The 72,089-nt window shown below is 35.1% G+C and overlaps 1 protein-coding gene across 1 annotated transcript; it reads left to right on the forward strand.

Annotated features, from left to right (window-relative positions):
- Positions 1 to 32,621: 32,621 nt before the first annotated feature.
- LOC131856653 (uncharacterized) lies at positions 32,622 to 34,546 on the forward strand. Its single transcript, XM_059208511.1, has 4 exons — positions 32,622 to 32,933; positions 33,222 to 33,297; positions 33,427 to 33,647; positions 34,340 to 34,546. Exons 1-4 carry the CDS (start codon positions 32,622 to 32,624, stop codon positions 34,544 to 34,546), a joined length of 816 nt encoding a protein of 271 aa, XP_059064494.1.
- Positions 34,547 to 72,089: the final 37,543 nt, after the last annotated feature.

Consider the following 72,089-nt stretch of genomic DNA (forward strand, 5'->3'; position numbering starts at 1 on the left):
AAGGAGCAAATTGCAGACATCTTCACAAAGCCACTACCAAGAGACACTTTTGAGTATCTCCGAAGCAAGTTAGGGGTCCTACCCCTATCTTCTACTCACTGACAGAGTTCGGTGAAAGCATCAATTCGATGAATCTATAGAATTATATGTGTGGATTGATGTTGATTTACGCACTTTAGGAAGTTTTCTAAAGGTGTGCAGAAACGTGACCAGGAAATAGTATTGAAGGAAAGATTGCTCTGATCAAGTTTTAGATGTTACATTTGCATGTGTAACTCAACAAAAGCAAGCACTTCACAGCAGAAGAGTTCATGATTTAGTTCTTTTACTTTTTTGCATTGTTGTCAAAGGGGGAGAAGAAAAAATGATAAACTAAATGGTAAAGCCCTCAAAAATAACAGAAGACTAATGACAGGGGGAGAAGATTACTGAAAAAGGGAGAAGACTAAATGCAAGATAACAACTCAGAAGACTAATGAAAGAGGGAGAAAGCTAGAAGACTTCAGAGAAGAAAACAGCTCAAGGATAATAGGAGAAGTCTCCACAGCAATCTGACTCCAAATCAATTTGAATATCTTGTTGGTATTACCATTTAAAAGTTGGTATTGCCATCAATGCCAAAGGGGGAGATTGTTGGCATTTCAATAGAAGAAGATTGTTGATATTTCATTAAGGATATTAAGAAGGTTGTTGAAGATTATTGATATAACTAAGGAAGGATGATAATTATCTTTATAACATTATTTTGTCATTGATGTCATGAAATTGATATTTTGATTCAGTATGATGTTGTCATATCTTGAGAAGATTGATTTGAAGAGAATTAAGATGTCGGTAAAAGACACAAAAAGATTGTGATGAATAAGGGGAGAAATAAGTTATTCAATGGGCAACTATTACTGAGTTAGACAACGATGAGATCATAATGTTTAGATTGTTTTGATATCCTACATATGTTGTTGATTGTGAGGTTAATACTATACTATGTCACCGAGAAAAGAACCTAGTCGGTAAACCCTAAGGTTACTGATATTGGTTAATGAAGGCAGAATGTCTACCGAGTGAAGTTTAGTATTTACCGAGTTGCAACCGAGTTATGACAGACAGCATTGAAGGAATGAAATCGTTATTTAATGAAGGAAGCTGATTAGCTGGAGTTGATTAAATGATTGATATGACATGCAATAAATTTGTTACAGATCTACGGCTTTGGAAATTCAGGAGCTAGATCTACAGAACAGATTGAACCGCTTAACCTAGCACAAGTTCCAAGAATGGAATGCAATTTCCTAGGCAAAGTAAAACATTTTTCAGATCGAAGGATACATTGAACCTAGTCAAGATTGAAGATCTGATGGCTATGATTGACCATGGGAAATGTGATCAAGGAGATTCAGCATTTAGCAAATTGTTTATAAATAAGAAATTATTGATGGACAATGCATGCAGACAAGTGTAAGCAAAGGGATGCTACATAGTGATTACCGAGCACAGAAGCTTGAAGATCTGTTTGAATAACAAAGTAGGGAGCCCAGCAGAGTGACAAGATAAGTCCTATGACTAGACAGTGTTGAGCAAATAAGAATCTACTTTAGCATTTTAGATGTGAAGTTGCAGATATATTTTTATTACTGTTATTTTGTAAACTGACAGAAAATCTCTTAACTGAGTGGACCTAACAGACTTATTTGTAAATCCTCTAGCAAGGTAACATTCTAATTGAGTGTTTGAAATCCTTTGACAAGATCACTTCTAACAAAGTGAAGATCCTAATAGATCTGAGGGAAATCCTTTAACCGAGTCACATCTAGCAATGTGTTTGTATTCTTTAACAGGATTTGCTTTTAACCGAGCATACTCTAGAAGAGTATATTTCTTAGTGGGTCCAAAACACACAGTGGTTTTTCCCTATTTGGGTTTCCATGTTAAATCTGGTGTTATATGTGTTATGATGATTATGTGTTTACGAGTTAGCATGTTTAGCACTTTTTGGTTATATTGTTGAAGTATAAGTTACCGAGGTTGAATCTGTTGATTTTATGGAAGATTAAGTTTGTATGATTCACCCCCTCCCCCCCTCTCTTCTTGTTAGCTATTGGCATCAGAACTTTACACCTACCCCTATCTTCTACTCATTGATAGAGATTGGTGAAAGCATCAATTCTAAGACTCTACAGAATACTATTTATGAGTTGATATTGATTTACACACTTTAGGAGGTCGCCTAAAGTTGTGTAGGAAATAGTGAATGAAGACAAGTTGCTCTGATTGAGACTTAGATGATACATTTGTATATGTTTTAACTACAAGGAAATTAATTCACAAGGGAAGAAATCATGAATTAGTTTTGCTTTTTGGCATTGTTGTCAAATGGGGAGAAGACTAATAGGAGAAGATAGGAGAAGACTAATGACTGGGAGAGAAAGTTTGTAGGAGATGTTTACAGCTCAAGGTTAACAACGGATAGTTTTATAGCAATTTGAATCCGAATCAATTCAAATGAATCAAGTTGGTATTGCCATTAAAGTTGGTATTGCCATCAATTCCAAAGGGGGAGATTGTTGGCATTACAATAAGATTGAGAAGATTGTTGAAAATAAATGATATAATTGATAAAGGGTGATTACTGTCTTAATATTATTATTTTTTCATTGATGTCAAGCAATTGATTTTCTGATTCAGTATGATGTTGCCATATCTTAATGAGTATGTTTATAAGTATAAAGATGTCAGTAAGTGACACAAAAAAGATGAGAATGAAGGGGGGGTAATAATTTATTCAATGGGCAACTATTACTGAGTTAGACAGTGACAAGATTATGTTGTTTTGATTGTTTTGATATGCTATATATGTGTATTCAAAGACTGAACAAGAAGGAGAAAATATTTTATGCAATAGAATGAGTAAAGGTTTAATATTGTTCTATGTTACCAAGTAATGAAGCTAGTCGATAAACCCTAAGGTTATCAATATCGGTTAATGAAGGAAGAATGTTTACCACATAAAAGTTCAGTATTAACAGAGTAACAACCGAGCAGTAACAGAATGCATTGGATGAAATAAGAGCATTATTAAATGAAGGATGCCAATGAGTTGGAGATGTATAAATTATTGGTTTGTTGTGCAAGAAGTTTGTTGAGGATCTACAACAATGAAAATACAAGAGTCAAATCTACAGCGTAGATTGAACGGTCATAACCTAGCACAAGTACGAAGAAAGAAATACAAGTTCCAAGGTGTGATAAAACATTTTTCAGATCAAAGGATTCAATGAACCTAGTCAAGTATGATGATCTGATGGCTAAGATTGATCATGGGAAATGTGATCAAGGAGATTAAGCGGTAAGGAATTGCTTATAAATAAAGAATGGTTGTTGAACAAAGGAAGTGGGCAAACTGGAAGCACAGTGAAGCTATAGAGGTGATTAGTGAGTACAGAAGATTGAAGATCTGATTGTAGAACAAATTGAGAAGCACAGCAAGGAGAAAGATAAGTCTTATGAAAAGATTATCTTGAGTACATTGAGCACATAGAATCTACTTTAGCATTTTAGATGTGAAGTTGCAGATATATTTTGTTACTGTTATTTATTTTGTAAGTGATAGGAAATCTCTTAACCAAGTGGACCTGACAGTCTTCTTTGTAAATCCTCTTGCAATGTAACATTCTGAATGAGTGTTTGAAATCCTTTGACAAGGTCACTTCTAACAGAGTGAAGATCCTAGCAGATCTAAGGGAAATCCATTAACCGGGTCACATCTAGCAATGTGTATGTAATCTTTAACAGGATTTGCTTTTAACTGAGCATACTCTAGAAGAGTATATTTTCTTAGTGGGTCTGAAATCCCATAGTGGTTTTGATAACTTAATGATGAACGAATAGTACCAAACCGGTACTGAGAGGGGGGGGTGAATCAGTACAGGCAAAAAATCAACCTTAAATCAGTTTGTCAACTAACACTTATGCACTGACTGACAAACAGCAGCACCGGTCCTTCAACAGAGTTCAACTAGCAAAACCCAGTGTAACTAAGACGAGCAAAGACCGGTTGACACTTATCTTCTCATATAATCTAACTCTTCATTCCCATTTCACTCTAATGCATGAACAGGCAATCTAGCATCAAAGATGTACATATTACAGCAAGATCAACATGCATCACCACTTAATCAAAGAACAATCATAACATCACACATGACACACATATTTTTCACGTGGAAACCCAACTAGGAAAAACCACGGTGGGGATGAATACCCACAAGCTTGTTTTTTAACTCTTTGGAAGTCTGCTCTGTTAAGAGCCTTGTTTGGTTAAAGATAGATACAATAGGTTCTGTTAGGAACCGATCTTGTTAGCGATCACTCGATTAAGCGATGGCTACAATACCCGGTTAAGGGTTAAACCATGTTAAGGGTACCTTGTTAGAGGATTTCAAGAACTCAATAGCTAAAGGATATCAATGACTCAGTAGCTTCGAGTTACCCTGTCAGAGGATTTTCAACAAGCTAGTTAAGGCTACCCTGTTAGGGGATTTCACAACTGTTGAAGTAGTTAAAGATCAACAGGTATATCAATGACCTAATAATAGAACTCAATGCCAATGCAGATCCACTTAAGCTCCTCTTCACCTTTTGCACTTACACTCTGCAGATATGACTTCTCTCCTCTGGTCTAGCAAGAATCGTGTATCTCTTCTCTTAGATACAAACACAACTTTTGCCAACAACCTTTGAAATAATCACAACATCGACCTTGTAGGACAACAGACAGGTCGGTACCATAAACCCTAAACCCTAGACCTGTTAGGTTAAGGAATTCAAATGGTTCAATCATGACCATTGATCATACTGTATTGAATGCAACAGTCTTGATCCAATCTCAAGACATTCTCCATCATCCATTTTCCACCGATTTCATGGCGGCTAATAACCCATCACACGTTATCACTATTTACAGACTTCGCACATTCCCAAGGTAGATAGGAACACTCTTCTTTATGCAAGGTCCTTCACGCGTACAAGGCTTACATGGCAACACTATATGTTCTTTATTATCATGCTAACTTCATCACATAAAGATCACCGATTGAGTCACACAGGCTTGAGATACTCCAACCAGAAATCCTGAAGTGGAAACTATCTACCAACCGGTAGTCATACAATGCTTCCATGTGTCAGTTCCCATGACTACATGTCGGTTCACCTTGACATTCCTGTTCACCTTGAACAAATATACTGCTTTACTTTGGCATATATACCGGTTCTCACATATGTCGGTTCTCTCTTCATATCACATATTGACATCAATGACAACATACAATATCATTATGTCCTCATACCGGTTCACATAATGTCAACAATCTCCCCCTTTGGCATTGATGGCAATACACAAAGATATCTTTCTGCAAACTCATCTTCTCCCCAATTTCTATAGATATCTTCTCCGCTACACTTCTTCTCCCCCTTTGACAACAATGTCAAAGTGGAGGCACAAACATCCCTATTCCATTATGTTGCTCCCCCTGAGGAGTAGCATCCTTCAACACATCAATCAAAAAACATTTGACTATGCAATACTTGACTGCTGTGGAACAAATACTTTTAATTTACCTCCTGAAGGAGCAGTACCCCCAATTCACCTCTTAAATACACAAATGTAGTCTTTGGGAGAGGCTTGGTGAAAATGTCTGCTAACTGCTCCTTATTGGAAATATGTTCCAATGCAATCTCTTTATTATGAACCTTTTCCCTCAAGAAATGATACTTAAGCTCAATATGCTTGGTTCTAGAATGTAAAACTGGATTCTTTGAAATATTGATAGCACTTGTGTTATCACAGAATATACTTACCATCAGATACAGGGATTTTGAAGCTATCTAATACATGCTTCATCCAGATTGTCTGAGTGCAGTTCATGAAAGCTGCAACATACTTTGCTTCCACTGTAGACTGAGAGATACAGCTTTGCTTCTTACTCATCCATGAGACCAGTCTACCACTGAGAAAGAATGCACCATTGGTTGTGCTTTTCTGATCATCCACATTACCTGCCCAATCAGCATCTGTGAATACTTTTAGGTTGAAATCATTGATGTATGGGTACCACAATCCATAGTCAATTGTTCCCTTCAGATACCTAAGAATCCACTTGACTGCAACCAAGTGGGATTCTCTTGGACTTTTCTGGAACCTTGCAGTAATGCCAACTGCATGTGCAATATCTGGTCTGTTATGCACTACATAATGCAACTTACCAATCATTGATTGGTATTCCTTCTCATCAACCAATGCGGAATCATGCTCTTTTGATAATTTGCAATCGGTCACCATCAGTATACCAACCGGTTTGCTATCTTCCATGCCAAAGGTCTTCAACACCTCTTTGACATATTTGGATTGAGTGATAAAGATTCCATCTTTCATCTGTTGGATCTGCATTCCAATGAAGAACTTAATCTCCCCTATGAGTGACATCTCAAACTCTTCCTTCATCTCATCAGCAAACTCATGACTCATCTTGTCATCTCCACCAAAGATAATGTCATCAATAAAAACTTCACAGATCAGGATCTGATCTCCTTCAGATTTCAAGTAGATATTGCTATCTTCACTTGTTCTCTCAAATCCAATCTTCACAAGATGGGAATGTAGACGTTCATACCATGCTCTAGGTGCCTACTTTAGACCATATAAGGCTTTATGTAGCCTACACACCATATCACTGTCTTCAGATAGGGAAAACCCATCTGGTTGTTCTATATACACCTCCTCTTCAAGTACACCATTTAGGAATGTAGATTTTACATCCATTTGATATACCTTGAATCCTTTAAAAGTTGCATATGCAAGAAGCATTCGAACTCCTTCCAATCTGGCTACAGGAGCAAAGGTTTCTCCATAGTCTTCTCCTTTTTCTTGAGCATATCCTTTGCACACCAATCTAGCTTTGTTCCTAATCACTATGCCATCCTCATTCAGCTTGTTTCTAAACACCCATTTGGTGCCAATGACATTTTTATGTTCTAGTCTGGGTACCAAGGACCATGTACCATTTTTCTCTATCTGGTCAAGTTCCTCTTCCATTGCCTTGATCCAGTCTTCATCTTTATGAGCCTCTTTGAATGACTTAGGCTCAAATTCAGAGATCAAACATGAGTTTTCTCTGATCTTTCTTCTTGTAAGGATTCCTGCATCCTTATCTCCTATGATCTACTTAGGATCATGATTCAGCTTGACATACCGAGGAATAGTCTTGACTGGTTCTTCTTGCTTTTCCTCTTCATCCTCATCTTCATCAGTATCAACATTCATCGGTTCAGGAACACTGTTACTCGTACTTGGTTGACTGACAACTGGTTCCCAGAAGGTTGCAACCGGTTCATTTACAACTTGCTCACTGCCTATTTCCTTCGGTTTCTCAAAGGTTTCATCAACTCTCACATTGATACTTTCCATAATTCTCTGAGTCCTATTGTTGAAACACTTGAGAGCTTTACTCTTGGTGGAATATCCTAGGAATATTCCCTCATCACATTTAGCTTCAAACTTTCCCTAATGTTCACTCCTCTTGATGTAACATTTTCTACCAAATACCCTAAAGTAGCTAATCACAGGTGTCTTACCGGTCCAATACTCATAAGGAGTTTTATCCTAACCTTTCTTGATGAGTACCTGGTTCATTGTGTAGACTACAGTGCTTACCGCTTCTCTCCAAAATGTGTGAGCTACTTTTCCTTGAATCAACATGGTTCTAGCTACTTCAACCATAGTCTGATTATTCCTCTCTACTAGGCCATTCTACTGTGGAGTCCGGGGGGCAAACAGTTGCCTCTTGATGCCAAATTCTTCACAATACTTGTCGAATTCACCGGAAGTGAATTCCCCTCCTTGATCAATTCTGAGACACTTGATCCTTTTACCACTTTCCTTCTCCACTAATGCTCTGAAAGATTTTAACTTCACAAAGGCTTCAGACTTGTCTTTCAAGAATGTGACCCACATCATTCTTGAGTAGTCATCAGTGAGAATCATGAAGTACCTATCACCCTGCACACTTCTAGTTTTCATAGGACCACACAAATCAGTATGCACAAGATCAAGCAAGTTGTCAGCAGTGAAAGATTTACCTTTAAAGGTTGAGGAAGACATTTTCCCCAATTGACACTCTCTGCACAAGGTATTATCCGGTTTGCTTAGCACTGGCAACCCTCTAACTGCCTTGATCTTACTAGCCTTCACAATGTTATCAAAGTTTACATGGCAGAGTCTCCTATGCCATATCCAGCTATCATCAAACTTAGTCATAAGACATGTACTTATATTTGCATTTAGATGAAATAGGTTACCTTTGGTCTGCATGCTGGTGGCCACCAATTCACCATCTTTTCCTTTGATTCTGCAGATTCCATTCTTGAGTTCCAGAGTGAGGCCACTGTCATTCAGCTGGGCAACACTCAGAAGGTTGTGTCTGAAACCATCAACCCAATACACATTGTCAGCAATACTCTTTCCATTCAGAGAGATGGACCCTTTTCCTTTAACCATACATGGTGCATCATTGCCAAAATGAACCACACCACCATCATACTCTTCCAAGGATAGAAACTTGCTCCAGTCACTAGTCATATGGTGTGAGCAACCACTGTCAATAATCCACTCATTGGAATTATCAAAGTGAGAGATAAGAGCCTTCTTGTCTGACACATCTTCCTTTACAACAACAAACACAATGTCTTCATTCTCTTCATCTTTTGATTCCTCATCTGTGACACCTTCATCAACTACAACAAAACAATTTCTCCAGTTTTCTCCTTTGAATTTCCTGAATCTTTCTGGTTTATACTTGTTGTCACTATTAGGACAGTTCATAGCAATATGTCCTATCCAGTTACACGAAAAATATTTCAAAGGGATCTTACCTTTGTATTTACCAGTTCATTTTGGAAATTTCCTGGCAAGAAGAGCTTCAAATTCCATCAGAAACTCCTTATCATCCATTACTCTGCTCTATCTTGGTTCACCACTAGTGCTTGCTTCTTTTCCTTTCCTGGATGGTACAGCAGAAGCTCTAAAAGCTGATTCAGTCTTTTAAACACTGCCATCAAAACTATTTAGCTCATAGGATGTCAACTTTGCTATGATGGATTCCAAGGATACCTTAGTCTTGTCTATTGATCTCAGCTCCTGAAGAGTAGCAACCCTTATTGCATAGACCGGCAATAGGGATCTTAGGACTTTGCTTACCATAGTGGAATCTTTCATTTTACCACCTGCACTCTTGATATCTCCGACAACAGTTTTGATTCTAATACCATACTGTTGAATGGTTTCACCTTCAACCATTCGCATGTCTTCAAACTTTCCTCTAAGACTTTCTTCCTTAGCTTGTTTTACATACTCATCACCTCCATAGATATTTTCAAGAGAATCCCATACCTCTTTGGGATTTACCTTATCTTGGACATCAATGAACTCAATATCAGATAAACTACTGATTAGGGCTTCCATGACTTGCCCATTCTCCCGTATCTCTCTCTTTTGATCATCGATGAGAGTACCGGTAGGGGCAACATAGGGATTCTCAACATACCTCTAGTGTTGAGCACCCATGCTTCTGGTGTATATCTTCATTCTGTCTTTCCATATACTGAAATTTTCTTTGTTAAACTTTGGACCTTCCCTCTTCATCATTACAACTAGATATTTCCCTCAAGCGGTTAAGCTTACAACATAGAGGACCTGGAGGATGCTCTAATACCAATTGATTACTTAATGATGAATGAATAGTACCAAACTAGTACTAAGAGCGGGGGTGAATCAGTACAGGCAAAAACTCAACCTTAAATCGGTTTGTCAACTAACACTTATGCACTGATAGACAAACAGCAGCACCGGTCCTTCAATAGAGTTCAACTGGCAAAACACAGTGTAACTAAGATGAGCAAAGACTGGTTGACACTTATCTTCTCATATAATCTAACTCTTCATTCCCATTTCACTCTAATGCATGAACAAGCAATCTACCATCAAAGATGTACATATTACAGCAAGATCAACATGCATCACCATTTAATCAGAGAACAAGCATAACATCACATGAAGAAAACATCACACATGACACACATATTTTTCACATGGAAACCCAACTAGGAAAAACCACAGTGGGGATGACTACCCACAAGCTTGTTTTTGAACTCTTTGGAAGTCCGCTCTGTTAGGAGCCTTGTCTGGTTAAAGACAGATACAATAGGTTTTGTTAGGAACCGATCCTGTTAGGGATCACCCGGTTAAGGGATGGCTACAATACCCGATTAAGGGTTAAACCATGTTAAGGGTACCTTGTTAGAGGATTTCAAGAACTCAATAGCTAAAGGATACCAATGACTCAGTAGCTTCGAGTTACCCTGTTAGAGGATTTTCAACAAGTTGGTTAAGGCTACCCTATTAGGGGATTTCACAACTGTTGAAGTAGTTAAAGATCAATAAGTATATCAATGACCTGATAATAGCACTCAATGCCAATGCAGATCTGCTTAAGCTCCTCTTCACCTTCTACACTTACACTCTGCAGATATGACTTCTCTCCTCTGGTCTGGAAAGAATCACGTATCTCTTCTCTTAGATACACACACACAACTTTTGCCAACAACCCTTGAAAGAATCACAACATCGACCTTATAGGACAACAGACAGGTCGGTAGCATAAACCCTAAACCCTAGACCTGTTAGATTAAGGAATTCAAATGGTTCAATCCTAACCGTTGATCATACTATATTGAATGCAACAGTCTTGATCCAATCTCAAGACATTCTCCATCATTCGTTTTCTACCGATTTCATGGTGGTTGATAACCCATCACACGTTATCACCATTTACAGACTTCGTACATTCCCGAGGTAGATAGGAACACTCTTCTTTATGCAAGATCCTTCACGTGCACAAGGCTTACGTGGCAACACTATCTGATCTTCATTATCATGCTAACTTCATCACATAAAGATCATCAATTGAGTCACACATGCTTGAGATACTCCAACCAGAAATCCTAAAGAGGAAAGTACCTACCAACCGGTAGTCATACAATGCTTCCATGTCCCAGTTCCCATGACTACATTCCAGTTCACCTTCACATGTCGGTTCACCTTGAACAAATATACCGCTTTACTTTAGCATATATACCAGTTCTCACATATGTCGGTTATCTCTTCATATCACATATTGACATCAATGATAACATACAATATCATTATGTCCTCATACCAGTTCACATAATGCCAATAGGTTTTTCCCTATTTGGATTTTCACGTTAAATCTGGTGTTAAATGTGTTATGATGTTTTCAATTTATCAGTTTATGAGTTTGAATGATTTACAATCTAGGTTGCATATTGAAGTAAAGGGTACCGAGGTTGAATCTGATGAATATATTGAATTGTGAGTTTATATGATTCACCCCCCCTCTCATCTTTCTAACAAATCATGCAAGAGTTATCTCTAATTTTCCTTCTAGTTAGTACCCCAGCATCCTTATCCCCAATAATTTGCTTAGGACTCTGATTCGGTCTCACATATCTAGGAATAACATGTTCATTCTCATCAAGTTCAACTTCTTTATTATCTTCTTCCTCTGAATTTTTGTTTTGGTTGAACAAGTACATGAGGATTTTCTTTACTGGTTTTTGATTTAACAGTTTCAGGTTCCAAAAGCAAAATGCAAGGATCTTCATCCTTTCTCTCTGAATAGGTTCCTTCTTGTGAAATTTCAGGACATTCATCTACATGAACATCAGCACTCTCAACAATTCTCTGTGTCTGGTTGTTGAAGTATTTGTAGGTCTTACTTTTGGTGAAATAGCCAAGAAACTCTTAGCTTCAAACTTTCTTATGTAATCACCTCTTTTGATAAAACATTTACTACCAAAAAACTTAAAATAGCTAACACCGGGTGATCTTCCATACCAGTACTGATAAGGTGTCTTGTTCTTGCCTCTTTTCACCAAAACTTGGTTCATTGTGTAGACCGTTGTACTTAAAGCTTCTCTCCAAAATGTTTTTGCTACATTTCCTTGTATCAACATAGTTCTAGCTGCTTCAACCACTGACCAATTGTTCCTTTCTATTAGACCATTCTGATGTGGTGTCCTTGGTGCAGAAAGCTGCCGCTTGATACCATTCTCATCACAATACTTAGTGAATTCCTTAGAAGTAAATTCACCGCCTTGATCTATTATCAGACATTTTATCTTTTTACCACTCTCTTTCTCAACTAAGGCTCTGAATGCGTTGAATTTACCAAAAGCTTCATTCTTATCCTTCAAGAATGTGACCCACATCATCCTTGAACAATCATCAGTGAGGATCATAAAATATCTATCACCTAAAATGCTTCTAATTCTTATTGGTCCACATAAATCTATATGAACCAAATCTAACAAGTGCTCTGTTGAGAAGGACTTGCTCTTGAAAGTTGAATAATTCATCTTTCCTAACTGACATTCTTTACAAAGAGCATTAGTCGGTTTGTCTAGCTAAGATAGACCTCTTACTATCTTAGACTTACTCATTGCAACAATGTTATCAAAATTTATATGATAAAATCTCCTATGCCAAAGCCAGATATCATCTATTTTTGCAATCAAATAGTTGCTAACTTTAGGATTAAGATGAAATAGATTACCTCTACTCTGTTTCCTGGTTGCAATCAATTCACCTTTGTTGTCAAATATTTTGCACATACCATTTCTAAACTCTAGTGGGTATCCTATGTCATTAAGTTGTGCCACACTCAGAAGATTGTGCTTTAGGCCTTCAACCCAATAGACATCATCAGCACTGCTCTTTCCATTAAGAGAAAAAACTCCCTTACCTTTAACAATACAAGGTGAGTCATTGCCAAATTTGACAACACCGCCATCAAATTCCTTCAAGGAAATAAATTTACTCTGATCATCAGTCATGTGATGTGAACAACCACTATCAATGATCCAATCATCAGAGTTATCCATCCTCGATACTAGTGCTTTTTTATTTGATATCTCTTCCTTAATAGATACAAACACAATATCTTCACTAGCATCATCAACAGATTCTTCATCGGTAATACCACTGTCAATAGCAACAAGACAATCTCTCTTGCCTTTACCCTTATACTTCTTAAATTTGTCTCTCTTGTATTTATTTTCACCATTAGGGCAATTAGATGCTATATGACCAATCTTATTGTAAGCAAAACATTTCAACGGTAGCTTACCTCTCTATTTTCTAGTGCCTCTAGGTAGTCATTTTGCCAACTATGCTTCAAGCTCCACTAAATTGTCTTCATCATCAGCATCTCTGTTGGATCTAGATTCGTAGCTATGGTCGGTATCTCTAATTCTTCTCACATATGGGTTAGAGATAGAAGCTCTGAATGTAGATTCTGATTTTTTTACACTACCATCATATCCATTTAGTTCAAAAGCAGTAAGTTTACCAATGATAGAGTCAAGAGTTACCTTTGTTTTGTCAATGGATTTTAGCTCTTGCATAGTTGTAACTCGGATAGCATAGACTGGTAGCAGGGTTCTCAGTACCTTACTGATCACTGTGGCATCTTCCACTTTCCCTCCTGCACTCTTTATTTCACCAATTGTCTCTTTTATCCTTTGACCATACTATTGGATATTCTCACCTTTAGAAATTATCATGTCATCAAATTTTCCTCTTAAACTCTCCTCTTTAGCAATCTTAACATGTTCATCACCATTATAAATCTCTTCAAGTTTTGTCACTGTTATAAATCTCTTCAAGTTTTGTCAATACTTCATATGCAATTTCAAGACCATGAACATCTACATATTCAACATCAGACAGGGAACTGATAATGCCTCTCACGCTTGATGATTCTCTTGTTGTTCTTTCTTCTGCTCATCAGTCAGAGTTCCAGAAGGTGCAGTATACTTAGTTTCTATATGATCCCAATACTGACTTCCCAGACTCTTAATGTAAATCTTCATTCTTTCACTCCATATCCTATAGTTATCTTTGTTCAACTTCAGACCTTCTTTCTTCATCATGATCTACAAGATCTTTTCCTCAAGCTGTTAGGCTTTAGGTTAAAGAGGACCTGAGCTGCTATGATACCAATTGATGGTATGATGAAATAATAAGTATCCGGTAGAATACTAAGGTGGGGTGAATCGTATACTGAGAAACTGATAGAAACTCCCAAACTCAAATTCAAACTCACAAATAAAACTTTCACTTACCAAGATCAATACTCAACATCAACCAACATCAACTGGTTTGATTGTTATGACAATTTAACAGTAAACAACTTCAATCTTGTAAACATAAAAAATGCTTAATCATATGTCAATATATTCATCTCTCAATGCTTCCAAATATCATGCCTTATCAAAACTTAATCAAATCAACAAATAAGAACATAACCACAAAAGCATTCACCACTTGACACAAATATTTATACGTGGAAAACCCAAATAAGTAAAAACCACGGTGAGATGAGACTCACTAGGGTAGCTATCTGAACTCTTCTGAAGTTCACCCTGTTACGAGCCAAACCTGTTAAAGCTTTTACAATAAGTCTTGTTAAGAACTAATTTTGGTTAGGAATCACCCGATTAAGGGATTTACAAAATATGCCTTGATGAAAAGCACAATACCCTGTTAGGAGTAACCTCGCTGGAGGATTTCAGAATCCAAACTAATGGACCACCTTGTTAGAGGATTTAGAAAGTAACCAAGCTTGTTAGAGCTTACTCGTTTAGGGGATTTCAATTTCTACTGTAATTGTTAGAAAACAATAGGTTTTCTTGATCTGTCTGAATAGCACTGCATCTTCTTGATTAGATTCTTCTTAAGCTTCAATTTGCCTTTACTCAAACTACAGATCCATCCACCGGTTAGGCAACCACACACTCAACTGGTTTTTGCCAATCTTGTCAACTTTTTCAACACTTAACAAAACAATATCATCGACCTTAAATATAAATCAACTAGGTCAGTAACACAACAAAAACTTAATTCTCATCATAGAGATTACAAAAAAGTCAATATAATCTTGACCGTTAGAAATCATAACAATCTCTTCACATTCTTCAAGAAAATTCCAACCGCTCTGTTATCACTGCTTCATCAGACTTTGTAACTCATCATGCGTTATGCATTAGATGTAATCCACTTTTCTCCTTTCCAAGATAACAAATGCACCAAATCAATTCTGAACTTATCCTCATACAATGATTGGATGTGTCTCCATCATTACCACTCAACTTTAAATCTTAAACCAACAAACTTGATCAGATAGGGTTTAACAGAAAACAACTAGTAGGGTTTACCGGTTACATAACACAGAATGGTTTAACCCTTTACACCAGTTCAACTTACAACCTACCATATACCAGTTTACAACATCTTCCTTAAGTTTATCATATCAGTTACAAGACAATAGCAACAACAATAATAACAGTAGCAATATCATGAATATCATTCACCAGTTCAATTGACATCAATGACAACATATCATTAATGCACTCTATATGCAAAATGCCAACACAAAAGTTTCTTCCTCTTCCTCATGAATCCTCTTCTTCATGAATCTCATCCTTGGCAGAAATAAATTATGCTACAACACAATATTCGGGTGAATGGGGTGATTGATAAGTAACACACCAAGGTGTATCTTCCACCATGTTCACTGAACGTTTCTATAATGCGTCGGGAGTTTGATGTTCCTATTTACCATTTTACTGTTGAAAAGGTTTTCCATCCTTCCAAATTGTATTGTAAGGATAATCCTGCAATCTTGGTGGTCTATTAAATTTATTAAAATTTGGCTTTTCTGGTACAGAACCCTTGTCTTTTTTTGCCATAGTTAATTTCAAATCCTTCAAGGTATTAAGAACTTTTTCCCATATTTCTTCCTCTTTAGGTTTTGTGCCTAAAGACTTGTCAATTTTATCTTTGGCACTCCTAGAAAATCTAGGATCCTCTCTCCTTCCAAGATTACCTGAAGCTCTTCTATTTCCCTCAACATTTAGAGCTATCCTAAATGCATCTCTCAGAGTTTGAGGATATTTATCTCTAAGAATATATGTCATTTTTGCATCAAATGCATTCATATATGTGGTCAGAAAAACATTATCATCCAACCTTAAAACTTGAAACAACTTATCCATAGCTTTCTGAAATCTGACATTGAAATCAGACACATCCTCATTCAATGACTTCTTAATGTTATTGAACGCATTTAACATGAAGCTAGGATTTGTTTTATCACCATACTACTCCTTAAAAATTCTCTCAAATTCTTCTCAAGAGCTAATACTTGCAGTTGGCAATCCTCTATACCAATCCCTAGCATCCTCTGTCAGAGATTGCACAAATAATTTCATAACAACATTCTCATGCTCCACCTCATAGTCATTCAACTTATCATTGAATGCCCTCAGGTGTTCTTGGCCAATTATAGCATTATTGTCTATGAACTTACTAAATTTATCCCTTAAGTCATTTGGGATAACATTAGGATACCCAAGGATCCCATCAAAACGTAAATGCCTATATCTCTCTAGGTGAATAGGTCTTCTTTGAATTTTCCTTACTGTAGCTCGTCCTGCAACATTTGTTGTGGTATTAGCTGCAATTACATCTATTCTAGTGCTAACCCCTACAGCAGTATTAAAATCTTTAGAAAGTTGGGGTTGACTACTACTTTGAGTAGTCGCTTGCCTTTCCTGCTCAATAACTGGAATTCCAATGTTCTAAGTATTCTGGACATTTTGGGATGGAATACTCACAATGACATTTGGTGTTGTACCAGAAATAGCCTAAGTTTTTGATGGGCCAGTAATGATTGAAGCATTGTTTAATGTTGATAACTTAAAGAAATCAATTTTCCTTTTCATCTTTACATTTGAGGCTTCCATTTCAATTCTTTTGCAAGAGTTTCATTTTCTATTCTAGTTGTTTCTAGCTCAATGTCAATTTGGGATAACTTTCGACTTAGATCTAGGATAGTTGAATATTTTTTATTATTTATCTTAACACCAATCTTTTGTTTTCCTTTATCCAGATCTAATTTAGGAATCTGAATATTTGGTTAACTAAGATCTACTAACCTCTGGTTATCCATATTACTCTTAGTCTTTTCCTTTGTGATATTTTCATATTTCTTATCTAAAATCTCTCTTAAAATAGGGCCATCAACACTAGGCTTGGCATTTTCATGAGCAAAGGCTTTGAGTGTTGCTAATTGTCTTGTAAGACCATCTCTCTCTATCACAACTCTAATAACTTCATATTCCTTGTCCTTTTCTCTTTTACTTCTCAAGTCTATCTATTCTTGAAGTTCTCTTCTCAATGTGTCTATGTCTCCAAAAAATTTTTCTGGACCTGGTAGAGTTATCTCAGATCCGGAAATATCATCTAAATCAATCAATTTCACATTATCTTGTTCTTGTATTGACTCATAACCAGGAGAAAAAATTATTGTGAGACCTGGAGGAGGAGGTAAACCAGTAGAATTTTCTCATTGGTGACTTCTACTTCTATTCTGACCTCTTGTCTTTTATGAATACTGAACTTGAGTGCATTATTTCCTATGTGGTTGCATTTCCTCTTGAATAGGTGTATCAAATAAGGAATTAAAAAATCCTACACTATCTGATTCAGAACTTTTAGAAGATGATGCATGAACCTTAGGAATAGGATTTAACTGTGACTTACTTGCATTCTTGTGCTTAGGCTTCCATAATGAGGGAGCGATGCTTGCATCTGCATTTCTTCTTGTTCCCTGTCTTTGTGGAGCTAGATGAAGCTCTTCCATTTTTTCTTCAGGATGCAGCCTCATGTGACCTCTGGTGTTCTTTGCATTACTCATAGTAGAAGAGTCCTTCAAAAATTTGTTATAAATATTCAAAAATATACACACTAGCGTAGAAACCTCATAGTCGCCACCCAAATTGCTTTGGGATATCAAATAATATACTACTTGATAATCTTTGGAAGAAATTTGTGAACCTTGTTCACAAATCAGAATATCTTTCTCATGAAAACGTAGAACACCTTTTTCATAGGAAACCATTAAACAAAAACACAAAACCATGGGCTCAACCATCAAATCACAGAGATACCATGAAAACCTCTTCTATATATTAAACAAAACCTTTTTAGCCAAAGACTCTTTACGGTTCAATATCCCCTGCAGAGTCGTTATTTTTCGTTGGTGCCCAAAAATGGGTTTACATTAACACGAGGCAAAGACCAAGTTGTTTTCATCTAAAATATCTATGGACAACCACTTTCAACTATTAATATTCATCAAACTTGGAGCAACAATAACAAGCATACAAGATACTTCTGCACTTTAGTCTCTGCAAAACCAGGGAGGGTGATCCCCATGCCAATTTGTGATTTCTATGCCACACTCACAAGTTATACATGAAACCAAGCATATAATCTTATACAAAGAATCAACAGAAAGGGAGAATTCTTAGGAATGGCAAAGTCCTCAGTGATCCTCAACCAGTTTGGAACATGTGATGATTAACACACATGACAACATTCATGTAAATGAAAATATTCTGATATTCAACAGGTTATAGCAAACAAGTGGTGATTCCGAATAGAAAATCAACACCAAGGTATTCACTTAGATATGATCAGTGCCTTATTCCATTGGGTACATGAGTTCATACTACATAAAATGCACTTCCAATAGAATTCATCTCAAAACATATAAACCTAAGATAATATTGTCTTGCAATACATCATATTCGCAATCCCAACCCAAAACTACTTATCAAAATCCCTATGAATATCCCTACCATTCTATAATTTTACTCAAGCATTTAATTAGCCCCTTAGACCAAAGCATGAACAAAAAATGCATACACCACAATAGTGCAATGAATGATAAAATCCTTGATGATATGCATTCAAAACATGATAGAACAATACATTGGAGAGAAATGAGTTTGAATTATATTTCTATTGAATAATTTGGCTATCTTTGTAAGAATACAATTCATACATAACTCCTTCAAGAACTTCTCTTATTGGAAACAGAAATTCGAAACACTCAAGAGACCAAAAATTTGAACCACGTCTCATAGTCCTGAATTCCCTTTTATAATAAACAAGGGAGCAAACAAGCTTCAGGATAGAGGAGACACCTGTCATCTCAAAATGATTATACATAATTGCATTCTATTACATAAACATTCATCCTTGATTTCTCTTATGCAAGATCAAAGTCTATGACCACCTTCTTTAAAACTCGTGATGAATATTACTACCATTTATGTTATACAGGTTCAAAAATAGCTGCCACTAAAAGACAAAAATGGTTATGCATATTGTTTACAACCTTTATTCATCATTTAGATACATACTACTCCACGCATTGTAGTCTTCATCGAATGGCCAATCAAAACTCATGACTTCATCAGCTTTTGCCCTGTATGGAATATATTTAATGGCTACTTGGTTTGCCTATCTTTCAAAAGTTTCAAAAAATGATCATGTGGCAATTATTTTATCAACATCCAAGAAGAAAGAATAGACTATGGTGAGACTTTTGCACTTGTGGCAAGACTTGAGGGAGTGACAACATTGTTGGCATATGTTGCTTACAAAAATTTCAAGGTATATCAAATGGATGTTAAATCTGCATTTTTGAATGGTATACTAGAAGAAGAAGTTTATATTGAACAAGCTGAAGGATTTATTGAAGAGAAGAATAAAGATCAGGTATGTAAGTTGAACAAAGCATTATATGGCCTGAAGCAAGCACCTAGAGCATGGTATGAAATATTGCATTTTTATCTAATCAAGATTGGTTTTATGAGGACAAGTGAAAACAACAACATGTATATGAAGAATGATGAGGAAAATGGAATACTGATTTCAGCCATATTTGTTGATGATATTATCTTTTGTGGAAATGACTCTTTATGCAAGAACTTTGGAAATGAAATGTGCAAAGAATTTGAGATGTCATTAATCGGTGAAATAAAGTATTTTATAGGTTTGCAAATACTGCAAATGAAAAATGAGATTTTCATTACTCAATCCAAGTATATAAAGGAAATCTTGAAGAAATTTGGAATGCAGGATTCTAAATCTGTAAGTACTCCTATGACTACTAATTGTAAACTATCAAAGAATGATGAATCTGCATCTGTTGATGAGACACTTTACCTATCTATGATTGAAAGTTACAATATGTAGTTCACAGTAGGCCTGATATAGCACATGCAGTAGGTATAGCTGCAAGATTTTCTGCAGATCCCAAATAAACCCATATGCCATCAATCAAGAGAATTTTCAGATACTTAAGAGGCACTAAAGATTATGGTTTAGTATATCAAAAGAGGAATGATTTTGACTTAAAAGTCTATACTGATGTTGATTGGGTAGGAAACATTGATGGTAAGAAAAGCACAAGTGGTGGAGCTTTCTTTTTAGGAGAAAGACTAGTGAATTAGCTTAGCAAGAAACAAGGATGCATTTCACAGTCAATAGTTGAAGCTGAATATGTCGCTGCAGCTCTGAATTGTACCAATATAGCATGGATCAAACAACTGTTGGAAGGTATGAATGAGAAAGTTACCAAGGCAGTAACTATATTCTATGATAATACTAGTGCTATTAATATTTCAAAGAATCCGGTAATGCACTCTAAGACAAAGCATATCTCTATAAAGTACCATTATCTAAGAGAAGAAGTTCAAGAGAAGAAAGTTGTGCTGGAATATATTAGTTCAAAGGAACAAATAGCAAACATCTTCACAAAGCCACTACCAAGGGACACTTTTGAGTATCTCAGAAGCAAGTTAGGGGTCCTACCCCTATCTTCTACTCACTTACAGAGTTTGGTGAAAGCATCAATTCTATGACTCTACAGAATACTATTTATGAGTTGATGTTGATTTACACACTTTAGGAGGTTGCCTAAAGTTGTGCAGGAAATAGTGAATGAAGACAAGTTGCTCTGACCGAGACTTAGATGATACATTTGTATATGTTTTAACTACAAGGAAATTAATTCACAAGGGAAGAAATCATCAATTATTTTTACTTTTTGGCATTGTTGACAAAGGGGGAGAAGACTAATAGGACAAGATAGGAGAAGACTAATGACTGGGGGAGAAAGTTTGTAGGAGATGTTTACAGCTCAAGGTTAATAGCAAATAGTTTTATAGCAATCTGAATCTGAATCAATTGAAATGAATCAAGTTGGTATTGCCATTAAAGTTGGTATTGCCATCAATGCCAAAGGGGGAGATTGTTGGCATTACAATAAGATTGAGAAGATTGTTGAAAATAAATGATATAATTGATAAAGGATGATTATTGTCTTAATATTATTATTTTGTCATTGATGTCAAGCAATTGATTTTCTGATTCAATATGATGTTGCCATATCTTAATGAGTATGTTGATAAGTATAAAGATGTCGGTAAGTGACATAGAAAAGATGAGAATGAAGGGGAGTAATAAGTTATTCAATGGGCAACTATTACCGAGTTAGACAGTGACAAGATTATGTTGTTTTGATTATTTTGATATGCTATATATGTGTATTCAAAGACTAAACAAGAAGGAGAAAATATTTCATGCAATAGAATGAGTAAAGGTTTAATAATATTCTATGTTACCAAGCAATGAAGCTAGTTGGTAAACCCTAAGGTTATCGATATCAGTTAATGAAGGCAGAATGTCTACCGAGTAAAAGTTCAGTATTAACCGAGTAACAACCAAGCAGTAACAAAACGCATTGGATGAAATAAGAGCATTATTAAATGAAGGATGCCAATGAACTAGAGATGTATAAATGATTGGTATTTCATGCAAGAAGTTTGTTGAGGATCTATGACAATGAAAATACAAGAGTCAGATCTACAGGGCAGATTGAATGGTCATAACCTAGCACAAGTACCAAGGAAGGAATGCAAGTTCCAAGGCATGATAAAATGTTTTTCAGATCGAAGGATTCAATGAACGTAGTTAAGTATGATGATCTGATGGCTAAGATTGATCATGGGAAATGTGATCAAGGAGATTAAGCGGTTAGGAATTGCTTATAAATAAAGAATAGTTTTAGAACAAAGGAAGTGGGAAAACTGGAAGCACGGTGATGCTACAGAGGTGATTAGCGAGTACAGAAGATTGAAGATCTGATTGTAGAATAGATTGAGAAGCCTAGCAAGGAGAAAGATAAGTCTTATGACAAGATTATCTTGAGTACATTGAGCACATAGAATCTGCTTTAGCATTTCAGATGTGAAGTTGCAGATATATTTTATTACTGTTATTTATTTTGTAAGTGATAGGAAATCTCTTAACCAAGTGGACGTAACAGTCTTATTTGTAAATCCTCTAGCAAGGTAACATTCTAATTGAGTGTTTGAAATCCTTTGACAAGGTCACTTCTAAAAAAGTGAAGATCCTAGCAGATCTGAGGGAAATCCCTTAACCGAGTCACATCTAGCAATGTGTATGTAATCTTTAATAGGATTTGCTTTTAACCGAGCATACTCTAGAAGAGTATATTTTCTTAGTGGGTCTGAAATCCCATGGTGGTTTATCCCTATTTGGGTTTCCACATTAAATCTAGTGTTAAATGTGTTATGATGTTTTAAGTTTATCAGTTTATGAGTTTGAATGATTTACAGTCTAGGTTGCATATTGAAGTAAAGGCTACCGAGGTTGAATCTGATGAATATATTGAATTGTGAGTTTATATGATTCACCCCCCCCCTCTCATCTTTCTAACAGATCATGCAAGAGTTATCTCTAATTTTCCTTCTAGTTAGTACTCCAACATCCTTATCCCTAATAATCTGCTCAGGACTCTGATTCCTTGCAATTTACCTTGATATCCTTCAACATTTGCTTCATCCACAAGACTTGAATCCAATTTGTTGCTGCTGCAACATATTTATCTTCTGCACTAGATAAATAAATGCATGATTATTTTTTTCTAATCGATGAAACCAATTTCTTTCCAAGAAAGAAAGCTCCACCAGAAGTGCTCTTACGGTCATCGGTATATATGCCCAATCTGAATTAGTATATACACATAAAGTGAAGTTATCATTTCTAGAGTGCCATAAGCCATATTTTGTTGTTCCTTGCAAATACCGAAATATCCTCTTTACTACACATTCATGATTTTTTTAGGATTACTTTGATATCTTGAATCAATACTTATTGCATTCATAATATCTAGTCTAGTCTGAGTTAGATATAACAAGACACCAATCATAGACTTATACCTTGTCGAATTAATTGGTGCAGATGTGTCTTTGATAGATAATTTCTCACTTGTCACCATAGTACTTACCGGTTTGTAATTATCCATACCAAACTTCTTCAACAATTCCCTTAGATACTTAGTTTGACAGATAAAAATACCTTTGTCAATTTGAGTAATTTGCAAACCTAAGAAAAATCTCATCTCACCAATCATAGACATTTCAAATTCATTCTTGATATTATTAGAGAATTCCATGCACAATTTATCTTCACCTCCAAAAATGATATCATCAACAAATACTTCAATAATCAGAAGATCATCATCGGTGGTTTTAATATAAATTACTGTCAGCGCTACCCTTATTAAAACCAAGCTTCAAAAGATATTTATCCAACCTTGCATACCAATCTCTAGGGGCTTGTTTCAATTCATATAATTATTTCCTTAACCTCCAAACCATATCTTTGTCATCTGTCAGTAAAAATCCATCAAGATGCTCAATGTATACCTCATCCTCAAGTTCACAATTCAAAAATGCACATTTAATATCCATTTGATAGACCTTATAGTTCTTGTATGTTGCATAGGCAAGAAATAGTGTAACAGCTTCAATTCTAGCTACTGGTACAAATGTCTCACCATAATCAATTCCTTCCATTTGAGAATATCCTTTACAAACTAGTCTAGCCTTGTTTCTTACAACTTGACCATCCTCATTTAGTTTGTTTCTGTTGAATGTAGAGACTGGTGTACTTACTTCTTCTCTCCAATAGATGTGAGGCAATTTGGCTTCCATCATCATGGTTCTTGATGCATCCAAAATGGTTCTATTCTTCCTTTCCACTACTCCATTCTACTGAGGAGTCTTGGGTGTAGATAATTATCTTCCAATTCCATTTATCTCACAATAACTATTAAATTCATGAGATGCAAAATCACCACCTTGATCTGATCTCAGACATTTGATTTTCAATCCAGTTTCTATTTCCACCATTGCTTTAAAGATCTTGAATTTATCAAAAACTTCAGACTTCTCCCTTAGAAAATTCACCCACATCATTCTAGAATAATCATCAATTGTTATCATGAAGTACCTATCACCCTGAAAGCTTCTAGTCCTTGTTGGACCACATAAGTCATTATGAATCAAATCAAGCACATCATTAGATTTATCATGTATGCTCTTAAAAGAAGTTCTAACTTTCTTTCCCAATTGACGTTTCTTCGAATCTTGCATTCCTTTTAGGACATCTAGATGCAATATGACCAATCTTATTACATGCAAAACATTTAAAAGGTGTTTTTCCTTCATACTTACTTCTTGTCGGTCCTTTAGGTACTCTTCTAGAAAATAGTGCTTCAAGTTGCTCAAATTCTTCATCCTCTTTCCTCATATCTTCCAATTCTTTTGCATAGAGAGCTCTCCAATCACTTTTGCTGGTAGATGATGATGTATGAGAAGCAGGTTCAGACTTTGCAGCTCCAGAGGGTCCAAATTCTTCAAGCTCAAAAGCAGATAATTTCCCAATCAGAATGTCTATGTTAACTGAAGTGTTTGTCATTGTTTTCAATTCATTAATTGTAGTAGCCTTCATCTTGTAAGTCAGTGGTAGGGCTCTCAAAACTTTAGAAACTATTTCATCTTCACTCTGAGATCCTCCACAACATTGAATTCCCATGACAATCTCATTTACTCTTTCCATAAATGCAACAATTCTTTCATTATCTTCCATCTTCAAGTTCTCATATCTTACCCGGTAACCATCAAGTTTAACAATTTTGACAATACAGTCACCTTCATTCAGAGTTTGCAATTTTTCCCACATAACCTTTACAAATGATTTATTAGTCAATCCCGTGATTTTTTGATCAGTGAGTGCACACAAGAGGGCTTCTCTAGCTCTGAAATCATTTTCAATATTTTTGTCCAAGTCTGTTGGAGCAGGATTACCGGATGTCAGATCATAAGGTATATATCCTTTCTCGGTGATCTCCCAAATATTCTTGCCAAGACATATAAGATGAGGCTCCATTCAAAATTTTCCACATCCCATATTTTGCTCCATCAAGCTTAGGGATTTCTCTTCTAAAACTAGTTGTCGGTGGATTTAAATTATTAGTTGTCATAGGATCTACCTCAAGTGATTAAGCTTCTACAAAAGAGGACCAAATTTTTTATACCAATTGTTAGAATAACTGGTGCACAATTGAGAGGGGGGTGAATCAGTTGTTAATAGATTATATTAATCAAACCACTTTGTAACCTTTAACCGAAGCACATAAACAATGAATACCGGAATAGCAGAAACAAATACCGGTAAGCAATAAAACTTAAGTATGAAACAAAGAATCAACACAATGCAAACATACCACATAACATCATGATTTGTACATGGAAAACTCGTTAAAGGGAAAAACCATGGTGGGAAGCCTACCCACAGTTAGATAATACTTCTCCAAAAAGTATGTAATGCAATAAGGGGCCTATGCATGTAGGAAGACACACTGCCTAGAGCGTACTGCTCATTACAAAGGAGTCACACTGACTACAGAGAGGTTATAACCACCTCAATATAATTAGCTAACAATCCAGAAGAATGAATTGCTAAAGATAACATCTACGATGCCTAATTACAGTCTCGGTTAAGCTTAGTACATGAGGCCTTTGACCTCTTACATAAACCTAATCTGATCTTCAATGTTCAATCAAATATCCTTCGCATATGATCTTTACATTATTCGCACATTTTATTCCTTGACCATTCCCATGATCTACAATGAGATCTTACATCAATTTATACAAACCCTAAGGCCTAAACCAATTAGGTCGGCCACCTAAAATATATTACAATAAGATCATTACATACATCCACATTACAATGATAAGCCATGTCAGCTTTAGACCAAAATAACATTAACCAATCCATAAATCATCCCAGTAACGTGTAGGGAACACGTTACATGATACTGGTCCATAACCTAGATAGATAGTGGACCTAATTTGGGTCCACCACACCAAAGGGATGTCTCTAATCAGTCGAGGCACTAACAAAGATCACCTTCTACATCCTAAATTCCATCTAGAAGCTGCACCAAAACCACTTATGCATCCTGTCAAAGATTCTCAATAAAAGATCTGTTGGTAAAGCCCTAAGCCCTTACCGGTATAGGCTTACTAGAATGTATGGAAGCATCTGATCATCAAGTCAATACCAACTAACCAAAACATACTCCACAAACATACAACACATCAAACCAAACATATTCCATTGATCCAAACATGTTGGTAGTATCCAACTAATAGTCACTTCTATCGGTAACACTAGTTCTTCTACTGGTAACCAAAATCTATCTGTCGGTAACCAAACATAATAGCTAGTGTTGACATCAATGACAAAACATCAATGAAACACAATCAATTCCTTCATATTTCTAGCATTGTAATCATTGAAAATCTTATCAAACTTTCTTATCAACTCCACCTTTTCTAAAGCTTCTCTTTTTGCACTCTCATGTGCCAATTTAGCAACATCAACATTCAACTTTGTAGCCTCTACACTTGATGTGTCAGGTGCTATTTTTATAATAAGGCTTCCTCTCAAATTGGGGTTCAAGTCACTAACGTTAGGCTTTCTAGGTCCTTCCTCTAGTGCCCATATTGCCAAAGTTGCATAATCATCCACAAAATCTAATCCTTTTAATGCCAACCTTGCTTCTTCTTCTGAATTGAAATGTTGACCTTTTGACTTCCTAATTCTATAAAAAGCCACTACATCTGCTATATCCCATTCTGGTAAGATCAAGACTCTAGCCTGACTTATAATCTTCCTTCCTTCATCAGCAATGATTTTTTTAAATTCTTCCATCATCTCATTCTTTAATTCTTCTTGGTTCTCTTGATCCGGTCTATCTAGCCTTTGGGCCTTCTTCTTAGTAATTCTTCTTTTGTACTCCTAAATCTTCATCTTCCATACTAGTTGTAGAAAGGTTGGGTTCCTCACAAAAGTATCATCTTAAAGGAACTTATCACACACCTCATTTCTTGCATCTTTAAAAGCTTTACCCTGGATATCCAAAGGAGTAAGATCCAACTCTAGATTAGAAGGCAAAAGAGGAACACCGAGTTTCATTTCTGCACTTGTTTCTATGAACATATCATCCTCCATATGTTCTTCATCCTTCCTTACAGGTCAAAAGGATACTGGTGATGGTGAAGGATTTATGTCTAAGCCTTCAAGATCAATGATCCTGATTCCTTGAAAAGGTTTGGTTTGTATTTTAGGGGAAGGCTCTGAACTCATCATCTTTTTACCCTTTCTCCTTTTAACCTCCTACTATCATTGCTACTATCCTCTTCATCACTCATTTCTTCTCTTTCTCTTTTCTAAGAAGATTCATAAATAGGCCTCCTTCCTACCATGTCACCTGCTCTCTGAGACAAAAGAGGTTCTGAACTTGACTGTTGTCGACCATGAACTTCTTCAAGTTTGGATATCTTCTCATTTAAAAATAGCTTTAATTCACTAAAATTATTCATAATAAAGTCGATTTTGGCACAAAATGGGGAAAAATTCTTCAATGGGCCATATTTTGGATCCATCTTTTGGATTTCAACCCATAATTTTCTAAAGATTATCCACTTTTCTTTCCTCCATTCCTATGTCATGAAATCAAATTCATTTCTGATTATATCCTCTGTAAATTTATACTTATGGGGCAACGAACTTTCTTTTATTCTTTCTTTGAAAATATTATAGAACCCTTCAAGATCATTGTGTCTAGCTATACTCACCCCCAAATGATATGGAGCAAAGAATTTATCAAAATATTCATATCCTCCCTTCAAAATTTAAAAAAAGGGATGATAGTAAAATCTGGGAAAATTGTTCCTTTATCCCTTCCTTTTAAATCCTTGTCTTGACTACATCCTATTTGTGACATTACCTCAGCAAAAACCCATTCTTAGAGGAACATTGAAAGGCAGTACATGTGGCTATCTCGAGAAAATGTAGATTCTAATAATATTACTTACATGATACGGGATAAAATCCCCCTAATTATGCTCAATCCTAACAAGTGGTGACCTCTCTTTGGGTCTTACAAAATCATGTAATTCTTTGGGAATTCTTGGTGGATTTACTGTCAACCTTTTCCTCAACTTAGAAGTCTATCCCAAGACATATATGTGCTCCAAAACTGCACTGGAATCTTGTACTTATCAATTGTCCTTTTGAGGTTCATGGTGCCTGTTACCAAAAGTTTGCACATACCAAATTTTGTGCTCCAATGAAGCCTTACATTCATTCATTCTGAAAAGATCAAATCATGAACCGAGAAGAAATGCATTGTTTTTTCTAACTTGTTTGTTTCATGTGCAGATATAGGAAAGTAAGACAACATGTGGATTAAAATGTGACTCCCACGAGGGTTAAGCTCAGCATGATGTAGATCACAAAGATATTATGCTCCATTGCAGATGAAGTGGCATAGCTATTCAAACCTTAACGCTAAAAGAAACTCAGCAAAATGCAATCATCCTGTGTAAAGTTTTACTTGGGTGCCAAAGAGGGTTTTAAATGTAAGGCCTTAGAGTTTCCAAGCGGTTTCAGTCACCAGGAAGGAAGACCTTTTATCACACATTGGCCATGCGGAGGGAGTTTATCACATTTAAATATAAGGCCACATATAACTATAGTGTCAAAGCTTACGGGATTTTGGCAAGAAGAGGCAACTCGTGGCCTGGTGAACCTCATGCACGTGCATCTCAAGGCATCCTAATTTTGTGACTGGCTAGCAAGAAGAGACTAAAGAGTGAGCAAGTTGAAGAAAGATCAACGGTGATCATAGAGATCTAACAGCTGTCGCTATGTCGCAATGAAAAGATGCACACTGGATTATCGCTGCGACTTGGTGACTAATGATGTGGTAGGACAAAGAGTAAAGATCGACCACCAGATCAAGAGAGATCGAATGACAGAGTGACATTCTAGGACTATCCATGACTATCATTGTACCGTGGTTATGAAGTGCCCAAAATGAATACCCTTGCGACAGGTGGTAGGCCAGGTGGTGCCCAGGTGGACTCTGAGCAAATCACAAGTTGACACGCGACAAGACAGGTGGTGGTCTAGTGGCTAGTGACATGGCACGGATGGGTGACATCAAGAAGATCTTGGCCATGATGAGTCCCGAAAGAGTTTCACCAAAGCCTTAGTTTCATCGACATAATAATATCGATGAAACCTTAGGTTTGATGAGACTAGTAAACAATTCGCCAAAAGAGTAGTTTGGTCGAAAGAAAGAGATCTGATAGAGAAAGACGCGTGGCAGGCCTGATAGACAGGTGGTGCCCAGGTGGCTCTCCAGAGCCAATCATGCAGTGACACATGTGTACACGAGGCACGAGAGAGAAGATCAATAAGTGCTAAAGAGCGAGCAGGTTGAAGAAAGATCAATGGTAATCCGAAGGATCTAAGGGCTATTGATATACCGCTATAGAAAGAAGCTCGCCAGTAAACTTCACGACTTGGTGACAAAGCACGTGCAGAAAAGGTGAGTGGCCAAGGTGTTAAAGATCAAGCAGTTTTGAGGTTAGATCAACGACCGTCGCTATACCACAAGATAAAAATGCTTGTTGGTTATCTCATGCAACTTGGCGACTGATGATGTGGTCCTCCAAGTGGGCTTAGAACAAATGAGGATGTGCCACATGGTAGATAGAAAATGAAGAACCATGAGCAGACCAAGAGTAAAGATCGAGCAGATTGATCACATCCAACGGTTGGGTGGATAGATCCGATGGTTGTCACTAAGCCACAAGAAAAAGTTGCTCACCCAGTTATCGATGCGACTTGGTGACAATGTGGGTCCAGGTCTAGATGATAGACAAAGTGGACCCAGGAGAAAATCAGAGGCTAACACGTGGCAAAAGTCTATAGATGAGCGGATGTCTAAGTCAACCTTGAACTTGAACTTCAAAGTGGTTCACCGGTTTAAAGTGATTCACCGGTTCAAAGTAGTTCACCGTTTCAGAATGGTTCAATGGTTCAAACTTCATTATCATCGCTCATTTCCCATGGGCCCCAGATGAAGAAATAAAACAAGCAGAGATAAAATTAAACAGTGGGGTCCACTAGAAAGTAAACAAAAAGTTAATGCAAGCGGCCATGGTTCATATAGGTGATCCAATGGCTGGTAAATAAAAATTGCATGGTAGACTAAGAACTGGTTGTTTGAATGGTGCAAAGCCCACCAAGCAAAGAGATGATTTTTGCATGAAAGATTAATGCAGATGTTTATTGCTTGTATGAATATGCAAGTGTTACATACCATTGGAAAGCTCACGAAACAAGGAGATCATTTCCACAACCATTTTTTAACAGAAGTTTCAACATGGAGAGAAGTTACAGACAATGCATAAGATTTTCGCAGTGGGATTTCTTTTTAATATAGTCATAGTTCAATTCATCATGCAACTTTCACATGGGGATAGCTATTTTTCACATTTAAATATGAAGATTTCTAAACAGGAGGATCAGTGGCAGTACTTTTGAGCATAAAAGATTATTATTTTATAGATTATGCATGAGTTTTTATGCCATTTTTGGGGTAGATTTGCCCAAGGATTTTCTCATGCAGTGATTTTAGGGTTTTTGAAGGGGATTCATCATGATTTCTATATATTCCTTCTCTCCTTTTTCCCTCTGGTTCTTTCTTTTTGCTTACACATACAGCAAAAAGCATTGTATCTCGACACTTTTTCAGTTTTCAGCATTGTAATAGAGATTATTTTCAGTTTGCAATACAGAGTTTCACTTTCGTTGTCAATTATTTCTTATTTTTCCTTTGTCAGATGAATTATTTGACAAAGTTATTGTGATTTAATTCTGAATCCTTTTCTTTGTCTCATTTATGCTTTGCAGGAATAGGAAGATTTCATAGTAAGTTCAGGTTGAGGGTTGTGTTCATTTGGTTTCTAGTTCTTTGCATGTTTGTGAAAAATTACTTTTCCTACATGCAGAAGTTAGATAACTTCGAGCCTTCACATGAAATGTTTTTGAAATTCATGATCTTGTTTGATTCATGAGATAATTTTTGGGTCTTGTTGTAGTTGGTTATAGTTTTAGGACAACAAGTAGAACTGCATCATTTTGGTGTATCACCTCCATTAGGATAGGTTTTTCATTACATGCAAGACTTTTACCCTTTTCCCACAAGAAGTTAGTGTAGGAGATCCATCAGAACAGGAAGCTAGCCTGATCTCCGGAGATTCATCTTCACTTTGAGCAACCCACAGGCTCGAAGGTGTTTCCATGTTTCATAGGATTGCTTGTTTTCGAACTTAGCATCATGGGTGCAATCCTCAATGACAATAATTTTTGGCACGCCCGGTGGGACACGTTTCAGCTATCAGAGTTCAAATAAAATCCATTTTTACTATTGTTTTGGTATTTACAGCAGTATTTCAACCTATTGAGGTTATTTTTCTAAATACCTGGCGAATCTTTTTTCTGGTTCTATGTGCAGAACAGGTCTTAACAGCATATGAAAAAGTATCAAACTAGACAGGGCTAGGATTCGATTGAGCATATTGAGCTACCACCATCACACAGAAGGTCAAGGACAATGAAAAAGACAGAAAAAGAAAAAGATTCAGCAGTTGAGTTTCCAGAAAGTTTGTTAGTTGAAGTTTTTCTTGAAACTCCAGATCTTAATTCTTCTCCTCTACCTAATAATTCTCAGCCCAATTTTGCTACCCACATAAATCCCATTTTTGTAACTACTCCAATTCAGCCATCTATTACCCAAAATCCACTAGTAAATCCTCCAGTATTTACAATGGTCATACCAAGAGCACATTCTTTTGTACCCTTCAATGGAGGCAACCCTTTGAATTTAACCCAACATGATCCTATACTAGGAGCAGCTCTGAAAAGTCTTCATATTTTCACTAGTGAAGACCACGTCACACCCATTGAGCACATAAGAGATGTAGCATCTCTATGTGCAGTTCACCATATAACCCAAGAAAATGTAGCACTCAAGCTACTGGGAGCATCATTCAAAGGAAAAGCACTACAATGGTTCAAGGGTTTGCAAATTAATTATTTTATTGATTGGGATGATTTAGGTGATAAGCTAACAAAGTAGTTTGCAGATAAATCTGATCACCTATCATTGGTTGAGCAAATGACCACTATCAAGAGGGCACCACAAGAGCAGATGACTAATTTTAATTACTATTTTGAGTGAACCTAGAATAGAATTCCTATAATGTTAAAACCCTCTCCTGAACATGCAATTTTATATTATTTGAGAGATTTAAATAGTGATACTATTGTTATGATTCAATCTATGGGTGGGGTTACATTACCAACAGCTTATGATATATCTATTAGAGTAGAAAACAGCCTTATACAAGTTGGTAAAATTGCTCCTAGACCTCCTATGCCTATTTTTCCTGATATACAGTCATTAATGCCTTTACAAGTACCCCCTATAGCTGCAATACCTGTTGTTCTAGCACTAGGTTTTCAAAATTATGTTCAAATTAGTGTTGTAGAAGACTCATCAAAGCAACTACAGACATTACAAGAGATGTTTATAAAGAATGTTGAAATAACTCAACAAATCCAACAGGCTATGGAAAATTTTGGCAATGAATTGGTGAACCTCAAGAAAAACCAAAACCAAAATCAAAGGTATCAAGCCCCATATCAGGCTCCTTATCAACCCAATAGGCCTAACTACCAAGTTTATGCTCAGAATCAAAGGAGGAACTACAACAATAGGCAAAACCAACAGTATAATCAAAATACTACTAGCAATTCTAAAGAAATTGTTCCTACTCAGAACAATATGGCACAAGAGTGGTGTTTTCCTTGCCAACAACATCATAATCAAGCATCATGCCAAAATGCAATGATTGCTCAATCACAAGCTTTGATGGTTCAGAATAACATATCTTATCAAGATGCAAGTATAAATGAGGAACCAGAAGATCCTAAGGTGGCTATGATGAATTGGCAAGGTGAGTAATTTTGTGGAGTTAATCATCTGCAACAACAAAATAGACCTTTTTCACCTGTCACAGAAAATACAAGGTCAAATGAACATGCTATTGACATTGGACAGCAAGCTGCAAATAGTCAATAACAAGCTGTAAATAATGGACAACAACAAAATAAATTCGGACAACAACTAGATAAAGGAAAACAACAAGCTTCTACAAGTCATCAAGCTATTAGTACACCTCCACCTGTCCAGAATGTGCAGGTTTTACCAAGAGGACAGCCTACAGCACCTAAAGAACAGCAAAAAGTTCAATCTCATTTAAAACCAGCTCATCAAGAGCTTGTTGTTCCAAAAGTACAACAAAAGGTTAGTGGTGTTCCATTTAATATTGTTGAATCTCTGGAAAAAACCACTATTTATATGACAATGATAGATGCATTGTAAATTCCTGGACAAAAAAATTGCTGAGAGACAAATTGGATAATCTTTCCTTGACTAATGAGCCCTAAAAAGATTAGCCTAGAGTTGCATTAGCTAATGATATCCCAGTTAAGAATAATCAGCCAATCCAAACACCAAAGCCTCCTCCATTTTTTGTAACATTGATAATTGGCAACCATCTAGTCCACAATTGTCTGATAGACTCAGGAGCAAGTAGTTCAATTATGCCCAAAAACCTTGCAGATAAACTTGGTCTAATTTATGAGCCTATTTCTAGAGGAGTTGTACAGTTAGATGGAACAACAATTAAGTCAGTTGGATTGGTCAAAGATCTTGGTTTGACCTTACATGATTGTCCTAATTTTGTAATACCTCAAGACATGTGCATAGTTGACCTACCTCCACACTTTTCTATTTGCCTATCTCAAGATTTCATAGCAAAATTAGAAGGATACCTTTCTGCTGATTGGTCACACTTGTTTTTTAGAACCTGGTATGGTACTAAGGTTACCATTAAGTCAGAACCCCAAGCCACTTGCCACTTAGAACCATATACCCCAAGTCCTATAAATGCAAATCTTACCATCAAAGACCATGAGGAGTTACCACCTATCCAGGATCCAGATACACCTATTCAAGGCATACCTGATGTGAATTTGGATGAGTGCGCAGCCCAGAATACTGCAGAGGATCCTTTCATCAACATGGACGAAATAGGTCTTGGTGTTTATATGATTCATGAGGAGGATTATGTTATTTCTAAGCTTGAAAAAGAGGATATTCCGCTTGACCAACAGTCAGAACAACAGAGAAATCAAGTTTGACAGCTCTATTTTGATTGTTCAAGAGGTAAAAATGGTTCTGGAGGTGGTGTTATGCTAGTTTCACTTGAAGGTATGAGATACTACACTTCTTTCAGATTTTCTTTTAGCTGTACAAACAATATAGCTGAGTGTGAATCATTAGCACATGGCTTAGAATGGGCTAGGTAGAAAAAAGTTAAATGTTTAAAAAATTTTGGTGATAGTGAACTAGTTGTGAACCAAGGAATATACATGTCACCATAAATGATGTTTTAAAGATGTAAAAGCATATAATTTGGGATTTAATTGAATATTTTTATGCATTTAATCTATTGTCCATACCTAGAAGTCAAAAGAAAGAAGTGGATAGGCTTGCTGCTTTAGGAGCTCATTTCAATATTCCAATAGAAGTAGAAAATATTGATAGACAATAGTATGTTAAAGTTGAAGTAAGTCCCTCAGTTCCAGATAATACTGTTAATTGGCAAGTTTTTTACTCAGATGAGCAGATTATTAATTTCTTAATTGAAGAAGTTGAGTTTTCTACTAGAAATCAGCATAAGTTCAATGACCAATATGAAAATAAGTTTCTCCAATTGAAAACTAACAAGCTGCCCAAGGGTTTGGTAACCCTTGAATCTATTTTTAATACAAATGATCAGTTCGGGAAGGATAAAGGCAACATGTTTGTGAAGGAGGAATATTATGAACCTGTTGAAATATTCAAGGACAAGCTACTGAAAATTGGAAAGGTATGTACCCCTGAACAAAAACATTCTTTTGTAAAACTTTGTCAAGAATTGAATGACATATTTGCATGGAGGTATGAATATTTGAAAGGATTTGATCCTCATTTAGCTCAACATATCATAGAGTTGGTAGTTAATGCAAAACCAGTAACGCAGAAATAAAGGCCTCTTAATCCAAAATTGAAACATCTTATGAGGACTGAGTTAAATAAGTTGATTGAAGGAAACATCATATTTCCAATCAAGCCCACATCTTGGGTATCCAATCTAGTTCCCGTTAGGAACAAGAATGGTGAACTAAGATTATGTGTTGATTTTAGAAATCTAAATAGAGCATCCTTGAAAGACCATTACTCACTACCCTCAATGGAGCAAATTTTGCAAGTTGTATCAGGATCAGAGAGATTCTCATTACTTGATGGTTATTCAGGATATAACCAAGTTCTAGTCAAAGAAGACAACCAGTCCAAAACAGCATTTACCACCAAGTGGGGTACAATGGCTTATAATAAAATGCCATTTGGACTGACCAATGCAGAGGCAACATTTCAGTGTGCAATGGATATGGCATTTCAAAGCCTGATTAACAAGTTTATTTTGGTTTACCTAGATGATGTAACTATTTTTTCTAAAAAGGCTAATGAACATCTTGACCATCTTAGACAGGTATTTGAGAGATCCAGGGAATATGGAGTTTCATTAAATCCCAAAAAGAGCATATTTGTTGTTCATGAAGGCAAGTTGTTGGGATATATTATTTCAAAGCATGGGATTTCAATAGATCCTGAGAGGATCACAGCCATACTTGCATTGCCATTACCAGCACATAAGAAGGGACTCCAAAGTTTCATAGGTAGGATTAACTTTATCAGAAGGTTTATACCTAATATTGCAACATTGATGCAGTCACTTACAACCATGCTTAAGAAAAATATTCCTTTTCAGTGGACTAAGGAAGGTAAGAACGGTTTTGAAGAAATAAAAGAGGCAATTGGAGCAGCCCCTACTCTCATTAATCTTGATTTTAAGAAATATTTTATTCTATATGCTTTTGGGAGTGAGGATACTATTTCTGCAATGTTGTGTCAACAAAATGATGAAGGCTTAGAATAGCCAGTTACTTTCTTTAGCCATATTTTGCATGATTACAAGACTAGATACTCATTTGTAGAAAAGCATGTGTTAGCAGTAATAAGAAGCCTTAAGAAATTTAGGCACATGTTCTCTAAAAATAAGTTCAACTTATGGTTTCTCATCATATAGTGAAAGAGTTTTTGCTCAACAAATACATAAATGACAAAAAGGCAGGTTGGATTACTAAGGCAATGGAATATGACATCTCTATAAAGGTAACCAAGCTAGTTAGAGGCAAGGGTTTATGTGAACAACTTGCTGGAAGTATAGAAAATAGTAAAAAAGAGGACCAACAAGTTGAAATGGTGCTTAATAATGAAGAACAACCTGTTGCCCCAGCTTTGCCAGTCACTTGGAAACAACAAATTGCCCATTATTTACAAATTGGTGACTGTCTGAAAGGCTCAGACAGATCAAAACGAAGGTATTTCAGGCTACAAGTCATTCCTTATGCTTTAATAGATGGTATTTTGTTCAAAAAACATTATAATGAGGTTCTATTAAGATGCATTGAGCCAGATCAGATTGAAAAAGTTCTAAAAGAATTTCATGAAGGACCTGCAGGAGGTAACTTTGCAGCAAAAACAACAGCTCTGAAAATTATGAAAGTTGGTTATTATTGGCCTTGAATGTTTAAATATGCTCACTCATGGGTAAATAAATGTGAAAAATGTTTACTGTTTGCAGGCAAACAGAGGCTGGCAACCTTGCCTTTGCAACCAATTGGAGTAGAGCGGCCTTTTGCAAAGCGGGGGCTTGATTTTATAGGACCTATTAATCCACCTTCAAGTGTAGGTCACAAATAGATTCTTACAGCAACTGATTATTTCACAAAGTGGACAGAAGCAATTCCATTGAAAGAAGCTAATGAGTCTTTTGTTTTGAATTTCTATCAAGACTTAGTATCCAGGTTGGGTACCTCGAAATCAATCCTGATAATGCTTTAGCTTTCATTGGTCTTAGAGTTTCAGATTGGTTAGTTAAGCATAATATATATTTGAACACTTCATCCAATTATTACCCTCAGGGTAATGGACAAGTTGAATCAACTAACAAGAACTTGATCAACATCATTAAGAAAACCATTGTTGAGAATCAGAGAACTTGGCATGAAAATCTCAAGTTAGCCCTTTGGGCTGATAGAATTACACCAAAGAGATCAGCAGGTAACTCTCCTTATGTTTTAACTTATGGCAAAGAAGTTAGGTTGCCTATTTTAGTTGAATTACCAACTTTGAATTATGTAAAAGAGTTTGAGTTACTTGAAGAACAGCTAATACAGATTAGGCTTGCTTAGCTTTTGGAGTTAGAAGAAACTCGCAGGGAAGCATACAGAAATTTAGAAATTCACCATGCTCAGATGAAGAGAACCTTTGATAGAAAAGTTATACCACGCATATTTAATCAAGGTGATCTTGTTTTCAAGTGGAATGAGTTAAAGAACAAACCTGGTGGACATACCAAGTTTGATGCTATGTGGGATGGTATGTATGTTATCACGGAATGCAAAAAGAATAATGCATTCTAGCTTGCTAAGTTGGATGGAGAGGTGTTGCCAATCTCTATCAATGGGATTCGCCTCAAATTATGCTATTAAGTACTAATAGTTTGCATATGTACATAGTAGAATAGTTGTAGTTCTTTCTTTTCAGCAGTTGTCAAGCTCAGGTTTAAACAAAATTGTAGTAGTTTAGATTGAATAAGTGTTTTCAAGCACATCACAGTTTATTTTTCAGTCTGTTTTTGTTTCTATTTTCCTTAAGTGCAGATTGCACAACGTGCAGGCTCAACTATATGCAAAGCCTTTGTAGTTTCTTTTTTCAGTTTTTGTTTAGAATGCTGAGATGCAGTTCCATATTTTGAGGAAAGTAAAATTGACTCAATGCCCAATGGATATGCTAGGCTACTAGATTCTACTATTTGGAAGGAAAACACACCTGAGAGGTCGCCAAAAATGTAACCAAAATTTTGCACATACCAAATTTGGTGCCCTAATGAAGCCGTGCATTCATTCATTCTAAAAAGATCAAATCATGAACCAAGAAGAAATGCACTATTCTTTCTAACTTGTTTTCTTCATGTGCAGATATAGGAAAGACAACATGTGGGTTAAAATGTGGCTCCCACAAGGGTTGAGCTCAGCATGTTGTAGATCACAAAGATATTATGCTCCATTGCAGATGAAATGGTGTAGCTATTAAAACCTTAACGCCAAAAGAAACTCAGCAAAATGTAATCGGCCTGTGTAAAGTTTTACTTGGGCACCAAAGAGGGTTTTAAATGTAAGGCCTTAGAGTTTCCAAGTAGTTTCATTCACCAGGCAGGAAGACCTTTTATCCCACTTTGGCCTCACGGAGGGAGTTTATCACATTTAAATATAAGGCCACATATAACTATAGTGTTAAAGCTTACAAGCTTTTGGCAAGAAGAGGCAACTCGTGGCCTAGTGAACCCCATGCGTGCGCATCTCAAGGCATCCTAATTTTGTGACCGGCTGGCGGGAAGAGACTAAAGAGAGAGCAAGTTGAAGAAAGATCAACGGTGATCGCAAAGATCTAACGGTTTTCGCTATGTCGCAATGAAAAGATGCACACCAGATTATTGTCGTGACTTGGTGACTGATGATGTGGGAGAAAAAAGAGTAAAGATCGACCACCAGATCAAGAGAGATCGAACGACGGAGTGATATTTCAGGACTATCCATGACAGTCATTGTATCGCGGTTATGAAGTGCCCGAAACAAATACCCCCATGATAGGTGGCAGGCCAGGTGGTGTCGAGGTGGACTTTGAGGAAATCACAAGTTGACACGTGGTGATATGCGGCAAGACAGGTGGCGGTCCAATGGCTAGTGACATGACACGAATGGGTGACATCAAGTTGATCTTGGCCGCGATGAGTCCCGAAAGAGTTTCATCAAAGGCTCAGTTTCATCGACATAATAATATCGATGAAACCTTTGATGTATCTCTTTCTTTCGGCCAAACTACTCTCTCGATGAGACTAGTCTCATCGAGAGAGTAGTTTGGCCGAAAGAAAGAGATACAATAGAGAAAGACATGTGGCAGGCCTAGCAGACAGGTGGTGCCCAGGCGTATCTCCGGAGCCAATCAAGTGGTGACACATGTGTACACATGGCACAAGAGAGAAGATCAGTCAATGCTAAAGAGAAAGAAGGGTTACAAAAGATAAACGGTAATCTGAAGGATCTAAGGGCTCTCGCTATATCGCTATAGAAAGAAGCTTGCTAGTTACCTCCATGACTTGGCGACAAAGCACATGCGGAAAAGGTGAGTGGCTAAGGTGTTAAAGATCGATTAGTTTGAGGTTAGATCAATAGTCATCATTATACCGCAAGATAAAAATGCTCGTTGGTTATCTCATGCGACTTGGCAACTGATGATGTGGTCGTCCAGATGGTCGTCTAGATGGGCTCAGAACAAATGAGGATGTGCAACATGATAGAGAGAAGATGAAGAACCATGAGCAGACCAAGAGTAAAGATCAAGTAGATTGATCACATCCAATGGTTGGGTGGACATATTCGACAGTTGTCGCTAAGTGGCAAGAAAAAGTTGCTCGCCTAGTTATCGATGTGACTTGGCAACAAGGTGGGTCCAGGTCCAGATGACAGACAAAGTGGACCCGCAAGAAAATCAGAGGCTGACACGTGGCAAAAATCTATAGATGAGCATATGTCTAAGTCAACCTTGAACTTGAAATTCAAAGTGGTTCACCGGTTCAAAGTAGTTTACCATTTCAGAATGGTTCAATGGTTCAAAGTTCATTATCATCGCTCATTTCTTGTGGGCCCAAGATGAAGAAAGCAAACAAGCAGAAATAAAAGAAAATAGTGGGGCCTGGTAGAAAGTAAACAAAAAGTTAATGCATGCAGCCATGGTTCATGCAGGTGATCCAATGGCTGGCAAATAAAAATTGCACGGTAGACTCAAAACTGGTTGTTTGAACAGTGAAAAGCTTGCCAAGTGAAGAGATGATTTCTGCATGAAAGATTAATGTAGATGTTTATTGCTTGTTTGAATATGCAAGTGTTACATACCATTGGAAAGCTCGCTAAACAAGAAGATCATTTCCACAACCATTTTTTAACAGAAGTTTCAACATGGAGAGCAGTTACAGATAATGCATAAGATTTTCTCAGTGGGATTTCTTTTTAATATAGCCACAGTTCAGTTCATCATGCAACTTTCACATGGGGATAGCTATTTTTCGCATTTAGATATGCCGATTTTTAAATAGAAGGATCAGTGGCAGTCCTTTTGAGTAGAAAAGATTATTATTTTATAGATTATGCATTAGTTTTTATGCCATTTTTGGGGCAGATTCGCCCAAGGCTTTTCTCATGCAGTGATTTTAGGGTTTTTGAAGGGGATTCATCATGATTTCTATATATTCCTTCTCTCCTTTTTTCCCTCTGGTTCTTTCTTTTTTCTTACACATTCAGCAAAAAGCATTGTATCTCAACACTTTTTCAGTTTTCAGCATTGTAATAGAGATTATTTTCAGTTTGCAATAGAGAGTTTTAGTTTCCTTGTCAATTATTTCTTATTTTTCCATTGTCAGATGAATGATTTGACAAATTTATTTTGATTTAATTTTGAATCCTTTTCTTTGTCTCATTTATGCTTTGTAGGAATAGGAAGATTTCATAGTAAGTTCAAGTTGTGGGTTGTGTTCATTTGGTTTCTAGTTCTTTGCATGTTTGTGAAAAATCACTTTTCCTACATGCAAAAGTTAGATAACTTCGAGCCTTCACATGAAATGTTTATGAATTTCATGATCTTATTTGATTTGTGAGATAAGTTTTGGGTCTTGTTGCAGCTGGTTATAGTTTTAGGATAGCAAGTAGATCTACATCATTTTGGTGTATCACCTCCATTAGAATAGGTTTTTCATTACATGCAAGACTTTTACCCTTTTCACATAAGAAGTTAGTGTAGGAGATCTATTAGAATAGGAAGTCAGCCTGATCTCTGGAGATTCACCTTCACTTTGAGCAACCCACAGGCTCGAAGGTGTTTCCATGTTTCACAAGATTGCTTGTTTTTTAACTCAGCATCACGAGTGCAATCCTTAGTGACAACAGTACCCTCAAAGTAATCTGCATTCCTAAATAGGAACGTATACATGAGAAAATAATACCAGAAGAATTTAGCACCAACTAATTCATTCTTAATATCCTGTAACCCCTCATGAATCTTTTCTTCAAGGTAAGGAGCAAAGTTGTAAACCACTGTATAATCTAGATATTGTATTTGCATGTCCATGTACATAAAATCGGGTGGCATCATTGTAATTGGATTAAAACCCAATATCTGACATAGAGAAAAGAAGGTAGCTTGAAAGTAGGGAGCAAAAGCACCAATTGCGTATGGATCCTCCGAGCTAGGCCAATATGGTATGTTGTACTCCCTACTCTAGCCAAATATATTGGAAGGAAATTATTTCTAATGAATTCCCTCATCTTATAGTACTCTGCATTTTTCTCATTCAAATCTATCTTCACCAGGCTCACAAATAGTTCATACAGGTCAAAAATATCCTAGAATTCTTCCCTACTGATAGTTAATAAAATCTCTCCTTCATTTCCCCTAATAACCATCAAGACAAGGTCATATCTGTTTGCAACAGCTTTGAGTAGGCCAACCTCCATGAGGACACCCGACACTACCAACTTACCCAAATCATACTATGAGGGACTCGATAATGGGGAATGCAAGTTCCTTTGTCTATACCATAGTTTGAACATTTCTAGTCCAGTCATCGGTATCCTAACATCTGTCAAGCAGAATGCTTTATCGGTTAACCCTTCCCCTAGGGTAATTCCACTCACAAATTTTTGCCCCTTCTACCAATCATTTGTTGAGGGCTTCAATTGATCCAAGAAATCATCATGTAGATTTCTTTTCATATAATCAATTTGTCTTGAATGTTTTCCTAAGTGAGCCATCTTTTGAAACTAGGGTTTTCCACTATAACTTAAATTTAAGAAAGAAACAACTAGGGCTAACACGAGATTTAAATTACAACAGTTATTCAAATAGATTTCACTCTTCTTTGTCTAGCTCTTAACCCTAGAACAATTGAAATTATTTTCTTACAACTTCATACACAATTTATAACATCAATTTGTTTCAAGAACAGATGAAGGACCTCAAATAAACTTATTGTTTTGATTTCACTAAAGAGATGGCAATTCTATGTTTCAAAGAGTCATTTCAACCTTCTTTAGCAGCATGAATATCTTCTTGGATCGTTATAAAATCTTTTACAAATGAAGAACAACTTTTAAAAGTACTTTAATTACTTCCTGGATTGAAATGCAAATGTCTCATTCGCCATTACTACTCGCATGAGCGAAACAATGGCTCTTAACTTGCCTTTGAAAAGTTTAAAACCTGGCCATCGATCATCCTCCCAGTTGGCAAATCTTAGAGACCAAACTATTCAATCTGACAGTTATTATCCAATATGGCAAGTGGGTCCATCCTTGACATGATGTGGCACATCCAACTCATCGCCTATTTCAGCACCTTTAGTGACCCCACCATTAGCTTTTCCTGGCTCGCCTTGGACACATGGCCTCATCTCGTGATGTCATGGTCCATAATTTCCTCATATCTTTTGATCACGGGACCATGGAAACCATCAGATCTACTATTTGTTTACCTTTTAACTGAATCGATCACTTGACAAAGGTCGCTAACTCCCGATCATTTCTTAGACCATAATTAAAACATTACCACTTGATATAAGAACATGCAGAAATATTCATTTCTAGTCACTCAGATTTTAACCGCTCGGAACTGGTAACATCAAACATTTTGAAAATTCAAACTATCGGCTCACCTTTTCCCATCAAACATACGTTGCATCATCTCGTGATGTTGCGATCTTCATCATCCTTTCACTTTTGACCTTGGGGAAGCGCGGACCATCAAATCTGCCCTGTCTTTAGCAACCGACCGAAATATTTAGGAATTTCGGACTTAGGAAAATTATGGGTGTGGGAACAAATATTAGAAGGAGACCGACTATAGGGAAAACTTTATGTGAATTAGGAAAATCAATTCATAAACTGGTCTAACACAACTTAACACTTAGGGAATAAAATAGCCCCGGCAATGAAATACAACCCTCGGCCTTAAATGAGAAACAAGTTATGACAAAATATAAAAAGGCCCATAGATTTTCTTTTATACCAAGACTTAACCAGAAAGTCACAACCCCTAAACCCTAAAAACTTGACACAAGGCATAACAAAACCATAATGATCAAAATTTTGCAAGATATAATTTTAGGTCCTATCACCACTCTCAGCATATTGTGTGTCCTTTACCCTTGGCAAAGAAAATTGTGGTATTCTAATTGTGGATGGATTCGCTATTGATCAGCTAAAACAAATGCCCTATGTACCAATTGGATCATTCAATATAATCAACCACCATTTAGATTCATTGTTTGGATCATCGACATGGCCAAAGCATGTATGTGTAATGATTCCAATCAAGAAATCTCTTTGTTCTAATATAGAATTAAGCAAAATAACATGGAACTTCTTAAATTTTGTATTGTAACCCATATGGGAAAATTCTATCATCTCAAATTGAATGTGTGTTTGATGTATCCAAGGGTTTATACTTTATAATCCACCATAGACCATCAGTGGCTAGTAATATGACTCTCTAAATTTTTGTTATAAAGATGTGATGTAATTTCTAAGTATTAATGAATCTAGAGGATGCTTTATAACAAATATTGTGTTTAATTATAATGGTCCACTTGTAATAAAATTTAAAAATATAATTAAATCAATTTTAATGATAAAAATATATTCTTGGATTCCTCACTACAAACCCTACAAAAGGGTATTTTTAGATTTTTATAAAAATATCCATGGTTGGAGAAACCTAGAATTGACATTAATTTTTATTAAATGCATCTAAAATGAGGGATTAGGTTTCCACCTAAATATTTTGGGCTCATTAAACTAATCACCTTCAGGTGTAGATAACTTGTATACTCCCAAGCCATATGCTACTACTATAACAAAAGGACCTAACCAATTCGGTTCAAATTTTCCCTTCTTTTCTCGGTCTTGCTGATTCCTTGGATTCTCCCTTAGAACTAGATCTCCAATCTGAAAAATGTGTGGCTTAACTCTGGGATTATAAATTCTCCCCATTCTTTTTTGATATGCCTTCAAATGATCCATAGTATTTTGGCAACCTTCTTAAATTAGCTCAAGATCTTGAAGTCTAGAGACTCGTTGTTCTTCTTCTAGTATAAGACCTTTCAAGGACACTCATAGAGAAGGTATCTCTACTTCTACTAGTAATATTGGTTTTGATCCATAGACTAAGCAATTGGGAGTTGCCCTTGTTGGTGTGCGAATTCTAATCCGATATGCCCAAAGAGAAGGATTTGGCTGAAAATGCCAGTCTTTACCAACTTCATTGACTATTTTCTTCAGGATATTTAAGATTATTTTATTTGATGCCTCATCTTGACCATTTCCTTGTGGATAATATGGGGTAGAAAACCTATGCTGAATATGAAATCACTCACATAATTCCTTCACATCTTGATTCTTAAATGGCCTCCCATTATCAGTGATAATAGTCATAGGGACTCCATAGCAACAGATTATATAATTCAAGATGAATGATGATATTTTCTTTCCTGTCACTTTTGTAAAGGCACTTCTTCAATCCATTTAGTGAAATACTTCATAGCAGTCAGAATGAACTTATGTCCATTAGAAGATGAAGGGTTTATCTTACCTACCAAGTCAAGACCCCATTGGGAGAATGGCCATGAACCTGTCATAGGATGGAGTTCTTGTGATGGTGTGTGGATGAGATTCCCATGGATCTAACATTGTTTTCATCTATTATCATATGTAAATGAATCTCTCTCCATGGTAGGCTAATAGTAACCCAAGCGAATAAGTTTATTATCGAGCATTAAACAATTTGAGTGTGTGCCACAAATACCTGTGTGGGCTTCATTAAGAACTTTCTCAGATTCTTCTTGTTTGAGACATCTCAGTAGAGTGTTATCTAGACCTCGTTTGTATAAGATATCAACAATGATAGTATAGTGGGATGACTGACAGATAAAATTTCTTCTCTGATTGCGAGATAGATCAGGAGGAAGGATATTCTCCTTTAGGTATCGATAATTTTGGTTGTATAAGGATTGATTGGTTCCATATATATGGCAAATCATGTGGGTATTTTGGGATTCAATGGTAGGATTCAAGATATCCTCCACCAGGAATTCTTAACATTGTTGATTTTCTTGATTCTGCAAAAGAGATGCTATTGTAGCCATTGCATCTGCTGCTTTGTTATCATTTCTTGGGATCTGAGTAAATGTTATTTCTTCAAAATGCTCTTTAAAATTTTCAACCAAATGTTTGTAAGGCATGAGCTTGTCATCCTTGGTTTGATAATCATCATTTATTTGGTTGATTATAAGTTGTGAATCACCATAAACATACAATTCCTTGATGTTCCATTTAATAGCCATTTTGAGCCCAATAACCAATGCTTCATATTCTGCAGTATTGTTTGTGCATGGAAACCGTAGTCTATATGATTTTGGAATTGTGTGTCCCTGAGGTGTGATGAACAAAATTTTAGCACCTGATCCATATTGTGTATAGGAGCCATCAAAGTACAGCTCCCAAAATTTTGTTCTTATTGTCAGAACGTCTGCATAGGAAATTTGATGTGTAACGGTGTGTCATCTTGTAAGGGTGATTCAACCAATTGATCGGCAATGACCTATCCTTTGATAGATTTTTGAACATATTCTATATCAAACTCACTTAGTACCATAACCCATTTTGCCAGTCTACCTGTCGATTTTGACTTGCTCAACAAATAATTTAGTGGATCTATTTTTGCTATTAGTTTCACAGAATGAGTCAGCATATAATGTCACAATTCTGAGTTGCAAATACAATTGCTAGGCATGTCTTCTCAACTGATTTATAGTTCAATTCATAGCCTACAAGTGTTCTGTTGATGTAATACACTGCTCTTTCTTTCCCTTCTTCATCATGTTGTGCTAAGAGAGCTCCTAGTGATACATTTGTTGTTGAGATGTAAAGAAACAATGGTTTCCTTTTGATTAGTGATATAAGTACTAGAGGATTTATCAAATATTCTTTGATTTTCAAAAAAGCTTCCTCGCACTTCTGATCTCATTTGAAAGGAACATTCTTGTATAAAAGATGAGTGAATGGATGATATCTATCTTCTAATTGAGAGATAAATCTTCTGATTGATTGTAATCTCCCATGTAAAGAATGCAATTGACTTATTTTCCTAGGTGATTCTATTTCCATGATAGCTTTGACCTTTTTTTGGATCTACTTCAATTCCACAAGTTGATATAATATACCCAAGAAGTTTTCCAGAGGTTACTCCAAATGCACATTTCTTTGGATTCAATCTTAACTGATATTGTTCAAGCCTGTAAAATTGTTGTCATGGCTCTCTGATAAGTTGCTCCTGCATTCTTAAGCCTAAATGGCATAACATTCCAGCAGTAAGTACCCCATGCACATGTGAATGGTGTCTTTTCTTGATCTTCAGGGGCAATTTTTTTTTATTGTACCCCGAGAATCCATCCATTAATGAAAATATCTCATGTCCTACTAATAAGTTTACAATTATATCAATGTTGGGCAATGGTAAATCATCTTTAGGACATGCCTTGTTCAAATCTCTAAAATCGGTGCATACTCTTATGCTTTTGTCTAGCTTTAAAACTAGCACAATGCTTGAGACCCATTCTAGATAGGCAATAGGTCTTATGAAACCCACATCCAATAGTTTCTTTATCTCTTCTTTTACAAGGAGAGCGATGTGTTGATGCATCTTCCTTAGCTTTTGTTTAACTGGTTTTGCTTTCAAATCCACATTGAGATGATGCATGATAAGATCTGGATCAAGTCCTGGCATGTCTGCATAGGGCCAAGAAAAATTTATCTATCTTTGTTTGAAGAATTATACGTATTCTTTCCTCTCTTCATCTGATAATGATGCAATAGGATGAAGGACTTTGGGGTCCTTTGATGTACCAATATTTATTGTTTCTATTGGCTCTATTAAAATAGCATATCTCTCCTAAAAATATGCAGTGAGGGTGTCAAACTTTCCATCTTTTGGCGTCTCAAGGAGGTTTTCACCGTCAAATATGTCCTTTATTTTTTCTCTTGATTGATCTAATGTTGCCATGAAATGGTTTTCAGCACTAGGTCTTTTTCCTTGTTTTATTTTAATTTTGCGACTGGAAAGTTTGGCACTCTCTTGACTACAAGAAGCAATACTTAATTCTGCGGTGGAAGATATCTTAGGTGTTATTGGTTCAACGGCATTAAGATATACGGCTAGATCATGATCATTTGAAAAGACATCCAATTTAGGGTTTTCTAGGTTATCCCAATCAATTAGTTCGAGATGAAGCGGGGATAAGTCATAGTCATCATCATTATTGGGTATTTCAAGGTTCATGATGTAAAAGTCATAGTTTGGCGTAGAGTAGGTAATGTCATAGATATAAATCTCTTGAGGATAGTCTCTCCCAAGTGCTCTCCAATCAACTCTAACAAAATTAGGATTGGTATTTTGTGATTCACAATCAAGTGATTCATCATCTGACGTTTGTCCCTCAAATGAATGGATTATATCAACACATACATCTTTGATGCTACAAGTTCCCTATTGATCAATTTCAATAGATTTATTTGTATCTTGAAGTTGGCATACTTGTGCATGTGACATAGAGGATTCTTTTGCTATCTTTTGTCTTCTCTCAAACTCAGCTTCTTTTGGACTAATAGTCAATCCTTCTTGACAATCTATTAATTCTTCCATGATTCTTACATACCTTAATATTGTTGGCTCAACATTTGATGTAGATCTACTATTTTGTTGATCTTCTTATGATTGATCAATAATTGCTTGTGTTTCATGTGGTGTTACTTCTTTTTCTTTTTCATCCTCTTTCTTTTGTTGTCTTTCATACGCTTCTTTCCTCTGAATTTTGATCTCTTCTTGTCTTCTTTCCAACTCTATTCTTTGTTTTGTGAAAGATGAATCTTCATTTTTAATAGTTGCTTGTTGTTCATCCTTTTCTTCACTTTATACATCAAATGATAGATCTAGACCCCATTCATATTCGTTTGAATTTGTTTTTGAACCATTGTCTAGAATTGCACCACTATATCTAACGGGAATGCTATAAGGTGAGAAGAGTTCTTTGATTTGGGCCATCTATTCTTTCACTGTTTTTGGAATTTCTTGATCAAGTTCCATGCTTGTTTGTATTTCTTGAACTTGTTTGCAAGATTCTTCTTCTCTTTTGATTGCAATTTCTTCATGTTGTTTCTCATATTCTTCTTGTTTATGTTTGTTAGCTACTATTTATGTTGCTTGGTGTAGCCTTTCTTGCCATGGTTCTTCTTTAGGGACTGCTTTCTTTCTCCACCTTGGATGTTGATAATTATGTTATTTTTGCTTTGATTTAGGATATCCAAATCTTGATTTATCTTCTTTAGATTGTGTGTGAGGACAACTAGGTTCTGAAATACCTTCTTGTCGCTTACCAATTGGTCCTTTTCCTTCATATCCCATTTTTCGCATGATCTTATAACCATTTCCATATTGTTATATGGGAATATTAACTTTTGCAACTGTTGCTATAGTTTCATTTTCATCTATGTGCAACCAGCTAAGAATGTCTTTGTCTTCGGTTTCTTCTCCAAGTGTTCCAGCTCTAACAAATGATCCATCAAACATTTCAACTGATTTCTCTAAGATCCGTGGTTGAACATTTGTAGGTTTTCCATATGATTTAGGTGAAAGTGGCAAGTTATGAAAAGAATACTTTCCCATTCCTTCATCATTTATTTTAAGCTTTTTCTCAAAGGTTTCCCATAATTTTTCTTGAATTTCTTTGATGGGATAGACTAATTCTTTGTTATGTGGAACTCTTTCTTCTTGTGTTGGTTTCATATTATTGTAATATTGACTGGAATCTGTGACTATAGTGACTTCTTGTCCATTATGAGGAAACTTAACATAGTGATGGTATGTAGAAGGAACTGCTTGCATTTCATGAATCCATGGTCTTGACAGAAGAATATTATAAGATAAATTCAAGTCTAGAACTTGGCACAATGTATCTATTTCCACAGGTCCTATTTTGATTGGTAACACCACGGTCCCTTTAGAAGAACATTCTTCCTCATCATACGCCTTGATAGTTATTTTATTCTTTGGATCTACTGCATTTTCTGAATATCCCAAAGCCTTTATTAAACTTAATGCACAAATGTTTAAGTCAGCTCCACCATCTATGAGTACGCGTTTGACACGAACTTTATGAATGGTGACTTCAACATGTAAGGGAGCATTGTGAGGGTGTTGCAAGGATGCATCATAATTTTTAGAAAAGGATAAGCAATGAGGGGCTATGAGGTGTCCCACCATGTTTTGAAATTGATCCACATCTAGGTCTTTTGAAACTGTTGTTTCCGTTAGAGCTTTCTCCAATATTTCCTTATGCATAGGTGAAACTTTTAGGAGCTCCAAAATTGATATTTGAGCGGGTATCTTTTGCAATTGTTCCACTAAGTTGTATTGTCTTGAAGTGGATGTTGATTCATTTTTTATACCTAGAAATGTAACCTTCGCTTTACTTCTTGTAATAACATGGAATGGTTTTGAAGGTATGTTGTCTTTAACGATGATGACATTTACCCCATCATCATATGTGTAAGTGTACTTTACTTTATCTTTGCCTTTTTCATCTTTTGATTTAGATTGTTCACCCTTTTATAGTTTGGGAGTGGATTTTTGAATGCTAGATGTGATTCATTCGTCTTATGACCATCCACTGTAATAGTTCCATTATTGATTAAATCTTGAATAAGGTGCTTCAATCTTTGACAATCATTGGTTTGGTGTCCTTTGTTTAGATGATAATTGGAAAAATGATTGTCATTCCACCAATTAGGTTTGACTTGAGGTTCATAATTTCTTGCTTCTAGTAAAGTAATCAATTTATTTGCAAGAAGAGTTTTCAAAGCTAATTCCAAGGGTTCCCCAATGTTTGTGAATTTCCTGTGAGGATTGGAGAATAAAGACTTGGATTTATTGTTCTCTTGATTGTTATTGTTTGGTACTTGACTTGATAAGTTGAAGATTGGTTGTTGTTTGGTAGCATTGCTTTCGTCATTTCCTCCATTGGTAACATTCCTATTCTTTGACCAAAATTTAGGTTTGTCATTGTTATTGTTGTTGTTAGTGTGATTGTTGTTGTTGTAGGAATTGTTGTAAAATTTTAACTCTCCTTTCTTTACCATTGCATCTTCTATCTTTAGACCATTTTCAATCATTTTAGCAAAAGGAGGACATTGCATTTAAGACGGTAACTCATTTCACTGATAAGGTTGTCAATGCATATTTTCATTTTCTCTTGATCGGGTACATCTCTTGGATATCTATTGAACATTCATTTCCATCATTGTAAAAAGACCATGAAAGGTTCACCATTCGTTTAGTTGACATTACATAAATCTAGAATTGTTATCTCATTTCTTACACTGTAGGAGTATTGTGAGATAAATCGGTTCACAAGTTCTTCAAAAGATTTAATTCTTGATGGTAGTCTTGAGAACCATTCCATTGATTGTCCATTTAAGATTCTAGGGAATAGAGGCATCGGGTAAGTTTCATCATGTGCAAATTCCACACTCATAGTACAAAATTCCCTAATGTGATCTTAAGGATCAGACTTCCCATCATATTTATCATATTTAGGGATTTCACAATGTTGTGGGAATGGCATCATGCTTAAACTTTTGTCAAAAGGATATGGGCAGATGTCCTCTAAAGAATATTTCATGGAACTCATTCCATTCTGCATATCCTATATTTGTTGTTGTAAGGTTTGCATTTGTTGAGCGAGAGTTAACAAAGGATTATCAATACAGGTTCTTCTTGTATCTTCATAAGTTCTTCTGTCACCACACTCTCTTCTTACATAATCATGTTTTTTTCTTGTTTTATCTCCTCTTGTTTCCTCATGATTTACTTGATCTAAATCCTCGTTATTTGGATCATTAGTGTTGTGATTGTTACTCATCTCTGCATCTTGTTTCAAACTTTTTATGTTAAAGTCTTGTGGCAATTTAACTCCTGGTTTTGCCAACATTAGAAGATATTTTTCCTTTTGTTTCTCTAATAACTTTTCCATTAGTTTGTCACATTTAAAATCTTGTTCAAAGTCTCTAATGGTGTTATTGATCGCTTCTTCATCAACATCTATGTAACCAAATTGATGAAACATTGGATTTTCTTCTTCCATTTGTTTTAGTTGTTTTATGAATTGCTCGTATTGAGCTCTAGTCCAAACTGGCATGTGATTGATTTGAAAACTTCCCAAGTTTTGACCTTCTAAATACAACTCAATAAGTGATTATTGGTTTAGGAAGATAAGCTTTGTTGATTTTACCATTGGTGCATTGTGATAAAGCGTCTTGTTATTGAAAGGCGCGTGCTTGCAAAATTTCTTTGTCAAATTCTGACCTGTAACCACGTAAATAGTGATAAAAATGGTGTAGGAATATCCTATGTTTCAACAAGATTTTACGATTGATATACAAGAATCTTATCCTCTTCAAAGTAGCCTTATAAGTGGGATTTCTTTTCTTAAGACAATATTTAAAATTTATATAAGCATATGATGGTTTACAAGTTTGTTTGATTCCAATGTGAGTGCAATGTTTATTTTGATATAGCCTAGGTTCAAATAAGAACGATATATCCAAGATAATGAACAAAGGTTGATATGATCAAGTTTCGTGATAAAGGATTTGATATATCCTAATGAGAAACTGATAATGATGTTGATTTTTTCACTTGAGATGGTTGAATCACTAACTTGTTTAATATTTTATGCTTATGTAAACCTTTGGAAATAGCCTGTTGGATTGGTAACCTGATTATCTGACTAGTTTGAAGACATGTTATAGTTTTTTGCTCAATTTGGACTGATTATTTTTTAAGTTTTTGACCATTTTTTAGAACGTTTTTGCAAACACAAAAGACACAATGTTTTGAAAACAAAATACACAAGCAAGCATGAATGATATGGTAGGTCGAGACAATAATTGTTGAATCTCACATGGGGCTTCCCTCGAGGCTACATTATTCAAAGTGGATATTTAGGTTCTTGACCCCATTGGCTCCACCCTCGGCACTCACTTCTCTGGGGCAGCCAAGCACTAGTTTCCATGAAAACTCCCCATGAAAAACTTCATATCTCTACTAAGAACCGTATGTGTGTGAGACTCTTCAGAGGTCCAACCTCCTGCACCAACAACTAGAAGGATTTTAGCAGCTAGATACAAATGGTTTTTAGTAAGGGCTTCTGGTCATGTGGCCATACATGCGACAGTTTACACTCTGTAAATACAGAAGGTTCCCAGCCTATAGAGGTTACGCTCCATAGGGTTTATGGGGAAACATAGTGTCGGTGTTAACTAATCAGCACATGTTGTCTATGACTTTCATCATAGGCACGATTTATTTAGAGTGGATCTGAAGGACTCAGTATTAGCTCGTTTCCACTTGGGTTGTTCCCCTCTCACTGGCCCCCTCGAGGTAGCTCGGGAAGGCAAGCCCTCTAAAGATTACACATAAAAGAAAGTAGGTCTTGTTTTCTGATCATCGTATGAGGATGAGAGCATACTTGCCTACTACTTCAACAAACACGGAAGACAAAGTTTTATTTTAAGCCTTCTATGAATCTATGTGCAACTACTTTAAGGAAAACACTCAAATGCAACTTGCATGATGTTGATTATCCTCCTAGTTAAGCTAGATGAACAAGATACGATGTTTTACTTGAAAAACCCTTAATTTAGTTAAGTGAGGAAATGCATGAAATTTGCTTAAAATGAACCCTGCACCCACAAATGTTAGTAGTTTTCAAAATTTCAAGTTTTGGACATTCGGACTTGTAAAGTTGTTATCTTTCAGATTATAAAAATTCTAATTTAACCCACTAACAGAACAGAAGTGCTAAAACTGCAAAAGCTCTATCCTAACGAGCAAAAGCGCTATCCCAACGAGCAAAAGCACTATCCCAACGAGCAAAAGCGCTATCCCAACAAGAAAAATGCTAACCTGTGTGAGAAAGGTGCTAACCTACTGCTCGAATGCGTAAATTCATGATTAAAAGAGTTATTCTATTGAAAACAAACGCTAACCTAAGTGATAAAAATGCTAACTTACTCAACAAATGTGTTGTCAGAGTTCACAGATATGTGAAACTGACTTACAAAAGCGTCAAATTGATTTCGTAAGAATAAGACAAGATATTAGAAAATGTAAGTATGAGGCTCGAGCCCCATGGTGGGCACCAAAAATTTTGAGGCTAAAGTTGAACTCCAAGGAAATATCCTAAAACTTGTTAGTCCATCATAAAATATAAAAAGGAAAGCTATAGGAAACTTAACTTCAATCGATGAAGTAACATGAAGTAAATGAAATAAGCAAGATTATACCTTTCATGATTTACACCTCATTGTATCCTAACTCCACTATTCCTGGTTGCAAATAATTTGCTCTCAGACAAGCACTGGTAGCTTCCAAGATGGCATATGAAGAATGGACTGATAGTTAACTGATACTATGATATGCATATGCAGATGATTTAAGCTAACATGATATTAAGCTATGATAAGAATTTTAAAATTGATAATTGCTTCAAATTTAAACTCGCAAATGCAAGATAAAAACTCCTAGAATGAATATATGATTAGCTATTAGACTATTGGTTTTAAAAATGGCTTAGGAGACCTCTATTTATAGATTTTTTAGTGCATGAGCTTAGGTGGCAGAGATCAATGGTCATGATCGAATCTTGCAAATTGGATGGCTATGAGCAAGAAGTTGAAGGTTGAGAGAAAGGGGGAAGGAGAAGACACGTGTCACTCATCTCACCTTATCTGAGTTGAAGACTTGAGAGGATATAGGATAGTTGGAGAAGATGTAGGAATGAGAGGACAAGTGGACTCAAGTCCTCCTAAGATATAGGGATGTTGGAGAGAATATAGAAGAAAGTTAGGAAATATGTGTACGTACACAATATTTCATTTATTTTGGAAGTTGGAGATAAGTGGCTAATAAATTTTATTTTATTTTATTTTATTTTGTTGAATTAATTTAGCCACATGATGGATGAGTTGGCAAAGAAGAAGTGATGTGGATAATGAAAGGTGAGTTGGAAAAGGGATTAAATAATTAAGAAATTATTTAATTAATGAGACTATAGGATAGTAGATAGAGGAATAATTAAATATTAGATATTTAATTAATTGATTAGAAGAAAAGGATATAAGGAATTAATTAATAAAATATTTCAATTAAATTAATTAATAGAAGGACCTGAAATGAATTAAATAAATTAATCTTTTCAAATTAACTATTTAATAGAAGAATAATTATTAAATAAATATAAAATATTTATTTAATTGTTATAGCCAATGTTATGTGCATACATGGCCAAAACCTTTTCACCCTAAATTGTTCCAATTGAAACTATTAATACTTTAATCAATTGTTTAGACTACATTTATTTTTATGTTTTATATGTCGAGTTTTGACCAAAATTTTTAGAAGCAAAAGTATTTTTGCCAAAATATTTTGCAGCAAAATATTTTTGCCAAAACTCCATTTGCTACATAGTTGCCATGTGGTTTTGAAAAGAAAAAACTTTCTAAGAAAAAAATTTCTCTTGAAATAATTTCACTAGCCAAAAGCGTAACACGGTTATGAAATTTACCCTGAGTTTAGTATTAATTTATTTTCTTTTATGTTTGTTCTAGATCTAAATCTACGTTTTATCATGAGTAGTGGGAGCTCTTGGTCCTTGACTAATTTTAGTTTTATAGATTTTTAATAGCCTAAATTCACGTATTTTTAAGCTTTATAAAATTTGTATCCATGAATTATGTCCTAACATCTATGTTTAGTCTTTAGCAATTGCACTTAATTTTTGACATCTATGTTTTCTACTAACTAGGATTTTGCATGTGATCAATATTTACACCTAAATTTTAGCATATGTGCTTAATTTTTGCATCAAATTTTTTACTAAAATTATGCTAGTAATTTGCATCTACACTAATCAACAATGTTTCTATCTAATCTATGGAATATTAGCATTTATATTTTATGCTAATTAAGGTTATGTAGGTGTTTAACATCTACATTTAATCAATGATGTTTGCATCTAATTTGTGGCATATGCCTTCAATCTTTAGCATGTGTGATTCCTAAAATTATTTTGCAGGTTTCAACATTAACATTCAATATTTAGTGTTTGCATTCAATCTTCTACATCTATATAGTCTAATAGTCAGGTTTTTAGAATCTAGGTTCAATCTTGGAAATCTACATTCAGTCTTCAATATCTTCATTCCGTCATTGTTGTTTTTATTTTTAGTAGTCTTTTACAATTTCGGTATTCATAATTTATGGTGTTTTTATTTTGTATCTATTTTTTCATATTTATTTATATCTGGATTACTAAAAATTGGCTTGAAAGGATTAATATTATTTTTTACATTATCCTAACCCTTCTTGTGTAGAATCAAGACTAATCAAATCACACACATTCATTCTATATGTTTGATTGTCAGAGACTGAATTTCAAACAAATTGTAATTGTTTCTTTATACATGTGTGTTTGTGTGGTTAGGCTTATAGATGTTATTATTTCACTTCATGTGATCTTGAGAATCAAAATAGACCTAATCACACATGTGTTACCCAAGGATGGCTTTTGTATTCTCTTCTTCCATTTTTGTGAACCTAAGAATCAAAAGCAACTACACCTTTCTATTTTTTATTATTAGGGTTCTAGAAACTACTCCATGTCCATGCCAAGTAGGAGTTTTGGAATAACTAAAGCAAAGAAGAAGAAACATTAGAAATGGGCATCCAAAATCCTAGTAAGCAGACCATAAACACAGATTCATTTTTAATCCTTTGTTAATAAAAATTTGATTGAGTCATAAATCTGAAACTCGGCGACAATAAACACAGAAATGAAAGTATAATTTTTTTAATAGTTTGCAATGCATTGGTGAGAATGGGCAAAATTCATCCCTGCTAAAAATTCTATGCAAATGACAAAGAGAATATTTAAATTCATCACTCAATCATCCTTCTTTGGATTTGGGTTCCTCATGAATAGTGGTCATGAGAAAAAGGTCGCAATTGAAAATTTTTGGGAGTTCCTGGACATCCTTATAAAGGATCTTAATATAGAACCTGTAGCGAGAGCTTTCATTACAAACAATGTCAAACAAATTGAATTATGCATATAAACTAAATTTCTTTGCATCACCACCAAGCTTATGCTATGTATGACATATGAATAAGGTGCCTCAATGTTTTGAGGCAATATTAAATTTAAAAACTCCATCAAATAGTCAAAATAATATATCAAAAATTTAACATGTCTACCTTGTTTATTTGAGTTTGGCCTTCTTGTGTGCAACTTGTATCCCACAAGTGAGCCTCAATCACCTAGTCTACCTACGCTTAATCATAGCAAAACCGATTAAATCTATTAATGAAAAATTAAATAGAATTTTAGAAGGAAATTGGCTCATATAAATACTGAGAAAAATCATTAGCTTATAGATATAAAACATGACAAGGTTGAAAAAATGCAGTTTAAGGAAAATTCGCAAATAAATAAAGAAAACTTTTAAATTATGGTATGCATACTTTCTCTTCTAGTTAAGTGTAATAACTAATATTAATAAGGGAAACTTGCAATTTTCATAAAATAAATACCTGAATTAAGTGAAGGAATACATGCAATGTCTATCCCAATTGTTTGTTTCTAATTAAGAGATTACAAATAAAAAAACTAAAGAGAACAAACAACACCTCACCAAAGAAGTTATTTAATAAAATATTTTATTTATTTAATTTCATTTCATTTAAGTTATTTAATTCAATTTTATTTAGATTATTTAATTTAATTTAAGAACTATTTGATTTTATTTTATTTCATTTTATAATTCTTAAACAATTCTTAAATTGTAATTAGCTTATTTTTGTTAGGATAATCAGTGAACAACTGAGAGGTGGAGGGGTGAATCAATTGTTAACAGATTATAAATTTTAATCCACAATACAACCTTAAACAAATCAAGTACCGGTAAAGCACATACAGATGCTGGTAGGAACAAATACCAGTAAAAAACACAACTTAACAATTAACCAGATAATCAATACAAAGAAACCATACCACATAACACCATTATTTGTACGTGGAAAACCCAGAAAGGGAAAAACCATGGTAGGAAGCCTACCCACAGTCAGATGATACTTCTACATAAAGTATGTGTTACAATGAGGGGCTTGTAGTTGCAGGAAGGCACACTGCCTAGAGTGTACTGCTCATTACAAAAGAGTCTCACTGACTACAAAGAGGCTACAACCATCTCAAGATAAATGGACAACAATCCAATAGAGTGAACTGCCAGAGATAGCATCTACCATGCTTGATTATAGTCCCAGTTAAGCTCAATGTCAGAGGACTAAATCCTCTTCTAAATCCAATTCGATCACCAATGATCGGCCAACTCCTCTACCTGAATGATATTACAATATTCGCACATTACATTCCTTGACCATGACCTTTCTAATAACCATGATACACTACAAAGAGTTTCTACCTCTTATTTATACAAACCCTAAGGCCTAAACCAATCAGGTCAGCCACCTAAAGATATTACAATAAGATCATTACACAATTCCATATTATAATGATATTCCATGTCGTCCTAAGACCAAAACAATAATAACAAATCCATAAATCATCTCGAGACATCTCAGTGACATGTAGAGTACATGTTAGCATGATACCGATCCATAACCTAGATAGGTACCAGACCTATTCTGGGTCCACCATGCCAAAGCAATGTCTTCAAATAGTTGAAGCATGATCAAAGAACATCTTCAGCATTCAAAAATCCATGAAGAAGTTGCACCAACACCAATTATGCATCATGTCATGATTCCTTAATGAAGCTTTATTGATAAAGCCTTAAACCAGTGCTGGTAAGGGTTTACCAGAGTGTATGATAGCATCTAATTACCAAGCCAATACCAACTAACCAAAACATTCTCATGGAGCATATAACATATGAAATCAAACATACTTCACTGATCCAAACATGTCAGAAGTGTCCAACAGATAGTCTCTTCTGTCGGTAACACTAGATCTTCTACCGGTAACCAAAACTTGTCTGTCGGTAACCAATCATAACAGCTAGTGTTGACATCAATGCAATACATAATCAATTCATCCATAATGCCAACAATCTCCCCTTTGGCATTGATGGCAACACTATATGTGAAAAACATCTAAGTACCAAGAAATGCCAAATAGGTCTCCCCCTGTGGAAGACAACCAACAATCAATAGCTATCCCCCTGTGAATGATATCTTTGTAAGGTTTTGAATGATTTTTCACATTACTATCACTCCCCCTTTGACATCAATACCAAAAATCTGACAAAAATATCAAAGCAATGATATAAACCTCTGAATCTCAAAGCTGACTACTCCCCGTGAGTAGTAGCACCACTCATCAGTGTCGGAATGAATAGTATCTCTAATAATGCATGTCGAACCGATGACAAACTTCATCAATCAAGTCTCTGTTGGAGGGGCAGAAACCCCTAACATGTCTCTCAAATACTCAAATGATTCCTTAGACAATGGTTTAGTGAATATGTCTGCAATTTGTTCTTTAGTGTTCACATAAACCAATTTGACTTCCTTTGCTTCAACCTTGTTCTTCAGAAAGTTATGCTTTATTGAAATGTGCTTAGTCTTATAGTGAAATACCAGATTCTTAGACATGTCAATAGCTGCAGAGTTGTCATAGTATATAACTACTAGTTCACTACAATTTACCCTGATATCCTTCAACATTTGCTTCATCCACAAGACTTGAGTGCAATTAGTTGTTGCTGCAACATACTCAGCCTCTGCAGTAGATAAAGAAATGCATGACTATTTTTTGCTGATCCATGAAATTGGTTTCTTTCCAAGAAAGAAAGCTCCACCAGAAGTGCTCTTCATGTCATCAGTATCACCTACCCAATCTGAGTCAGTATATGCACATAAAGTGAAATCATCATTTCTAGAATACCATAAACCATATTTTGTTGTTCCTTGCAAATAATGGAATATCCTCTTTACTACACATTCATGATTTTCTTTAGGATGACTTTGATATCTTGAAACAATACTTACTACATTCATAATATCAGGTCTAGTCTGAGTTAGATATAACAGACCACCAATCATAGACTTATACCTTGTCGAATTTACCGATGTAAAAGTATCCTTGATAGATAATTTCTCACTTGTAACCATAGGAGTACTTACCGGTTTGGAATTCTCCATACCAAACTTCTTCAACGGTTCCTTCAGATACTTAGGTTGATAGATAAAAATACCTTTGTCAGTTTGGGTAATCTACAAACCTACGAAAAATTTCATCTCACCAATAATGGACATTTCAAATTTCATTTTTCATGTTGTTAGCAAATTCCATGCATAGTTTATCTTCTCCTCCAAAAATGATATCATCAACATAAAATTCAATAATCAGAATATCATTATCAGTGATCTTATAATATAGATTGCTATCAGCACTGCCTTTAGTAAAACCAAGCTTTAAAAGCTATTTATCCAACCTTGCATACTAAGCTCTAGGAGCCTATTTCAAACCATATAAAGCTTTCTTCAATCTGCAAACCATATCTTTATCATCTGTCAGTGAAAATCCATCAAGTTTCTCAATGTAAACTTCTTCCTCAAGCTCACTATTCAAAAATGCACATTTACCATCCATTTGATAAACCTTATAGTTCTTATAAGTTGCATAGGGAAGAAATAGTCTAACAGCTTCAATTCTAGCTACAGGTACAAATGTCTCACCATAATCAATTTCTTCCATTTGAGAATATCCTTTACAAACCAATTGAGCCTTGTTCCTTACAAATTGACCATCCTCATTCAGTTTATTCCTAAAAACCCATTTAGTTCCAATAATATTCTTATTTTTAGGTCAGGGAACTAAAGACCCAGTTTCATTCTTCTCTATCTGATCTAATTCATCTTCCATAGCCTTTAACCAGTGTTTATCCTTACAAGCTTCAATAACAGTTGTCGGTTTAAGTTGAGAAATAAGACATACCTCTTTGTTTGCCATTTTTCTTCTTGTCATAACTCCCTTGTTTCTATCTCCAATAATTTGATCTTCGGAATAATTTAATCTTACATACCTTGGTGTCTTTTGAACTTCAAGTCCACTGCCCTGATCATCACTCACAATTGAACTTTCTGATTGTGCCAGTGTAACTATCTCAACTTCCTGTACCGGTTGAGGCATTGTCGGTTCGGTTATGATCATTTCCACTGCCGGTTCCCTGACATATGATATAGAATGATTTTTGTACTGTTCATCCACTTTCACATTAGCACTCTCCATAGTTTTTTGCAATCTTTTGTTATAACATCTATATGCTTTTCTCTTAATTGAATAATCAAGAAATATCCCTTCATCACATCTAGGATCAAACTTTCCAATTGAATCATCTCTTTTGATATAGCATTTACTTCCAAAAATTATGAAATACTTAATAGTAGGTGTATGTCCAAACCATAGTTCATAAGGGGTCTTACCGGTTTCACCTTTGATGTGAACTCTGTTGAATGTGTAGACTGTTGTACTAACTGATTCTCTCCAGTAGATATGAGGCAATTTGGCTTCCATCATCATAGATTTAGCTGCATCCAAAATGGTTATGTTCTTTCTTTCAACTACTCCATTTTGTTGAGGAATCCTAGGTGCAGATAGTTGTCTCCTAATTCCATTTGTCTCACAATAACTGTTAAATTCATGAGAAGTGAACTCATCGCCATGATCTGATCTTAGACATTTGATTTTCAATCCAGTTTTTGTTTCAACCTTCGCTTTAAAGATCTTGAATTTCTCAAAAGATTTAGACTTCTCCCTTAGAAAAGCCACCCACATCATTCTAGAATAGTCATCAATAATTAGCATGAAATACCTATCACCTTGAAAGCTTCTAGTCCTTGTTGGACCACATAAGTTAGTGTGAATCAAATCAAGTGCATCATTAGATTTATCATGTATGCTCTTAAAATAACTTCTAACTTGCTTACCCAATTGACATTCCTTACATACCGGATTATGAGGCTTCATAATCTTAGGTATATCTCTAACTGCCTTAGTTGAACTGATCTTAATAATACAATCAAAATTAACATGACACAACTTCTTATGCCATAGCCAACTCTCATCAATATGAACAATCAAACATGTCTTATTACCAATATTCAAGTGAAAGATATTTCTTGTCTGAATACCAGTTGCAATCTCCAAACCAATCTTGTTAATGATTTTGCATTTTCTATTTTTAAACTGAAGTTGAAAACCCTTATCAACCAATTGACCAACCTTCAAAAGATTATGCTTTAAATCTTCTACATAATAGACATTATCAGTGTTATGCTTGCCATCGAAACAAATAATACCTCTACCTTTGATCATGCATACCTTGTCATCTCCAAATGTGACTTGATTGCCATTGTATTCTCACAGGGACATAAATTTCCTTTTATCTCCAGCCATATGATGTGAGCATCCACTATCAATTACTCATTCATCATTATCTTCAACTTTTGTTGCCAAGGCCTTCTCTTCATTATTGATAGCCGGTTCCGATTCATCTTCCTTCAAAGAATAGAACACCCATTCCTTTCCATTGTCAGATCCACTAGCAGAGTCTCCTATCGGTTCATCTCCAAAGTCATCAGTTACTCCTTCCCCATCTTCTATGTAGCATTGTTTGTTTTTCTTGAATCTATATCTATTCAAGTTAGGCTTAAAATATTTCTTAACTCTTTCCTCAAACCTTGCATTCATTTCAAGACATCTAGATGCAAAATGACCAATCTTATTACATGCAAAACATTTAAAAGGTGTTTTTCCTTCATACTTACTTCCAGTTGGTCCTTTAGGTACTCTTCTAGCAAATAAGGCTTCAAGTTGCTTAAGTTCTTCATCTTCTTTCCTCATGTCTTCCAATTCTTTTGCATATGGGACTTTCCAATAACTTTTGTTGGTAGATGTTGATCATGATGCATGAAAAGAAGGTTCATACTTTATAGCTCCAGAAGATCCAAATTCTTCAAGCTCAAAAGTAGATAATTTCCCAATCAAAATGTCTCTGTTAAATGAGGTGTTTGCCATTGTTCTTAACTCATTAATTGTAGTTGCCTTCATCTTGTAAGCCGGGGGAAGGGCTCTCAAGACTTTGGGAATTACTTCATCTTCACTTAGAAATCCTCCACAACATTGAATTCCCATAACAATCTCATTTACTCTTTCTTTAAACCCAACAATTCTTTCATTGTCTTCCATTTTCAAGTTTTCATATCTTACCCGGTAACCATCAAGTTTAGCAATTTTGATAGTAGGGTCACCTTCATTCAAAGTTTACAATTTGTCCCACATAACCTTAGCCGATGATTTGTCAGTCAATCCCATGATTTATTGATCAGTAAGTGCACACAAGAGGGCTTCTCTAGCTCTACAATCATTTTCAATATTCTTATCCAGGTCTGTAGGAGCAGGAGCAGGATTGCCAGATGTTGAATCATAAGGTGTGTATCCTTTCTCAGTGATCTCCCAAATATCCTTGCAAAGACATCTAAGATGAGTCTCCATTCAAATTTTCATAATCCCATAATTTGTTCTATCAAGCTACGGATTTCACTTCTAAAAATAGTTTCCGGTGGATTAGAAGTGTCAGTTGCCATAGGATCTACCTCAAGCAATTAAGCATTTGCAAAAGAGGACCAAAGATGTGATACCAATTGTTAGGATAACTGGTGAACAACTGAGAGGGGGGCTGAATCAATTGTTAATAGATTATAACTTTTAATCCATAATACAACCTTAAACAAATCAAGTACCGATAAAGCACATACACATGCTGGTAGGAACAAATATCGGTAAACAATACAACTTAACAATTAACCAGATAATCAATGCAAAGAAACCATACCATATAACATCATGATTTGTACGTGGAAAACCTAGAAAGGGAAAAACCATAGTGGGAAGCCTACCCACACTCAGATGATACTTCTGCAAAAAGTATGTGTTACAATGAGGGGCATGCACTTGAAGAAAGGCACGCTGCTTAGAGCGTACTACTCATTACAAAAGAGTCTCGCTGACTGCAGAGAGGCTACAACCATTTCAAGATAAACGGACAACAATCCAATAGAGTGAACTGCTAGAGATAGCATCTACCATGCCTAATTACAATCTCAGTTAAGCTCAATGTCGGAGGACTAAATCCTCTTCTGAATCCAATTTGATCGCCAATTATTCCCACATTACATTCCTTGACCATGACCTTTCCAATAACCATGATACACTACAAAGAGTTTCTACCTCTTATTTATACAAACCCTAAGGCCTAAACCAATTAGGTGGGCCACCTAAAGATATACAATAAGATCATTACACAATTTCATATTATAATGATATGCCATGTTGGCTTAAGACCAAAACAATAATAATAATTCCATAAATCATCTCGATACATCCTTGTAACGTGTAGAGTACATGTTAACATGATACTGGTCCATAACCTAGATAGGTACTAGACATATTCTGGGTCCACCACGTCAAAGCAATGTCTTCAAATAGTTGAAGCACAATCAAAGAACATCTTCAGCATCTTGAAATCCATGAAGAAGTTGCACCAACACCAATTATGCATCTTGTCACGATTCCTCAATGAGAGCTCTATCGGTAAAGCCTTAAACCATTGTCGGTAAGGGTTTACCAGAGTGTATGATAGCATCCGATTACCAATCCAATACCAACTGAACAAAATATTCTCATGGAGCATATAACACATGAAATCAAACATACTTCACTGATCCAAACATGTCGGAAGTGTCCAATAGATAGTCTCTTCTGTCGATAACACTAGATCTTCTACCGATAACCAAAACTTGTTTGTCGGTAACCAATCGTAGCAGCTAGTGCTAACATCAATGACAAAACATCAATGAAACACATAATCAATTCATCCATAATGCCAACAATTTTTTCTCTCAATTCTATATTAAGAATAAAATTATGATATTATTTTTAATGTCTATATTATGATAATTAATATTAAAACTAAATTTATTAAAATCATAAATTTAAAATAAATCAAATCCAATCTTTTCTTTATGAAGTGAAAATTAAAAAAAAATCAAATCCAATATGAAATCAAATGTTATAAATAGAAACATGCCTATATTTCTACTTTCTTTATTATTATTTTTTGTTTTTTTACATGGAATATGAAATTAGAAACAAAAAATATAGATAATGTTTTTTTAATTAACAAATTGGTTGATGGCCAAATGCATGTCAACTTAAATGACTTTTGTTTTTATTGACGAAGAATCTTACATCTGTTGTGAGTATAATACGCCTCTCGGTGTAATTATCAACTATCTAGTCATTAAAATTACACGGATGAAAAAGTTGTGTGGTTGCCATTGTAGTGTTACGCCTCTCAATGTAATTATATATTATATTATTAATATATTAAACATTAATAAACATTAAAGAGTCATCCCAGATCATTCACAATTGACTTCTTTACAGCCAAACATTGCATCGTTAAAACTAAACCTTCACCAACAAGAGTTAAGTTTCAAATCCAGCCATTATTGCGAGTAATCTATTTTCTTCACGCAAATGTATGTGCATTAATCTATATTAATTATTTCACATCTACCTACCAAAAGCAAGAGCACATCAATCATTCAAAGAGTATATTCATTAATGTGATGGTGGTTTTAATCCCTTTCAACATTCTAAAAACCATATTTTATAATATTATATAATATATAATATATTAATATATAATATGTAATATAATATATGGTATATTAATAATATATTATAGATAATAAATTATATTTATAGGAAAAGCTAATAAATATCGGATATTTGAAGATATCGGATATCTATTACTGCAGATATATCTGATATCCGTTACTTCTAACAAAAATTTGTAGCCTTGATATTTGCCTCAGGATCGCTTTGGGATTTGGCTAGGACATGTCAAACCTAGAAAGTCAACACAAAAAACATCTTTATGAGTTTTCCTTGCTTTTCTAGACTTTGCCCTAGTGGCTAATGACCTTTTTTAATCTAAAATTGATGAAATGAAAAGACGTTTTAAGGATATTCTCGACTTTTCAACAATATAAATTATTCCTTATTTTGACTTTTAATAAATAATTATTCATTTTCTAATTGAATTATGACTAAAGTCCTAATTGATAGACTGGTTGAAAAACATCTATAACTTTCAAGTGCTATCACATTTTTCGAATCCAAAACATACATCACATTATATGCTTCACATACTATAGAATTAAAAAAAATTAATTTCATAAAGTGTTGACCAAGTTATGGTGGTCAGACATACGATTTTTTATATTTTTAAAAGTTGTAGTAAAAAATCATAATTAATTATTTACTTCAAAAAAAATTACAAAAAAATGTGTCACATTCGAACAGGAGTCTTCTACTTACATTAAAAATCTTATAAGAAAATATTATGATTTGGTTGTGGTTAGGGTGGTCAGACAAACACCTGCTTCTTATTTTTTTCCTAAAATTTTGGTACTACTGCATTGAAATTTTAAATTTTCATCAAATATTTATTTATTTTTCAAAAACTAACTAGTAGCTTAGAAACTACATTCAATTTTCTACAAATTCTATTCTTACATATTTTTTAAATAATGTTGATAACTTATTCAAATGTTTACGTCAAGTTGCCTAACTCTATTTTTCTGAATTTTAATTGCCACTTAAGGGATTGTCTGGCCCACCATGATCTTGCACATACCCAAGAATTAAGAAATTTATGGCTAAATTTAAGCAAGGAAACCCTTGCCTTGGAGGACAATGCAAATCACTTAAACACCCTTGATAAACAACACTTAATGAAGCGTCACCAAGATAAAATAAATGCAAATATAGTTTTATTACAAGAAACAAAAAATGACTTGGGAGAAGTGAAGAAGTTTGTGAAATATTGCAAATTCTAGTCAAGTGACTTCCAAGGGATGATTAGCACTACTAGTGATTTGGGTGTGGTATGGAGAAAGAGCAACATTATGGCTAGAGTAATCAAATTTCATCTAAATTGGTTGGATTTCTGTGTTAGGAACTATAATTCAAAATTGTAAATTTGTTTTATTTATTATCTATGGAGTAATTGAAATAGAAGAGAATAAAACAATTTAGTCCTCTATCAACAATAGAATAAATGCTTTGGGTGATAGTAAATTTATTCTGGATGGTGATTTTAATGCAATTTGGGATTTAAGTGAGAAGAGTGGTGGCCTTACCAAAATCAATAGAGCGATGCAAGAGTTAAGGAACTACACAGACAATATTAGTGTAATGGATTGTACTATCTCTAACGGGATGTTCACCTAGACCAATCAAAGGATTGGATTCACTAATATTTTTGAAAGGCTCGATAGATTCTTGGTATCAATGAACTGGATAGTTGGATCAGTGTGTTTGAATGCAAAAACTCTACCCTTATCGGCCTCAGATCATTTCCCAATATGTCTGGACACCAACAATGGAGAAAGAGCTACAAATACATGCTTCAAATTTGAATCAACGTGGTGGCGAAAGGATGACTTGCTATCATCATTAGAGAAATGGTGGAATGAATGTCAAGTCTCATGTACACTGAGCTATATACTAACAAAACAATCCTCAATATCTCGAATCAAAACTCAAAATGTGAAATTTGGATGTTTTCAAAAACATTTTCAGCAAAAAGGAAAGAATTAAAATCAATCTGGAAAATATGAACTACAAAGTCATCAACTCGGGAATGTATAAAGAAGACTATCAATTGGAACAATTACTAATATCTAAGTATAGAGAAATCGTTGCCCGAGAAGAAATCTTCTAGAGTGACAAAACTAGGGATGCTTGGTTGAAAGCGGGAGACTTGAGCACCAAATACGTTCACATCTCCACTAACCCTAAAAAGGGAGGAAGAAGATCGAGGACATTAAGAAGGAAAATGGAACCATTGCTCGAAGAAAAGAGGAAAATGAGTATGAGGCAATTTCACTAGCTTTGAATCATTCCTATGTAAAAATCATATGAAATTCATTGATAACAACTAATTTTTTTCTTTCTTTCCTGCAAGCATTTTGGAGGCAGATAAAAGGATGCTTATGAAGGAAATCTCATTGGATGAAGTGTGTATCATTGCCTTCTAGCTTTACGCTAAAAAATCTCTAGAGCCAATGGATTCCTCACCCAATTTTGTCATAAATGTTGGTATTTTATGGGCATAGATATTTGGAAAATGGTTGAAGACTTTGATTTTTGTGATTCCTAGATAGATTTGATCCAATATTATTCATGATAATGGCAAAAGCTGATCCTATTTCTCCCTTTTTATTCGTGATAATGGCAAAAGCAATGGGAAGATCCTTTAAAGAAAAATGTACAAATAACTTATGGAAAAGGATTAAAGTGGTGGAAGATATGAGACCTGTAACTCATGCCCAATTTGTGGATGATACAATATTATTTGGTGAAGATGATATTAGGGAAGCGGTTGCGATCAAAGAGGCTCTTGAAGAATACACAAGGTTGTCAAGGCATATGATAAATTAGGATAAATCATCCATTATCTTCTTCAATGTGAAAAAGGTAGCTCAGAAAAGAATTCCAAATATGCTTGTATTTTCTATTGTGAATATCCCAATGAAACATCTTGGTGCCCATCTACTATCCAAAACTTGTAGGTCTAGGCATTGGAAGGATATTATAGATAATCAAAAGAAAAAGGTCGCATCTTGGAAGAGTAAATGTTTAACTTTGGCAAGAAGAGTTACTTTGATCAATTTGGTATTATCGACAATTCCAATATATGTTATGTCTTGCTTCCAAATAACATATAAGATCGAAGCAAATTTGGAAAGCATCCTTAAAAAATGTGGACTAATATGTAAGCTCTTGCAAGCACAAATGAGCATAAATGTGGACTAATATAAGTTCTTGCAATCACAACAAATAGTCTTCTCATACATGAGAATAATGGACTAATACAAATATTTTTCTCATATGAGCATAAATGTGGACTAATACAAGCTCTTGCAAGCACATCAATGAGACTAATACTAGCTCCTTTCGAGCAACCACACTAGAAATCACTTGCAAAAGACCAAGAGTTGCAACTTAGAATTACATATTAGATGTCCCTTTGGGGTTTGAACTTGGGCCTCCTCAATGAGAATTCAAGGATTCAACCAAGTAAGCTCAATCCCTTGGAATTTATCTTCCCCTTTGTGTTAATCATATGCTAAATATAAAATCAAAGCAATGATTAAAAAATAAAAACTATGTCATTCATAACTAGACATCGAACAAAACTTAACATGAAATTCAACGAAGAGAAGCATTTCTCCAAGAACCTCCATGTGCACAAAATCCTTATCATATTGGAGATTCCTCAAAAATATTAAATGGAAAGAAAAATAATAGTGATTGTGTGTTGAAAAGTGTGGAATTTGCAAAAGAGAACCAAACAACATCAAACACACATGAAACATTATGTTAGAGTTAGAAATCAAAATAAAAACTAAACTAAGTTAGCTTGAAAATCAAGAACCCCAAGCATGTCTCATGTTCCTCTATCTCCAAGGATCTTTAAGATTAAAGGTGACTCTCACTTGGAAGAGCACTTGATCTTTTAGATGTCAACCAAAGAACAAGATTGAAGGATATGCCAAGATCAAAATGAATGCAACTAAGATCCTAGCTAGATGATCAAATGATATGAAAAGATGAAATGCAAGATATGAGACTAAGATTGATTCCAATTTGAAATCTTAGGTATGCTAATTAAACTAACATGGAGACTGCTATGAAATTGATATACAATGGCTATGAATTAAGCTAGCAAAAAAATGGGATTAGCATGATACTATCAACTTGATGAAAGCTAAACTAGAATGCAACTAAGATGATCTAAGTGCTTGAAGATGACAAATTGAGCTCCTTGATAACCTGCAAAATGACTATAAGTTTGATGCACAAGATGATGGATCCCTAGAGTGAAGGGAGGGGCTCTATTTATAGGAAAAATAGAGAAATGGATGGTTGAGATTGAGCAATCTCAACAAGGGCTAGGATGGAAAGTTATCAATCTATGAGGGGAATTCAATCCAATCCCAAGTTGACAAATCTCACCTTGAGATGGCTTGAGAGGATGCTAAGAAAGCATTAGATGCTAAGTAAGCATTAGGGATAACTTCAAGGGATGAAATCATTGAATAGTGCTATTATCCAAGGGAGCATGCTATTGTTCAAGAGGTAAACTCTTGTGCAATGTTGAAGGATGGCCAAAGGGACAACCATCATACGCTAGGGTGATGTCTTGTAAGAGGCATTAAATGCCTTTGAAGACTTTGGAGGTTAACTTGTTGGAAGTTAAATTTAACCTTCAAGGCTTTTGTAAGAGCCTTACAATTTTGGAAGACTCAACAAGTTAACTTGTTGAAGAAGGTAAAGTCTTCAACACATTTCGAAGACTTTTCCCAAATTTGGAGAAGTGTCTCCCTCAAATTTAGGGATGTGACACGATTAGAAGAATAAGGCTAATTAATGAGGGACTAGAGGGGTTCTAGAAGAATATTAGCATGCTAATAGAAAATGTAGGAGAATGCAAGTGGAGGGAAATAGACATTTTTAGATAAAATAAAAGATTTGTTTTAGCCAAAAGGGTTGCAACTTGCATTTGTAGGATTTTGCAAGTGGGGGGACTATTCAAAAATAAATAATGATCTATTTAAATGAAAAGGAATTTTTTTTTAATCAAATGTAAATTCAATTAACCTTAGTTTAATTAATAGGTTAGGTTAGAAAAAAAGGATTTTAATCAAATCTTTAATTTGATTAATAGGTTGATTGGAAGAATGGGGATATTAATCAAACCTTAGTCTAATTAATAGGCGAATAAATGATGATTAAATTAATAAAATTTATTTAATTAGTTGTGCAAGTTTTAGGTGTCTACAATGATAACCTACTAAACCAAAGTGAATATTCTCATGGCTTTCATAATTTCCTTAACTTTGAATAAGGGTACTACAATAATAGACTGATTATAAATTACAAAAACGATGAAATGCATATACATTACCTAATAGAATTAAACATTAAGTTACACTTAAATTTTGACAATCGTAATAATATCATAAGCCAAGAACCCCCAAAACAAAATCATGTCACCATTAACAAAAAAGTTGACTACAATAATGCTGACTAAAATAGCAATAAGAAGAAATCCTCAAATCATGACTCTTAAAATTAAAACAAAACAAATTCTTTATCCCCTAAACTTCCACAGAAAACCTATGAACAACATCACACCAATCTAAACAAACAAACCTATCAACGATATCAAACCAATCCAATTAATTGAACCTTTCAACCAAATTTCATTGTACCACCAATACTACCTCCTGACACTCCATTTGACCAAGAGTGGAAAGCCATAAAAGACAAAATACAAGGCATAAAAGTGGAGCCTAAAATCAAAGCAGTACCAACTTTATAGAAATCACCTAAAAGACTAAAAAATATCACTATCTAGCAATATGTTTATTTCAGTTCATAAGGTAGATTCCAAAGATCATCAAATTTCAAGTTTGTATCCTTAGAGAAAATTTGAGGCTATAAACCTAATCTCGAATAACAAACTTGACCCAATACAAAACAAAGGAGAACATTCCTAATTTGAATCCACATACACAACTAACTAGCACACTTCCAAATTCTTAAACACATAAATGCCAATCGTCTCATTAAATAACAATTATTCCTTGATTATAAAACCAAATGATCTCTATTTTAATTAAATCTCTCATTTCATTTATTATTTGACATACTTAATATCTAATATTATCTCATTTGATCCACTCCACTCCACTCTATACAATACATAAATCTTTAAATAAATTTATTCATTTCTTTCTCACCTTTATAATACTAAGAAAAATTAATCAACAACTAATGAAAGTCATAGTCGACATTTTCATTCACTTTACAATGATTAGATTGTATTTTGGAAAAAAAAATTGCAAAATGTTTAAATTTGTTGCATACCTTACATGTGATAAAACTTACGAGTATCAAAATAGCTACACTTTCTTTGACTATATATTTGTCAATTAAATAATCTTAATTATATTTTCTATATATTTATAGTGATTGGTGTAGAACAATTACTTTTGCCCACAACTTTGTAATATCAATTAAATTATAATTACGTCGAAAGCGTCTCTTTAGATGGACAGCCTAATATTTAAAATCTACGATTGACATTCATTCATAAGCATGCAAGACGATTGAAATGTCTGAAAATTTTGATT

The sequence above is a fragment of the Cryptomeria japonica genome, chromosome 7 (genome assembly GCF_030272615.1).
Source record: "Cryptomeria japonica chromosome 7, Sugi_1.0, whole genome shotgun sequence".
In the NCBI taxonomy this organism is placed as follows: domain Eukaryota; kingdom Viridiplantae; phylum Streptophyta; class Pinopsida; order Cupressales; family Cupressaceae; genus Cryptomeria; species Cryptomeria japonica.

Excerpts from the sequence above, each read along its gene's own strand:
- LOC131856653 (XM_059208511.1), top strand. The coding sequence starts at position 32,622 with ATGGGTGGGGTTACATTACCAACAGCTTATGATATATCTATTAGAGTA. Across the intron at positions 32,934-33,221 it reads AAAATTTTGGCAATGAATTG|AATAACATATCTTATCAAGA; the intron begins GTGAACCTCAAG and ends TTGATGGTTCAG. Across the intron at positions 33,648-34,339 it reads TTCCAAAAGTACAACAAAAG|GATCCAGATACACCTATTCA; the intron begins GTTAGTGGTGTT and ends CCACCTATCCAG.